The sequence below is a fragment of the Apodemus sylvaticus genome, chromosome 2, assembly GCF_947179515.1.
Source record: "Apodemus sylvaticus chromosome 2, mApoSyl1.1, whole genome shotgun sequence".
NCBI lineage: Eukaryota > Metazoa > Chordata > Mammalia > Rodentia > Muridae > Apodemus > Apodemus sylvaticus.
Window position 1 is genome coordinate 105,784,358 of NC_067473.1, and position 72,089 is coordinate 105,856,446.

The following is a 72,089-nucleotide window of genomic DNA, read 5'->3' on the forward strand; positions in this document are numbered from 1 at the left end:
ACGCCATGATCCATTACTCCTCCTAGATCTGTACAAAGACAAAAATAGACATAGGATTAGAGAAGCTGCACAGCTCACAATGTTTGGAGTAGTCAGAGTAGGCTACCACCATCTCCACCCCAATTCAGTCTTTCATTGCATTTGAATAAGTGGTTCAATAAATTTCACATCAGAAGCAACACAAATCTAGGTACTGAGAATGACCAAGGACACACAGATATTCTGTGAATTGAGATGACAAAAATGAAAGAAATAAAGATTAAGGTTAGAAAGGCATGGTAGTAAAGCATTTTGTGAGAAGGGTAGTCAATTACTTGGTAATTAGTGTGTATTGTATATGATTCTGGGCCAGAGCTCTGGTAACCTTAGATATTCCCATACCACAGAGAAGGGGGCAATAAAAGGTAAGTTCTTTTAAATAATGTGTCAAAATACAATTGAAAAAATGCTTTGTATTTGTACTCTCTTTGCATCTTTAGTGGAATATATACAACAAATACTTTCAGAAAATGAAGCACTATTCATACTTTGTCTTTTGAGAACAGTATATCCTGATTTTTATTTTCAGCTGAACCCATAAAATCATGTGGCTGTCCCTGGGACTATTATCGATTTTATCTACTTTGGTGAGTATAAAAATGATAAATCACCAATAACTGACTTTTTTCTCAGTATGTAAGAATCCTCATTGGTTATTTTTACAAGACTATACCAGTCCTTTGCATATAACTCGGTGTATGTGATTAAACTGATCCAACAGAACATAATAATGAACATGTATGTCTTCTGTTTGGGTTTATCACAAAATATGATGTATTTAGGGATCCCCATTTACCATTTGGAACACATTGTCAACTAACCACTCTCAATCCTCAAGTTCATATTATAAATTCAAATTCTAATAAAAATTAAGACATTTTTGGATTATTTAAGTTGGCCATGTACTCATGCTGTGGTTGAATAAGATTGGATCAGAGAGACTCATTTACTTAAATACTTAACCACCAGGGAATGGAACTTTTTGTTAAGATTTGAAGGATTATGAGGTGGCCTTCATGGAGAAAATATGGCACTAGTTATAGGATTTGAGGATGCAAAGGCCCCATAAAAGGCTCAGACTCTTTTTCTTTCTGCTTCCAATAAATCAGGATATAGAATGCTGTGCTACTTCTCCAACACCATATATGCCTGCTCATTTGCCATGTTCCTCTCCATGATGATAATGCACTAAGGCTCTAAATCTATAAGCAAGCTTTCAATTATATGTTTTTTATGAGAAAAATAGTGCCTCTTCATAGCAATATAACAGTGACAAAGACAACTTATCAATAACTTTTTGGCTTCCTACAGATCATTGAAACAATCATCCAAATTTGTCTGTCGTTAACTTTATCTGAATCTCAAAACCTCTCAGTTAAGTCAAATAACTTCTGAATTACTTTTGACAACCTTGAGATTTGGGTAACATAGTCTTTAAGCTATAGTTTAAAAGTCACATAAATTTTAGCCTCATATCTTCCTATGTTTTGAAATTCATTAAACAAAAGAAAAAAGTTATATACCATTAGGTTCTGTCATCTGAGTGTAGGAATCAGATAAAACCCAGGAAGAGAGAATGCAAGCAGACACTCATGGCAGAGGAAAGGTGTCATCCCAACCTATGGGCTATAAACTCAACAAAACCACTGGACTTACACATACCAGTTACTTATTTCAATTGTTCAAAATTGGTGTTCATGAGCTTGGAGTAATGTGAAACAAACGTTTCATATTATCACATGCTATGAAAGACCCAAAGCCTGTATGTAAGACCAGTCACAATTTGAATTGTTTACCCAGTTTTCTGGTTCCCAGATATTCAACTTGACTCATAGATACCTGAAATGCTAAGCTTTCAAAGTGTAGTTATCAAAAACATTAAGTGAAAAGGCCTATGTACCTCACAAAGGATAGTTTATAATTCTACCATTTTAACATCCATGATGATATTTGGTAAAAATTAGAACCATATCTGATGTCTTGTCTTGATTTAACCATTTGATATTTGTAAGAGATGGAAGATTCAAAACACCAAAGTTTAGTGTAAAATTTTCTCATGATTATTGGAAGAATATTGTTTCCTGAAACTTAGAAAACTCTCAGTTCTAAAGCTTTAAACCAGGTTATTTATTTATTTATTTACTTATTTACTTATTTATTTATCCATTTATTTTTTTCAGTCAGTCAATCAGTGGCAGAGTCTCACTATTCCAAAGACAATTTTTAATGTTTTCAAAATTTTTAAACAATTATTAATTCACATAGTATCATAACACTGTGGAAATATGCCTTAGAATTAAGCTTGAAAGATAGCTCAATCTATCTTCTTGCTCTTCCAGAAGATTAAGTTTCAGTTCCAAGCACTCACATAGTGCCTCACAACTCTCTGTGAATCCAATCCAATTCCAGGGGATTAAATGTCCTCTTCTGACCTTGGATGCATCAGGTATGTTTTATACACATGCACGCAGGCCATATATATATACTTATGATTGCGCTTTGTCTTTTAAATATGAAACTCTTACTATTAAGGAATATAACAAATGAGGAAAAATAGATAAGTTTGGTACCTTAATAAATATTTGCTGGAAACATTAGGCAAACTTGGTGTTGGGTGATTTGAATAACATTTTACATCTTGAGGTAGGAAAATGTTTCATGAGCATTTCTGTGCTTGGTTGCTCTTGTCAATTGTAATATTGATCATTGTTCATTTATATTTATGTACATCTATTTTCAACATCATAAAGCAAAACTCCTTTTCTTTATATCATTTTTATGTAATAATAGTACTTTTCTTGAGATATTTCACTTTTCACTGAATTTTCAAAATTAAAATATAATTACCTCACCTTCCTCTTTTCTTTCCTGCCTTCAACACCTATACATCTATGTTTTCAGTTGAACTTTCTCTATCTCTCGTGTCATACAGTACCAGAATACTGAGTCATCATTCTCATCTCTATCCATTCCATTTGCTGCACTTCTAGTACTTTCACCTTTTCTTAATTTGCTCTATTTTGTGTTCCAATTTTTTTTGTCCTTAGAACATATCATGGGAACTAACTACTGATGGACAAAGGAGAAAACAATTGGATACGTTGTTCTTAGCATATGCAACAACTTGCAGATGTTCAGACTCAGTCTGACTTTGAAAGGCATCTCTTTTTTTCCTTTTTTCCTTTTCCAATTTCCCTTTTTCCTTTTTCTTTTTTTCTTTTTTCTTTTTTTTAAATTTTTTTATTCGATATAATTGATTTACATTTCAAATGATTTCCCCTTTTCTAGCCCCCCCACTCCCCGAAAGTCCCATAAGCCCCCTTCTCTTCCCCTGTCCTCCCTCCCACCCCTTCCCAGTTCCCCGTTCTGGTTTTGCCGAATACTGTTTCACTGAGTCTTTCCAGAACCAGGGACCGCTCCTCCTTTCTTCTTGTATCTCATTTGATGTGTGGATTATGTTTTGGGTATTCCAGTTTTCTAGGTTAATAACCACTTATTAGTGAGTGCATACCATAATTCACCTTTTGAGTCTGGGTTACCTCACTTAGAATGATGTTCTCTAGCTCCATCCATTTGCCTAAGAATTTCATGAATTCGTTGTTTCTAATGGCTGAATAGTACTCCATTGTGTAGATATACCACATTTTTTGCATCCACTCTTCTGTTGAGGGATACCTGGGTTCTTTCCAGCATCTGGCAATTATAAATAGGGCTGCTATGAACATAGTAGAGCATGTATCCTTATTACATGGTGGGGAATCCTCTGGGTATATGCCCAGGAGTGGTATAGCAGGATCTTCTGGAAGTGAGGTGCCCAGTTTTCGGAGGAACCGCCAGACTGATTTCCAGAGTGGTTGTACCAATTTGCAACCCCACCAGCAGTGGAGGAGTGTTCCTCTTTCTCCACACCCTCTCCAACACCTGCTGTCTCCTGAATTTTTAATCTTAGCCATTCTGACTGGTGTAAGATGAAATCTTAGTGTTGTTTTGATTTGCATTTCCCTAATGACTAATGAAGTTGAGCATTTTTTAAGATGCTTCTCCGCCATCCGAAGTTCTTCAGGTGAGAATTCTTTGTTTAACTCTGTACCCCATTTTTTAATAGGGTTGTTTGGTTTCCTGGAGTCTAACTTCTTGAGTTCTTTATATATATTGGATATTAGCCCTCTATCTGATGTAGGATTGGTGAAGATCTTTTCCCAATTTGTTGGTTGCCAATCTGTCCTCTTGATGATGTCCTTTGCCTTACAGAAACTCTGTAACCTTATGAGGTCCCATTTGTCAATTCTTGCTCTTAGAGCATACACTATTGGTGTTCTGTTCAGAAACTTTCTCCCTGTACCGATGTCCTCAAGGGTCTTCCCCAGTTTCTTTTCTATTAGCTTCAGAGTGTCTGGCTTTATGTGGAGGTCCTTGATCCATTTGGAGTTGAGCTTAGTACAAGGAGACAAGGATGGATCAATTCCCATTCTTCTGCATGCTGACCTCCAGTTGAACCAGCACCATTTGTTAAAAAGGCTATCTTTATTCCATTAGATGTTTTCAGCCTCTTTGTCGAGGATCAAGTGGCCATAGGTGTGTGGGTTCATTTCTGGATCTTCAATCCTGTTCCATTGATCCTCCTGCCTGTCACTGTACCAATACCATGCAGTTATTAACACTATTGCTCTGTAGTATTGCTTGAGGTGAGGGATACTGATTCCCCCAGATTTTCTTTTGTTGCTGAGAATAGTTTTAGCTATCCTGGGTTTTTTGTTGTTACAGATGAATTTGATAATTGCTCTTTCTAACTCTGTGAAGAATTGAGTTGGGATTTTGATGGGTATTGCACTGAATCTGTATATTGCTTTTGGCAAAATGGCCATTTTAACTATATTGATTCTACCGATCCATGAGCATGGGAGGTTTTCCCATTTTTTGAGGTCTTCTTCCATTTCCTTCTTCAGAGTCTTGAAGTTCTTGTTATACAGATCTTTCACATGTTTGGTAAGAGTCACCCCAAGATACTTTATATTGTTTGTGGCTATTGTGAAGGGGGTCATTTCCCTAATTTCTTTCTCAGCCTGCTTATCCTTTGAGTATAGGAAGGCCACTGATTTGCTTGAGTTGATTTTATAACCTGCCACTTTGCTGAAGTTGTTTATCAGCTGTAGGAGCTCTCTAGTGGAGTTTTTTTGGTCACTTAGGTAGACTATCATGTCGTCTGCAAATAATGATAGTTTGACTTCCTCCTTTCCAATTTGTATCCCTTTGACCTCCTTATGTTGTCGAATTGCCCGAGCTAGTACCTCAAGTACAATATTGAAAAGATAAGGAGAAAGGGGGCAGCCTTGTCTGGTCCCTGATTTCAATGGGATTGCTTCAAGTTTCTCTCCATTTAGTTTGATGCTGGCTACCGGTTTGCTGTATATTGCTTTTACTATGTTTAGGTATGGGCCTTGAATTCCTGTTCTCTCCAAGACTTTAAGAATGAAAGGATGCTGAATTTTGTCAAATGCTTTTTCAGCATCCAATGAAATGACCATGTGGTTTTGTTCTTTGAGTTTGTTTATGTAGTGGATTGTATTGATGGATTTCCGTATATTGAACCAACCCTGCATTCCTGGGATAAAGCCTACTTGGTCATGGTGGATGATCGTTTTGATGTGTTCTTGGATTCGGTTGGCAAGAATTTTATTGAGTATTTTTGCATCGATGTTCATAAGGGAAATTGGTCTGAAGTTCTCTTTCTTTGTTGGATCTTTGTGTGGCTTTGGTATCAGCGTCATTGTGGCGTCGTAGAAGGAATTGGTAGTGTTCCTTCTGTTTCTATTTTGTGGAATAGTTTGAAGAGTATTGGTGTTAACTCTTCTTTGAAGGTCTGGTAGAATTCTGCACTGAAACCATCGGGTCCTGTGCTTTTTTTGGTTGGAAGACTTTCTATGACTCCGTCTATTTCTTTAGGCTTTATGGGACTGTTTAGATGGTCTAGTTGGTCCTGATTTAATTTTGGTATTTGGTATCTGTCAAGGAAATTGTCCATTTTCTCCAGATTCTCCAGTTGTGTTGAGTACAGGCTCTTGTAGTAGGATCTGATGATTTTTTGGATTTCCTCAGTTTCTGTTGTTATATCTCCCTTTTCATTTCTAAATTTGTTAATTTGGATACTTTCTCTGTGCCCTTTGGTCAGTCTGGCTAAGGGTTTATCTATCTTGTTGATTTTCTCAAAGAACCAGCTCCTGGTTTTGTTGATTTTTTGTATGTTTCTCTTTGTTTCTACTTGATTGATTTCGGCCCTGAGTTTGATGATTTCCTGCCTTCTACTCCTCCTGGGTGAAATAGCTTCTTTTTGTTCTAGGGCTTTCAGGTGTGTCATTAAGCTGGTAATGTATGCTCTCTCCGTTTTCTTTTTGGAGGCACTCAGGGCTATGAGTTTTCCTCTTAGCACTGCTTTCATTGTGTCCCATAGATTTGGGTATGTTGTGTTTTCATTTTCATTGTGTTCTAAAAAGTCTTTAATTTCTTTCTTTATTTCTTCCTTGACCAAGGTATCATTGAGTAGAGTATTGTTCAATTTCCACGTGTATGTGGGTTTTCTATTGTTTCTGTTGCTATTGAAGACCACTTTTACTCCATAGTGATCAGATAGGAGGCATGGGATTAGTCGATCTTCTTATATTTGTTGAGGTCTGTCTTGTGACCAATTATATGGTCGATTTTGGAGAAGGTACCATGAGGTGCTGAAAAAAAGGTATATTCTTTTGTTTTAGGATAGAATGTTCTATATATATCTGTTAAATCTAATTGGTCCAAAGCTTCAATTAGTTTCATTGTGTCCTTGTTTAGTTTCTGTTTTCCTGATCGGTCCTTTGAAGAAAGTACAGTGTTGAAGTCACCCGCAATTATTGTGTTAGGTGCAATGTGTGCTTTGAGTTTTAATAAAGTTTCTTTTATGAAAGAGGGTGCCCTTGCATTTGGAGCCTAGATGTTCAGGATTGAGAGTTCTTCTTGTTGTATTTTTCCTTTGACCAACAAGAAGTGTCCCTCAGAGTCTCTTTTGATGACTTTGGGTTGAAAGTCATTTTTATCTGATATTAAAATGGCTACTCCAGCTTGTTTCCCGAGACCATTTGCTTGTAAAATTGTCTTCCAGCCTTTTACTCTAAGGTAGTGTTTGTCTTTGACCCTGAGGTGTGTTTCCTGTAAGCAGCAAAATGTAGGGTCCTGTTTACGTATCCAGTCAGTTAGTCTGTGTCTTTTTATTGGGGCATTAAGTCCATTGATGTTAAGAGATATTAAGGAATAGTGATTGTTACTTGCTATCAGTTTTGACGTTATTTTTTAATTTGATTGCTTAACTTCTTTTGGGTTTGATGAAAGGTTACTAATCTTGCTTTTTCCAGGGTGAAGTTTCCCTCCTTGTATTGGTGTTGTCCTCCTATTATCCTTTTTAGGGCTGGGTTTGTGGATAGATGTTGGGTAAACTTGGTTTTGTCGTGAAATATCTTAGTTTCTCCATCTATGGTGATTGAGAGTTTTGCTGGATATAGTAGTTTTGGTTGGCATTTGTGTTCTCTTAGAGTCTGCATGAGATCTGCCCAGGACCTTCTAGCCTTCATAGTCTCAGGTGAAAATCTGCTGTGATTCTGATAGGTCTTCCTTTATATGTTACTTGGCCTTTTTCTCTTACTGCCTTTAATATTCTTTCTTTGTTTAGAACATTTGGTGTTTTGATTATTATGTGACGGGAAGTATTTCTGTTCTGGTCCAGTCTGTTTGGAGTTCTGTAGGCTTCTTGTATATTCATGGGCATCTCCCTCTTTAGGTTAGGGAAGTTTTCTTACATAATTTTATTGAAGATATTTGCTGGCCCTTTAAGTTGTAAATCTTCACTCTCATCTATGCCTATAATCCTTAGGTTTGGTCTTCTCATTGTGTCCTGGATTTCCTGGATATTTTGGATTACAAGCTTTTTGCATTTTGCATTTTCTTTAACTGTTGAGTCCATGGTTTTTATGGAATCTTCAGCATCTGAGATTCTTTCTTCTATATCGTGTATTCTGTTGTTGATATTTGCATCTCTGTCCCCTGATTTCTTCCCAAGGCTTTCTATCTCCAAAGTTGTCTCCCTTTGAGTTTTCTTAGTTGTTTCTACTTCTAATTTTAGATCCTGGATTGTTTTGCTTAGCTCCTTCACTTGCTTGTTTGTGCTTTCCTGTAATTCTTTAAGAGATTTTTGTGTTTCCTCTTTCATGACCTCAGCCTGTTGACCAAAGTTCTCTTGTATTTCTTTAAGTGGTTTTTGAGTTTCCTCATTGTTGGCTTTTGTATTCTCCTGGATTTCTTTCAATGATTTTTGTGTTTCCTTTGCAAGGGTTTCTAACTTTTGATCCATTTTCTCCTGCATTTCTTTAAGTATGTCCTTCATGTGTTCCTGTACCAGCATCATGACCAGTGATTTTAAATCCAAGTCTTGTTTTACTGGTGTGACAGCCCAGGACATGCTGGTAGAGGAGAATTGGATTCAGATGTTGCCATATTGCCTTGATTTCTGTTAGTGACGTTCCTGCGTTTGCCTTTTGCCATCTAGCTCTCACTGGTGTTACTTGGTCTTGTCAGAGCTGGACTAACTAGTGCAAGCTGCCCCTTCCCCGTTGGCCTCTGGTGCACAGCTTACACCCTGCTCTGCCTGTAGACAGGGTGCTGCTGTCCAGGCTGTTCAGATCCCGAAGCAGGCACCTGAAGGCTCCCGCTGGGGCTCGCAGGATTTACCGGGGCACACCGACTTCTCCCAGCTGGCCGCCCGGAAGCCCCCGCTAGCCTCTTGAGGGACCTGGAGATATGGTGCGGCCACCCAGGCTGATCTGAAGCGGAGAGAATTGAGCTGAGGGCTTCTGCCTGAGGCCTTGCCCCAGATTGTGTCTGTGGACCAGATGGAGCCCGTGTGCACCCCCAGGGAGCGCTGAAGGTGTATGCTGCTGTGACCTCCCCTGTGTTCAGCTCACTCCGCTGGGCAGCCGATTCCCCAACCAGGCTGGCGCTCACAAGGGTAGCTTGGCCGCCCAGTCCCTGAGTCCAGGCAAAAGCCTGGGAGGCCAAGGTCCGAGCAAAGTTCCCCTAGGGCTATGACTGTTAATTGGGTCTGCCAGGTGACCTGGATGGCCGGCGTGCGCGTCCACACTCCCCGAAAGTACCGGGAGAGTCTGCTGTGCTAACAATCTCCTGGGCGGGTTGACACACAGATGGCCCACCAAGCCGCCCAGTTCTTGGGGTCAGTCCTGTGCCTTTTGGGGCCTAGACCCCCCGTTTTGTTAGCCTCAGGCTACGCTTGTTAGCCGTCTCTGCCCTCCCGAGCACTCTGGGTCCTGTAGGCAAAATGGCGGCACGTGCGCTGGCCAGGGCAAAAAAACCTCCTGGCTGGGTTGGCACCCCGATGGCCACCCGAACAGCCCAGGGCCTGGGTGCAGGCCAACGCCCGTCGGGCTCAGACCCCTGCGGTGTTGGCCTAGGATTATGTTTGTGTACCTCAGTCTGTCTGATCTCTGGAGTCCGAAATCAAGATGGAGGTGAGTCTCTGCTGACTGGCGGAAAGCCGAGTTCTGAAGTGGCTTCCGTGCAGCGAAAGGCTCCGCAGAACCGCAGGTGCTTGCCGCCCGGCTGGTCAGCGAAGGTCAGTGGTCGTGGGCGCAGGGCCTAACTGGACCCCGTGTCGCCTTGGTTCCACTGCTGATGGCCCTTCAGCTGGACGAGCCACTGCTGCACTGCTGCCGCCACCGCCGCCGCCCGGGAGGGCTCCCAGAATCACAGAGTCTTAGCAGAAGATTAGAAAAGAGGAGAAGGCCTTTCTTCCCTATAGTGAGAACTACAGGAAGGAGGGGAGGGAATGGCTCACAGGCAAAACAACAACAACAACGACAACAACAACAAACCCAGCAGCCATCTTTCCACAGCAAAATTACCCTACTTCCTTTTTTTCTTTTTTCATATTTTACCTTTTCTTCCTTTTTTATGATTTCCCCTTTTTACTGGTTATTTTATTTATTTACATTTCAAATGTTATCCCCTTTTCCAGTTTCCCCTCCACAAGTCCCCTATTCCCCCTTACCTCCTCCTGCCTCTCTGAGGTTGCTCCGTGACCTGCCCACCCACTCCTGCTTCAGGGCTCTCATGTTTCCCTATCCTGGGTCATTGAGCCTTCACAAGACCAAGGGGCTCCCCTGCCAGTACTGTCAGATAAGGCAATCCTCTACTACATATCCAGCTGGAGCCATGGGTATCCCCTGTGTACTCTGGTTAGTGGTTTGTCCCTTGGAACTTTGGGGGCTCTGATTGGTTGATATTGTTGTTCTTCTTATGAGGTTGAAAAACTCTTCAGCTCCAACAGTTCTCGCCCTAATTTTTCCATTGGGGTCCCTGTGATCAGTCCAATGTTTTGGTCTGTACATTCTCAACTGTATTGGTCAGGCTCTGGCAGAGCCTCTCAGGGAGACAACTATACCAGGCTCCTATCAGCAAGCTCTTCTTGGCATCAGCAATAGTATCTGGGTTTGGTGTCAGTAGATGGGATGGATCTCTGAGTTGGGCTGTCTCTGGATGGCCTTTCCATTAGTTTCTGTTCCACTCCTTGTCCCTGCATTTCCTTTTGGCAGTAGAATTTCTTAATTAATATTTTTGATGTGGGTGGGTGGCCCTATCCCTAGACTGGGGCCTGTGCCTATACACTGGATATTGTCTCTACAGATTCTATCTCCCTTTTGTTGGGTATTTCTTCTAAAGTCCTTCCTGTTAGATCCTGAGGATCTCTTGGATCCCTGGCATCTGGGACTTTCTAGTGCCTATCCCCATTTTTCCCTCCCCCATTGGTATACACCTACTTTCAAAGTTTTAACCCTCTGTACTTTTTTCACATCTCCTCCAATAACTGAACTGGAGCCCCGTTTTCCCTACTCCTCCTCCTCTCTCCCTCCCAGATACCTCTCTCCCTCTACTCTCAAAAGACTGTTCTCTTTCCCCCTACTGAGTAGTACTCCTTTGAAAAGAAAGAGGTGATATGACTCATAATTTGCATTTATTATCAGCAATTTACTGTGAGCTGATCTGTGATATAAAGAGTTATAGCTTTTCCAACCACATACCATGTTTATATACCACGGTGAGTGGTATATTAGCTTGCAGAGAACTACTGTTATCTGAAACTGCTAGTGTTACAGAAATGGGTAAACACAAAGGAACTACTGCCTATAGTTTGTATTCTCACATATATAAAAATGACACTTTTAAATATTATTTGGAATTTGTTCTTTGTCCAAAGCTAATGCACTTTTAATCCCTTATTGCCAAAACAGCTATTGTTATCAATATGCATCAATAGGGTATGCTTTTTATATGATACCACATATTGATTTACATGGTGTCATTTGAACAGGCTACAAATGACACCTTTGCCTTATTAAAATTCAATAGATTGTTGAATTATACCAGAGAATGTCAGCAATATCTATTCATTGTTACATAAGAAGCCAATCTAGATGAATTACAACAATGTAGCTCTTATTTATAGCTCCCAATAGTTTTAGAGAGGTTGGAGCTTTCCAAGCCCCACAAAACAACAGAAATGCTTTCCAATTTATCTGGAATATTAATGTTGATACAATGATGTGGATCATACTTTTGGTATGTACCTGCACAGTTTCTCCTGAATTTTGTGAAGTTTTATGTTCTGTTTCTTTTCTGTTCTGTTTTTTTTTTTTTTTGCATATACAACAGTTACATAATATCAGTGTGTTACAAGGAATACAATCTTAGCATGAATTTAGATTGCCATGACCTCTATTCTCTACCTTAAAGCATGGATATCAGAGTAAAGAATATACCTGAATCTATGGTTGCCACTCAATATGTAAATAATCCACCAAAATTTTAATACTATTCCAGCATATTGCTGTACTTATTTAAAAATAATGCCCTTCAACTGATTTTGATCATATTCATCTTCCATTGCCTCTATCTATCTTCCCCTGGAATCAAAATATGGTGTATAAATATCTAAAAACTTCAAAGAATAAATACTCAAAGAAGTTATTCAAAACACAAAAAATACTCTTTTTTCAAATTACCTCTGAAAACTGACATCTTTAATTAGCCATTAACACATATACAAGTCAGTCTTATTTATAGAATTAAAACAGTCTGTAAAGAAAAACTAGGCTTACATATTAAATAAATATAATCTCAATAAAGAAATAACTTTTTAAAAGTCATAAGGCTGTTTGTGTTTATTTAGAGATGTATATCATGTTTGGTCTAATCCAAATTGTTGTGCTGTTTTAAAATATATTGGCAGCTTCAATGTTGTTTTTAATTTTGTTGGTACCACTGTATTTGATGTATTCTTGAGGAGGTAAAAACATACAAGGAAAACAATTTTTTTATATTGAGGGTGTCTCTGCAGGTACCAAGTCAACAAGAAAATGTACTACCAAGTGGTGATAATGAAAACTGGAGGTAGCCAAACCTGGTGAGTGAGACTTAATCAAAATTTGTCCAGAGTCTAATCCCTTCATTGGCTTGTCTTACATATTTTAAAATGGGAGAACTTTGGGGGGAAAGCCTAAAAGTGACAATTACAGTAAAGATTTAATGATATCTGTGTCAAAATTCCATTGTAAATTACCCCACTATAGCAAAGTATTTGATCATGAGTTCAGTTGAATGGGAAACAGGAGTAAGGTTTAAAAAGTAAGATTATTTAATAAGCATAAGGCTAGATTCTATTGATGGAAGATGCAAAAATACACGAGTCTTTTTTTCACAAAGATGAGTTCTATTTTCGGAGAGAGAAAATTTTAGGATTAAGGCCTAAATAATTCTCAAGATTGGAGAAAAATTAAGGTGGATGCCTGCTCCTAATAGGATAGCAAAAGGACTACCATGTTGTTAAATCATTTGACTTCAGCAATCCAGGTGACCAGGCCATTCATTTCCTTCCATTGGAGGAAGGAAACTAGGACCACTTGATTGACAAACTTCTCCAATGCTTACTCTAAGATTCCTAAGATTTGCTTCCTACAGTCTTAGTTTCTGTTTTATTGCTAGGAAAAATACCCATGACCAAGGCAACTTAAAATAAAGGTGTATTGATGGATTTCTGTATATTGAATCATCCCTGCATCCCTGGGATGAAGCCTACTTGATCATAGAGAATGATCATTTTGATGTGTTCTTGGATGTGGTTGGCAAGAAATTTATTGATTATTTTTGCTTCGATATTCATTAGGGAAAGTGGTCTGAAGTTCTCTTTATTTGTTGGATTTTTGTGTGGTTTTGGTATCAGTGTAATTGTGACTTCATAGAACGAGTTGGGTAGTGTTCTTTCTGTTTCTAGTTTGTGGAAGAGTTTGAAGAGTATTGGTGTTAGGTCTTCTTTGAAGATCTGATAGAATTCTGCACTAAAAATATATGGTCCTGCGATTTTTTTTTTTTTTTTTTGGTCAGAAGACTTTCAATGAACACTTCTATTTCTTTAGGGGTTATGGGACTATTTAGATGATCTATTTGATCCTGATTTAATTTTGGTATTTGGTATCTATCTAGGAAAGTGTCCATTTCCTCCAGAATTTCCAATTCTGTTAAGTATAGGTTTTGATAGTAGGATCAGATGATTTTTTTAATTTCCCCAGTTTCTTTTATTATGCCTCTTTTTTCATTTCTAAATTTGTTAATTTGGATACTGTCTCTATGCCCTCTGATTAGACTGGTTAAGGGTTTATCTATCTTGTTGATATTTTCAAAGAACTCATTCCTGGTTTTATTTATTCTTTTATTGGGTCTCTTTGTTTCTACTTGATTGATTTCAGCCCTGAGATTGAAGATTCCTGTCTTCTACTCCTCTTGTGTGAATTAGCTCCTTTTTGTTCAAGGGCTTTCAGGTGTGCCATTAAGCTGATGGTATATGCTCTTTCCAAACTCAAAGAAAAAAAACTACATGGTCATTTCATTAGATGCTGAAAAAGCATTTGACAAAATTTAGCATCCTTTCATGCTAAAAGTCTTAGAAAGAACAGGAATTCAAGGCCCATACCTAAACAGAGTAAAAGCAATATACAGCAAACTGGTAGCCAATATCCAACTAAATGGAGAGAAATTTGAAGTAATCCCACTAAAATCAGGGACTAGACAAGGCTGCACCCTCTCTTCATGTCTTTTCAATATAGTATTTGAAGTTCTAGCTAGAGGAATTAGACAACATAAGGTCAAAGGGAAACAAATTGGAAAGGAAGAAGTCAAACTATCACTATTTGCAGATGATATGATAATATACTTAAGTGACCCAAAAAAACTCCACCAGAGAACTTCTACAACTGATAAAAAACTTCAGCAAAGTGGCTGAATATAAAATCAGCTCAAGCAAATCAGTTACCTTCCTATACTCAAAGGATAAGCAGGCTGAAAGAGAAATTAGGGAAATGATACTCTTCACAATAGCCACAAACAATATAAAGTATCTTGGTGTGAATCTAACTAAACAAGTGAAAGATCTATATGACAAGAACTTCAGGTCTCTGAAGAAGGAAATCAAAGAAGACTTGAGAAAATGGAAAAATCTTCCATGCTCTTGGATTGGCAGTCTGAATATAGCAAAAATGGCCATCTTGTCAAAAAACAATCTAGAATCAATATAATCCCCATCAAAATTCCAAGTCAGTTCTTTATAGAGTTAGAAAGAACAATTCTCAAATTCATCTGGAATAACAAAATCCCAGGATAGCTAAAACTATTCTCAAGATTAAAAGAACTTCTGGGGGAATCAGTATCTCAGACCTCAAGCAGTACTACAGAGCAATAGTGTTAAAAATGCATGATATTAGTACAGTGACAGGCAGGTAGATCAGTGGAATAGAATTGAAGACCCAGAAATGAGCCCATACACCTATGGTCACTTAATCTTCGACAAAGGTGCTAAAACCATCCAATGGAAAAATGATAGTCTTTTCAACAAATGGTGCTGGTTCAACTGGAGGTCGCTATGCAGAAGAATGCAAATCTATCCATTCATATCTCCTTGTACTAAGCTCAACTCCAAGGATCAAGGACTTCCACATAAAGCCAGACACACTGAAAGTAATAGAAAAGAAACTGGAGTAAGATGCTTGAGGACATGGGCACAGGGGACATTTTCCTGAACAGAACCCCAGTAGCTTATGCTCTAAGATCAAGAATTGACAAATGGGACCTCATAAAATTACAGTGTTTCTGTAAGGCAAAGGACTGTCAATCGGACAAAATGGTAACCAACAAATTGGGAAAAGATCTTAAACAACCCTACATTTGACAGAGGGCTAATATCCAATATATACAAAGAACTCAGAAGTAAGACCCCAGAGAACCAAATAACCCTATTAAAAATGAAGTACAGAGCTGAACAAAGAATTTTCCCCTGAAGAATTTAAAATTGCTGAGAAGCTCAAGAAATGTTCAACATCATTAATCATTAGGGAAATGCATATCAAAACAACCCTGAGATTTCACCTCACACCAGTCAGAATGACTAAGATTAAAAACTCAGGAGACAGCAGGTGTTGACAAGGATGTGGACAAAGAGGAACATTCCTCCACTGCTGGTGGGATTGCAAGCTCGTACAACCACTCTGGAAATCAGTCTGACAGTTCCTCAGAAAACTGGGCATGACATTTCCGGAGGACCCTGTTATACCACTTCTGGGCATATACCCAGAGGATTCCCCAGCATGCAATAAGGACATATGCTCCTCTATGTTCATAGCTGCCTGATTTATAATAGCCAGAAGCTGGAAAGAACCCAGATGTCCCTAAATTGAGGAATGGATACAGAAAAATGTGGTATATTTACACAATGGAATACTACTCAGCAATTAAAAACAATGAATTCATGAAATTTTTAGGCAAATATTATCCTAAGTGTGGCAACCCAATCACAAAAGAACACACATGGAATGCAGTCACTGATAAATGGATATTAGCCCAGAAGCTCTGAATACCCAAGACAAAATTACCATATCAAATGATTCCCAAGATTTAGGAAGGAGAGTGACCTGGTCCTGGAAAGGCTTGATGCAGCAATGTAGAGCAATGTAAGGGATTACCAGGACAGATTAGTTAGAGAGGGTTTGATTGGGGAATGGGCATAGGGAAAAGGGCTTATGGGACTTATGGGGAGGGAGGAACTAGGAAAGGGGAAATCATTTGAAGTGTAAACAAAGAATGTAGAAAATAATAATAATAAAAAATAAAGGTGTATAATTGTAGGCTTGCTTAGGGTTTCAGAGGATGAAACCACGACCATTATGGTGGTAGCATGCCAGAGACACACCACAGGAGCAGATGTTGAGAATTTTACACTTTATCAGTAAGACAGAGGTAGAAAGTGAGATAGAAGCTAGCTCTGGCCTCAGGTTTTGAAACATCAAAGTTGACCCCACTGACACACCTCCTCCAACAAGCCACTCTTTCTAATTCCCTCCATAAATAGTAAATAACTGAGAAGTAAGCATTAAAATTATGAGCCTATGGAGGTAATTCTCATTAAAAACCATCACAAAAATTAGTAATAATTTAAAATATATTGGTACCATGGTATAATATGCTGTCACTCAACATAAAAATGCCTGTTTATATACTCTCCTCACTATAATTATTTGCAGTATATCATCGTGTAATTATACATTATAAAGGCTGCTTATTGATAGATTCTAATCAATCCCAAATATCTGTATGTCTCCTACTATGTATTTCACTTTTTTCATATAAAACTAACATTGCAATCTTATCACACTCAAAATTATATTTTATTATATAATTTATAATATATTATGTACATTTTGAAATGTTCCATGACATAAGTTTTATGGCTCAGGATATGTAACTACATGAATATGTATTTATGTATGCATCATGAAAAATGCATATGTATAATGTCTCTTTGCATATATAGTATACATGCATACTATTTATTCATATGTGCATATATGCATATATATGCATATATATTTAGATATAAAACAGTAATATTCTTGAAAGGTCATTCAATTATGTTTCTAGGTTAGTCGATGAAAATCAATTCCATTTTCTTTTGCGCAAATGAATGTGATTTGTTAAAAATATCATTGACATGCAAATATTTCAAAAGGATTTTTTATGTCAGCTAGTAACACAGTAATCCAGACATGTATTTCTGATATTTCACAACTAAAACATGTTCCTTCCAAGTAAGTCTACTTTCTGCTAATTTTCATCACATTTAAGTGATATAAAGAATGCCTCAAATGACACCGTGGGGGTCTGAGCCCGACAGGCATTGGCCTGCACCCAGGCCCTTGGTTGTTTTGGGGGGGGGGGGGCTCGGGGCGCCAACCCAGCCAGGAGGTTTTTTGCCCGGGCCTGCGCGCATGCCGCCATTTTGCCTGCAGGACAACAGAGTGCTCTGAAGGGCAGAGCCTTAACGGGCATAGCCTGAGGCTAACAAAGCGGGGGTCTAGGCCCCAAAAGGCACAGGACTGACCCCAAGATCTGGGCGGCTTGGTGGGCCATCTGTGAGTCAACCCTCCCCGACACTTTCGGGGAGCGCGGGCGCACACGCCCGCCATCCTGGTCACCTGGCGGACCCAATTAACAGTCATAGCTCTAGGGGAACTTTGCTCGGACCTTGGCCTCCCAGGCTTTTGCCTGGACTCAGGGCCTGGGAGGCCAGGCTAACCTTGTGTGCGCCAGCCCAGTTGGGGGATCACCTGCCCAGCAGAGTGATCAGAACACAGGGGAGGTCCCAGCAGCATACAACGTTGGCGCTCCCTGGGGGTGCACACGGGCTTCATCACAGACACAATCTGGGGCAAGGCCTCAGGCGGGAGCCCTCAGCTCAACTCTCTCTGCTTCCGGATCCAGATCAGCCTGGGCAGCAGCACCACATCTCCAGGTCCTGAAAGACACTAGAGGGGATTATGGGCGGCCAGCTGGGAGAAGTCAGTGTGCTCCAGTGAATCCAGCGGACCCCAGCGGGAGCCTTCGGGTGCCTGCTTCAGGATCTGAACAGCCTGGGCAGCAGCACCCTGTCTACAGGCAGTGCAGGGGGTAAGCTGTGCACCAGACACAAACTGGGAAGGGGCAGCTTGCACTGGTGAGTCCAGCACTGACAAGACCAAGTAACACCAGTGAGAACTAGATGGCAAAAGGCAAACGCAGGAATGTCACTAACAGAAATCAAGGCAATATGGCAACATCTGAACCCAATTCTCCTCTACCAGCATGTCCTGGATACCCCAACACACCAGTAAAACAAGACTTGGATTTAAAATCACTGGTCATGATGCTGGTACAGGAACATATGAAGGACATACTTAAAGAAATTCAGGAGAAAATGGATCAAAAGTTAGAAGCCCTTGCAAGGGAAACACAAAAATCAGTGAAAGAAATCCAGGAGAATACAAAAGCCAACAATGAGGAAACACAAAAAAAAAAAAAACTTAAAGAAATACAGGAGAACTTTAGTCAACAGGCTGAGGTCATGAAAGAGGAAACACAAAAATCTCTTAAAGAATTACAGGAAAGCACAAACAAGCAAGTGAAGGAGCTAAGCAAAACCATCCAGGATCTAAAATCAGAAGTAGAAACAGCTAAGAAAACTCAAAGGGAGACAACTTTGGAGATAGAAAGCCTTGGGAAGAAATCAGGGGACAGAGATGCAAATATAAACAACAGGATACAAGAGATAGAAGAAAGAATCTCAGATGCCGAAGATTCCATAGAAACCATGGACTCAACAGTTAAAGAAAATGCAAAATGCAAAAAGCTTGTAACCCAAAATATCCAGGAAATCCAGGACACAATGAGAAGACCAAACCTAAGGATTATAGGCATAGATGAGAGTGAAGATTTACAACTTAAAGGGCCAGCAAATATCTTCAATAAAATTATGTAAGAAAACTTCCCTAACCTAAAGAGAGAGATGCCCATGAATATACAAGAAGCCTACAGAACTCCAAACAGACTGGACCAGAACAGAAATACTTCCCGTCACATAATAATCAAAACACCAAATGTTCTAAACAAAGGAAGAATATTAAAGGCAATAAGAGAAAAAGGCCACGTAACATATAAAGGAAGACATATCAGAATCACAGCAGACTTTTCACCTGAGACTATGAAGGCTAGAAGGTCCTGGGCAGATCTCATGCAGACTCTAAGAGAACACAAATGCCAACCAAAACTACTATATCCAGCAAAACTCTCAATCACCATAGATGGAGAAACTAAGATATTTCATGACAAAACCAAGTTTACCCAATATCTATCCACAAACCCAGCCCTACAAAGGATAATAGGAGGACAACACCAATACAAAGAGGGAAACATCACCCTGGAAAAATCAAGATAGTAACCTTTCATCAAACCCAAAAGAAGTTAAGCAATCAAATTTAAAAAATAACGTCAAAAATGATAGGAAGTAACAATCACTATTCCTTAATATCTCTTAACATCAATGAACTCAATGCCCCAATAAAAAGACATAGACTAACTGACTGGATAAGTAAACAGGACCCTACATTTTGTTGCTTACAGGAAACACACCTAAGGGAGAAAGACAAACACTACCTTAGAGTAAAAGGCTGGAAGACAATTTTACAAGCAAATGGTCTCAGGAAACAAGCTGGATTAGCCATTTTAATATCAGATAAAATTGACTTTCAACCCAAAGTCATCAAAAGAGACTCTGAGGGACACTTCTTGCTGGTCAAAGGAAAAATACAACAAGAAGAACTCTCAATCCTGAACATCTATGCTCCAAATGCAAGGGCACCCTCTTTCGTAAAAGAAACTTTATTAAATCTCAAAGCACACATTGCACCTAACACAATAATTGTGGGTGACTTCAACACTGCACTTTCCTCAATGGACCGATCAGGAAAACAGAAACTAAACAGGGACACAATGAAACTAATTGAAGCTTTGAACCAATTAGATTTAACAGCTATATATAGAACATTCTATCCTAAAACAAAAGAATATACCTTTTTCTCAGCACCTCATGGTACCTTCTCCAAAATCAACCATATAATTGGTCACAAGACAGACCTCAACAAATATAAGAAGTTCAAACTAATCCCATGCCTCCTATCAGATCACTATGGAGTAAAAGTGGTCTTCAATAGCAACAGAAACAACAGAAAACCCACATACACGTGGAAACTGAACAATACTCTACTCAATGATATCCTGGTCAAGGAAGAAATAAAGAAAGAAATTAAAGACTTTTTAGAATACAATGAAAATGAAAACACAACATACCCAAATCTATGGGACACAATGAAAGCAGTGCTAAGAGGAAAACTCATAGCCCTGAGTGCCTCCAAAAAGTAAATGGAGAGAGCATACATTACCAGCTTAATGACACACCTGAAAGCCCTGGAACAAAAAGAAGCTATTTCACCCAGGAGGAGTAGAAGGCAGGAAATCATCAAACTCAGGGCCGAAATCAATCAAGTAGAAACAAAAAGAACCATACAAAAAAATCAACAAGACCAGGAGCTGGTTCTTTGAGAAAATCAACAAGATAGATAAACCCTTAGCCAGACTGACCAAAGGGCACAGAGAAAGTATCCAAATTAACAAACTTAGAAATGAAAAGGGAGATATAACAACGGAAACTGAGGAAATCCAAAAAATCATCAGATCCTACTAAAAGAGCCTGTACTCAACACAACTGGAGAATTTGGAAGAAATGGACAATTTCCTTGACAGATACAAAATACCAAAATTAAATCAGGACCAACTAGACCATCTAAACAGTCCCATAATGCCTAAAGAAATAGAAGGAGTCATAGAAAGTCTTCCAACCAAAAACAGCACAGGACCAGATGGTTTCAGTGCAGAATTCTATCAGACCTTCAAAGAAGAGTTAACACCAATACTCCTCAAACTATTCCACAAAATAGAAACAGAAGGAACACTTCCCAATTCCTTCTACAAAGCCACAATTACGCTGATACCAAAGCCACACAAAGATCCAACAAAGAAAGAGAACTTCAGACCAATTTCCCTTATGAACATCGATGCAAAAATACTCAATAAAATTCTTGCCAACCGAATCCAAGAACACATCAAAACGATCATCCACCATGATCAAGTAGGCTTTTTCCTGGGAATGCAGGGTTGGTTCAATATACAGAAATCCATCAATGCAATCCACTACATAAACAAACTCAAAAAAAAAAACCACATGGTCATTTCATTGGATGCTGAAAAAGCATTTGACAAAATTCAGCATCCTTTCATGCTTAAAGACTTGGACAGAACAGGAATTCAAGGTCCATACCTAAACATAGTAAAAGCAATATACAGCAAACCAGTAGCCAGCATCAAACTAAATGGAGAGAAACTTGAAGCAATCCCAGTGAAATCAGGGACCAGACAAGGCTGACCCCTTTCTCCTTATCTTTTCAACATTGTACTTGAGGTACTAGCTCGGCAATTTGACAACATAAGGAGGTCAAAGGGATACAAATTGGAAAGGAAGAAGTCAAACTATCATTATTTGCAGACGACATGATAGTCTACCTAAGTGACCCAAAAAACTCCACTAGAGAGCTCCTACAGCTGATAAACAACTTCAGCAAAGTGGCAGGTTATAAAATCAACTCAAGCAAATCAGTGGCCTTCCTATACTCAAAGGATAAGCAGGCTGAGAAAGAAATTAGGGAAATGACCCCCTTCACAATAGCCACAAACAGTATAAAGTATCTTGGGGTGACTCTTACCAAACATGTGAAAGATCTGAATGACAAGAACTTCAAGACTCTGAAGAAGGAAATGGAAGAAGACCTCAAAAAATGGGAAAACCTCCCATGCTCATGGATCGGTAGAATCAATATAGTTAAAATAGCCATTTTGCCAAAAGCAATATACAGATTCAATGCAATACCCATCAAAATCCCAACTCAATTCTTCACAGAGTTTGAAAGAGCAATTATCAAATTCATCTGGAACAACAAAAAACCCAGGATAGCTAAAACTATTCTCAGCAACAAAAGAAAATCTGGGGGAATCAGTATCCCTGACCTCAAGCAATACTACAGAGCAATAGTGTTAAAAACTGCATGGTATTGGTACAGTGACAGGCAGGCAGATCAATGGAACAGGATTGAAGATCCAGAAATGAACCCACACACCTATGGCCACTTGATCCTCGACAAAGAGGCTGAAAACATCCAATGGAAAAAAAGATAGCCTTTTCAACAAATGGTGCTGGTTCAACTGGAGGTCAGCATGCAGAAGAATGCGAATTGATCCATCCTTGTCTCCTTGTACTAAGCTCAAATCCAAATGGATCAAGGACCTCCACATAAAGCCAGACACTCTGAAGCTAATAGAAAAGAAACTGGGGAAGACCCTTGAGGACACCGGTACAGGGAGAAAGTTTCTGAACAGAACACCAATAGCGTATGCTCTAAGAGCAAGAATTGACAAATGGGACCTCATAAAATTACAAAGTTTCTGTAAGGCAAAGGACACCATCAAGAGGACAAATCGGCAACCAACAAATTGGGAAAAGATCTTCACAAATCCTACATCAGATAGAGGGCTAATATCCAATATATATATAAAGAACTCAAGAAGTTAGACTCCAGAAAACTGAACAACCCTATTAAAAAATGGGGTTCAGAGTTAAACAAGGAATTCTCACCTGAAAAAATTCGGATGGTGGAGAAGCATCTTAAAAAATGCTCAACTTCAGTAATCATCAGGGAAATGCAAATCAAAACAACCCTAAGATTTCATCTTACACCAGTCAGAATGGCTAAGATTAAAAATTCAGGAGACAGCAGGTGTTGGAGAGGGTGTGGAGAAAGAGGAACACTCCTCCACTGCTGGTGGGGTTGCAAATTGGTACAACCACTCTGGAAACCAGTCTGGCGGTTCCTCAGAAAACTGGGCACCTCACTTCCAGAAGATCCTGCTATACCAGTCCTGGGCATATACCCAGAGGATTCCCCACCATGTAATAAGGATACATGCTCTACTATGTTCATAGCAGCCCTATTTATAATTGCCAGATGCTGGAAAGAACCCAGGTATCCCTCAACAGAAGAGTGGATGCAAAAAATGTAGTATATCTACACAATGGAGTACTATTCAGCCATTAGAAACAATGAATTCATGAAATTCTTAGGCAAATGGATGGAGCTAGAGAACATCATACTAAGTGAGGTAACCCAGACTCAAAAGGTGAATCATGGTATGTACTCACTACTAAGTGGTTATTAACCTAGAAAATTGGAGCACCCAAAACATAATCCACACATCAAATGAGGTACAAGAAGAAAGGAGGAGTGGCCCCTGGTTCTGGAAAGACTTAGTGAAACAGTATTCGTCAAAACCAAACGGGAAAGTGGGAATGGGTGGGTGGGAGGTCGGGGAAGAGAAGGGGACTAAAAAAAAAAAAGAATGCCTCAAATGGTTGACTTTTCTTAAAGGCCTCAGATAACTCAATAAAGAATTCCACAGCAAGTTTAGATGTCATGTGAAATTCTATTAATTAAAAATCTCTTCCTGGGAAATAAGAGACTCTAGAAATCAACACACACTTTGCTGTATTCATGTTCTCAAGTGTAACCGTCTGAAGTATAAGTAAAAATATAAATGCATGTCTTCATGTGTAAAGAAATACATGAGGAGCTAGAACTGTAAATTGCTATAATAACTAATAAGAATATGTACATGGCAGTAAATAGCAAGAACACACACACACACAGAGTTTTGTGTCATCAAAATATATTTTGTATTTTTTATCATGAGTATTTTTTTTGAAGATTTCTTAAAGTTTCTGAAAAGTTCTTAAGGTTTATGATCAGGGTGAACAAAATTAAAGATACAAAATGTATTATTATATGTATTCAATACATGGCTAGAACAAGATAGAGAATCAATGACTTACCCAAAATTAAACAGTTTCAATGTTGAAACCATGCAATAGAGACACAGGGTCTAGAGGTCTTTGAGTTAAAATTGACCATAAATTGCCCTCTCTGAAGAAAAGTCTTAATTATATTAGAAGGTGCCTTGAAAGTTTCAAAAGGAGATAATAAATCAATAATTCTACACAGATATGATGTAGCCACAGCAATGGGCAGCATGCCCCAAAACTCTGGAGGAAAAGTAGAACTATACATACCTTGGTGGTAACCAATACTGCTCTATTTAGTCTTTATACCAACTCAACATGAGAGAAACCATGCCCAGCACTAGAAATGTAGCCAAGTACTAAGGCTTAAAAAGTTATGCATCTAAATGGAGGGCCTAAAATCACTTTACAAACAGGCATGATCCATTACTACTCCAAAATACTTGTCATTATATAGAGCATGACTATACTCTTCAGCCATTACATGAACCTTCTCTTTGCAATAGAGACTTAGAGAAAACCACTAACTACTAAAATGCAGAGTTGTAGAGCATAGTCAGAAGAGCCACATCTATAACTCCTGCACCTAAGGTTTGGTGATTACTGTGGATGAAGAAACAAAAATATTATAAGAGGAAGAGTAAAGAGTTTGCTGTGAGATTGTGTTCCTTAGGAGTATTAGGAGCTATAGTCAAAAAGTGTCACCAAGAAGACTGCCTAGAACTTAGTAGAGCAAGAATAACACACTAGAAATACTAATATGGATGGGGAAATGTAATCAAGGACTCAAACTGTCATAAAAAATATAGGCAACTAAGGAATTCTAAGAGTAGCAGAAATAGTCTTCTCCAAGGAAGGGCATATCAGTCATTTAACACAAAATGATTATCTCTGAAAACATATATGCATGATAGATTATACAAACGGAGCATGATATATTTATAAACTTAAAAGCATTAATATATGGTATATTTATGTATGTGAAACATCATATATATGATGTGTATGTGCATGTGTGTATGGATGCATATATATGCATATATATATACATGCATGCATATATACATACATGCATATATATATACATACATGCACATATATACACATACATGCATATATATACATGCACATATATACATACATGCATATATATATATACATGCAAAAATATATACATGCATATATATATACATGCATATATATGCATCCATACACACACACACACACACACACACATATATATATTAAGGGGTTCATGATTCATGGAAGAATTATACCCCAGATGCAAGTAGTATACAAACGCAAAAATTGTTTTATCCCTCAGAAGTCCATCATGGCGGGGTCTACCATTCACCAAGATGAATATGACCAGGTGAGCTCTCAGGCTCAATTTAGTCCAGATTAGGGGAATTCCCAGGAGGAATTAGTGACCTTTCTCTTGATTGGTTGGCTTGTTCTCTCTGAGCTTGGCTAGGGTTCTGGGGACAACCCAGACCCAGGCACAGACCCAGATGCAGATTCAGACCTAGGGCCAGAACCTCCCTCAGACCAGGTGACAGGGCAGCTTCTGATTGGTTGCTGCTTTGAAAGCTACGGGTTTTTTTTTTTTTTTTAGTCGATGTATTCTTTATTTACATTTCAAATGATTTCCCATTTTCTGGGTCCCCACTCCCCGCAAGTCCCATAAGACCTCTTCCCTCCCCCTGTTCCTCCATCAGCTCCTTCCCACTTCCCTGTTCTGGTATTCCCCTATACTGTTGCATTGAGTCTTTCCGGAACCAGGGGCCACTCCTCTTTTCTTTTTGGACATCATTTAATATGTGGATTATTTCTTGGGTATTTCAAGTTTCTAGGTTATTATCCACTTATCAGTGAGTGCATACCATGACTGATCTTTTGAGACTGGGTTACCTCACTTAGTATGATGCTCTCCAACTCCATCCATTTGTCTATGAATTTCATGAATTCATTGTTTCTAATGGCTGAATAGTACTCCATTGTGTAAATATACCACATTTTTTGTATCCATTCCTCTGTTGAGGCACACCTGGGTTGTTTCCAGCTTCTGGCTACTACAAATAGGGCTGCTATGAACATAGTGGAGCATGTGTCCTTATTACATGCTGGGGAATCCTCTGGGTATATGCCCAGGAGTGGTATAGCAGGGTCCTCCAGAAGTGCCATGCCTGGTTTTCTGAGGAGCCGCCAGACTGATTTCCAAAGTGGTTGCACCATCTTACAATCCCACCAGCAGTGGAGGAGTGTTCCTCTTTCCCCATCCTCGCCAGCACCTGCTGTCTCCTGAGTTTTTGACCTTAGCCATTTTGACTGGTGTGAGGTGAAATCTCAGGGTTGTTTTGATTTGCATTTCCCTAATGATTAATGATGTCAAACATTTCTTGAGATGTTTCTCAGCCTTCTGAAGTTCTTCATGTGAAAAATCTTTGTTTAGTTCGGTACCCCAGTTTTTAATGGGGTTATTTGGTTATCTAGGTTCTACCTTCTTGAGTTCTCTGTATATATTAAATATTAGCCCTCTGTCAGGTTTATTCTAGTAATTGACTTTCCCAAAGTTGCCCAGTTGTGAGAAACAGAAACTTAAGCCTAGTCTCCTGAACTGCCAATTTTTGAAGTCTGTCATGGAGTCAGTTTAGATCAGTCCTCTCAATGTCTATCATCAATTAATAAAAAGAGGATCTATGAATTTGAAAGAGAGGAAGAAGGAGTATATAAGAGAGTTTAGATGCAGGAAAGGGTAGACAAAAATAATGTAATTCTATCATAATCTAAAATATAGTTTTAGTTATTAATAAGTCCTTATACAAAATAAATTCATCTATCTGGGATTGCTTTTTTCACAATCAATAATAAACATCAACAAACATGATTTTTTCTTATAATGTATCTAGTCTTTATTCAAGATTATTTCTCCAGACTACAGTTACTTAAGATTTTATTTTTTAGAATAGAATTTAATAACTAAATTAAATAATAACTAATTCTGGGAGAAATTCTAAATGACTATCAGGAGTCTTTTAGACCCAGGACTAAAGCTGGGGTATTTCAGATAAAATAAATAGTATATTGAAGATTTTAAACTGAGACACTGTAGTATAGATGACACTATTAGAGATGACTGCATTCATAATAGTGACAACATGCAGTATGTCCCCATAAGAATATATTTATGTGGCTTAAAGATGCTCAATCAGATGACTGCAGAGGAGGAAGTCTGTCTGAAAGTTGTGGAGAATATTTACTGGGTAGACTTTCATATACAAGTAGATATCTATATTTAGTTTGCAATATAATTGTATCATTTCTGTTTTCTCTTTCCTGTAAACAAACTCTTTCATATACTCTACAGTATACTATTCTATATACAATATTGCAGAGATTTCTTTACTGGTTCACTTGGTTTTGCATCTAACAGCCTCTCACATAGTAAATATTAGCTCTATACTTAGCAAAATTTGAGCGTGATGGCTCATACATCTAACTTCATTACTAGAAGATCTAGGCAGGAGTGCTGTTTATAATCTTGAGGCCAGTGTGGACCACAAAATGAGCTACTATTTCAACATATTTATACATATAATGACCAAGCACAACCAAAGTATATCAAACCAGATATTGAGTGATTTCCAACTATTCTTATTTGCTTTATACTTTTTCTTATTTTTACTTGTGAAATTATATATTTTTATTCTTTGGAAACCTTAACCTACATAATATTCTTTTTATTTTATTAACCCCAATGCTGTCTTTCAACTCCTCTCAGAACCAAGACACAATCTCCTTCCTGATTTCATGTCTTCTTTTAAAACCACTTATTAGCAGCCCTCTTAAGTTCTGAGTCCTGACCACAATCCAAATTGTTTGGGGTCATCCCCTTCAAATAGGTAAACTATATCATATGCATTATCCAGAGAAAATGAAACTCTCTATCCTCAGCAGCTATCAATAACTACCCATTACTCCTCAGTGAAGGTTCAGGTTCCAGAGGATCATCCTCCATATATGCATGAAGCTGTATTGGTCTCATGCAATTCTTATTCCGGCAATATATGTGTGGATCAGCCATGAAATGTCTAGAAGACATTTCACAGCTCTATTCCCCATCATCCAGCTCTTCCAAACATTTTTGCTACCCATATACAATATTCTTGACCCCTGACTGGAGAGCAGTTAATATAGCTTGTCTATCTACAGCTATGGTCATTAATATTCAGTATTTGTTCTAGTTAGGAGTCTCTATATTAATAGATTTACACTATAAAAGGAAGCTTCTCTGGCCAAGGCTGAGACCTGCACAGTCAGTTTGTCCAATCAATTCCTCTCACATTTCATTAATTTTAAAACTAAGTTCTATTTCTCTTCATCAGCTTTCAGACTACTTAGGCTGTTTTTCAGGTTTTCATGATTCCCAGATGGTCTATTTCAAAGCTTTATAATATCAAATTCAGTTTCGACCTATCTAACATGATTGGCAGAGTAATCTTCAAAAACTGAACATTTTTAGATCCTATAACTACTTATTGCCTCAGAAGCCTCTGAAAATACCAGCAACTTCCTCTTTCTGCACCTTGTCTCTTTATGATTCCCCCGAGTCCACTCCTTCCGTTTTTGATGGAAAAGTTCCTGATTTTTTTACAAGCCATTATACCCAATTAAAATGAAGTTTATTCAACATTGAAAATGTGATTTTTGATTTTTATACACAACTTTTCTCCATAAATTCCCCTTTTCCCATTCGATGATCTTGCCAACATATACTTTGCTCGTTGTAGTTATTAATTTGTACCCTGAGTCCTGCTGGAGTTCTAGAATCAGATTTCATGCTAGGTAGCTAGTGACTCGACATCAGAGACTTTGAAAAACTTATAGGTGAAATTCATGAATATCAATTCTGATTTTCTTTTTTTCCCTTAATAAAATTGTTGATTGTTTTAGAACTAGTAAGATGGCCCAATATTTTAACATGCATTCTCCTCATTATACAGGGCAAAAGTTGGCTTCCCTGTACCAACAAGCAGCAATTCATAATTCTCTGTTAAGTAGTCTCTAGAAGATTATGTAATGACCACTTCTTCCTAGTGTACTAGCACACATATGAACAGACCCCAACAAATAGACATAAGTAAAACCATAAAGCTTTTACCAAAAGTATTTATCTCCTTTCATTCATTCTTCCTTTATCAGTTTCCATTTCTTTCTTCCCTGCCTCTCTTTTTCCCTATTTATGTATTCCTTCAATTTGCATTTCTATCAGACCCTATTTCTCTAGCTTCCTCTCATTATAAAATCTTGCTTTCTGTTTTTCCTTTGTCAAGGAGGAAGAAAGTTGTAAGAACTGAGGATAAAAGGTATGGTATGTCTATGATAATTTGAGCATAATCTCAATTCCTTCCATTCAAAGCACAAAACTTCATCCAACACTTCTGTCAAAGTGTGTTTTTCTTATTCTTATTGAAACTTTCCTGCAAAATTTTCCATTTATTCAATATTTATTTATCAAATAAATTTATTTAGCACATATTCTGCTAAAAGGCAAACATTTATTTATATGTTATAATTTATTATTTTAGTTAAAATTTTCATTCAATAGTAAGTGATCCTATTCTTTCTTACACAACTCCTCATAGATCCTTCCTATCCCTTCAATTTCATCAATTCCCCCCCCTCTCTCTCTCACACACACACACACACACTCACACAGACACAAAAAAAAAAAACAGAAATACGAACTATAAACTCACAGAGAATATGACAGAATGTGTAAGAGCTGCACACATTCAGATCAGTGACAATTCCAACACTGAAAGGGGAGTTGGACATGGAGTCTCACCCATTACTAAGACACCATTGTCCAATAAAGTATTTCTGGGTAAATCAACCACATTCCAGGGTAGGCATCATGGACAGGTGTAGTATATGGCCACACATCTGAGGATCATATAATTTGCTGAATTTTTCCCTTGGGCCTGTGAAGCTCAACACCCCAGTGTAGAGGAATGTCAAGGCAGTGATGTGGTGTGAGTGGGTGGGTGGGATAGCACCCTCATAGAAGCAGGGGAAGGGAGTTGAGATAGGGGATTTATGAAGTGGAAACTGGGAAAGGGAATAACATTTGAAATGCAAAATAAAATAAAATAAAATATTCAAGAAAAAAAAAAAAGAAAAAATATCCAGGCATGGGTTACTACCTACCTCAATGGTTCCTGAATGAAAGATACACACAACTTTCATATTTGAATATGCCTTAAACATACATGGGCTGGGCAACTGTCTCACATCCATGTTGTTACAATCTACCTCCCACTCTTAACTCTGAGTTACTAATTACTAACATTTATGTTCCATCTTTGCTGCTCTTGATCCAGTTGCGAAGCCCTTTGGGAACATTCTCTTGCCCCTTTTACATGATAGTTTTCCCTCCTAAGGAAAGGCAGCTCCAAGCCCCAGATCCCTAAATTGACTTCTGTTTTCTTCCCAACCATTGGCTGCTGGCATCTTTATTTACCAATCAGAATTCTCTTGGGACAGGTTCCCAAAAGCTACATACATCGTGCAGTCCCTCTTTTACAAACTAAGTTTTGGGACTTATGTAAGCATTAGAGTAAAACCAATTACAAGTTTTGGTGCCTGGAAAAGGAATAAGTTGGATTGGGGAGAACATAATAATCTGAATTGTTAAGTCATATGATTTTTCAAAGTAATAGAAAGCCTTATCATTCATAAACTAGTTTTCAATTTGTATATTTGGGGGAATACAGCAATTATTTATTATTTCTAGCCTTTCATTGCCTTTCATTTTTCTTAGTTGCACACACATGAGCATGGACACACATGCACAAACACATATGCACATGCACACACACACACACACACACTCTCTCTCTCTCTCTCACACACACACACACAGAGAGAGAGAGAGAGAGAGAGAGAGAAAGAGAGAGAGAGAGAGAGAGAGAGAGACTAGGGTATAAAGACATCTTTACTATTTTTATTCTCCTATCACCCTTTATCTCTGTTTACACTCATTTAGGATCAGGAGAAAAGGTATTTTATTATTTTCTTTTTGTTGCCTCCCAGTCAGCCTCCCTCTTTCTTAAGGTTTTGATATCTGACAAATGCCCAAATAGTTTAAGAATGTATTGCTTTCTACTCACAAACTTAACAATCTACCAATAGAAATAAGAATGTAATTTTGAAATCATATTAGTTCTTATGCTATGGGTGTATAAGTGTATCATGTAATAGGGTACCTGTAGAGGTCACTGGATGTGTTTTGGGACCTAAGTATCTTCTACTAAGTGTTCAAGTAATCAAACCCAGATTTCAGACTTTCTAAGCATTTTCTTGTTATTGTTATTATAGCTCTTGTTTTCCTTTTTATCTGCTGAGACATCTTGTCAGCCCAAGAATAATTTTTAAACGTTTGCCTCAATATATATTCTTATATTCCTGTGTTCATACTATAATCAGCAATAACTAAGCGATGTTTAGCACAGTTTGGAACTGTGCAAAGGCCTTTAGAACAGCAGTGCTGCGTTTCCTGTGGCTTTATGCTACCATACATTTGATATGGTACATTTATGCTACCATATCATCAGATGCCTTTTAATATATAAAACAATGACGACACACTGCTTCACACCTGAATATTTATACTCAATAGCATGATCGATTACAATTTCTAAAACCCAAGAAATCTACAAAAATTTAAATTTCCATAAATTAGCATGTTTTTATTCAGAATAATGACTCTCAAGCTCCTTGAAATATTTTTTGGGCTGTGAAGTAATTTACCTATAGGATTTCACATTTATGAAGTTTTCTCTGTAGAAAAAAATAGAGCCAATTGTTTTGCTATAGTTATTTATTCATTTTTGTATTGCTAAATCATAGTGCATGATGACATAGACATAGTTAGTATATTTATTAAATATGGAAAAATAGCAATTAAGTATCCATTGCAGATAAAGTAAAACTTATTGTGAAATTATTTTTCTGCCACTGACTGCTGAACATTCTCTTATTGCTTTCACTGGTTAGCAGGTTTGTTTTGTTGTTTTATTGAATCTTTACATCCATCTACATTTCATATTTTCTTCACTATATCAGTAATTTGTTTACTTCAGTATACAAGTGTACCACTACTTTTAACAAAAAACTCAAGTCAGGTGAGGACTTCTGGTAAATTCAAAATCTCTTTCCTGATATTGAAATAAATGTTGGTCTTAACTACAGTTCCTGACAAAATACAGAAAGTGATCATATCCCTAGGGGCCTTGGCAGGAGGATAAGTAAGGACAGGGTCATGATCCTCACCTTTCTTACTTTATGAAAACCTACTCAATTTTGCTTTCATTTTTCCCTTGAAAACTATCCAAAACATTATGATCCACATAAAAATTATAAATGAAGAATTGTGTTCACTTTTCTCTTGACAGTAATGCTTTGTGGTATACACATATATTGAATAGTAACACTGCAATAATTCCCTTGAAATAAAATAATTTTAGCAAAATACTGTAAATAATAAAGTCCTATATTTAGATGTAACAGTTGCTAATGATATGCAATGAAGCTTTATATTAACAATGATTCTCTAATGATTGAGCCAGGCAATTTAAATTATACTTTAGTTGATGAATTAATTATATTTTTATTAAAATTAGCTAATATCAGTAGTAAATTGTACATCTATTTTTTTCCTCCAAGGATATCTCCAATGTGGAACTTCAGATTTTATTTAACAACCTAGAAATCTAGCACAGAGTCTCACACTGACTTACATTCTTTTCCATCTCCTACCTCTGCACTAGCCACGATGGCTTTGCTGAATTGGATTATAACATTCCTTCTTGATATAAAACAACAGGTGGACATGCTTAAGCTTTGTTCAGCTAATTATCTTTTCTTCATTGTAACTTCATAGTCAATCTCCCCATGGAGCCATTTTTCCTTATATCTTTGGAGTAGAATGAAGGTCTTTTTACCTTCATCTTTGCTTCCAGACGCTTGCCTCATTAGTCCACACTCTCACTAGTCCACACTCAGCATTGCAGAAGTATGATCTGTAGATACTATTCTTCAAACCTCCCCTTGGCTTATTAAATATAAGTTATATTTATTTATATGTCATAAAAATTGCATTTTGGTGCATCACCAATACTTTTTAACGCTTCTTCTTTACCCTCTAATAATTAACATAATTCAAACCTATTAAAATACTATAGTTTTAAATATACCATTTTTAATTATTGTTCTTGCTCTTATAATCTTCTTTGTTCTTTGAGTTCATAGATGTTCACATTTATGAAATTCTTTCAGTACTCCCTTGAATCCTCAACTTTATGATATTGTTTTCCTGACTTCTGTAGGCAGATATTATTTCTTTTAGGCTTGTACTAAATAGAAATTTTCAAACTGAAGTTTTCTTATGGAATTATTTCCCTTAGATAGAATATAATCTAAATATATGATTAAACAAATTATATTTGTATTCATATTATGTGTACACATAACCATTTTGCTTTAGTCATAATAAGCCATTACTAAAGGTTTGTTTAGGAAATTATATAACAAATGTGGTTATTTTCTTCAAATTATTTACTACATTTTTACTTTATTCCCAGTTATCAGATTTTTCTTAATTAAAAAGACACAGGTAATCTTGGATCTCCGGCCCCAGAGAGATCAGACAGACTGAGGTACGCAAACATAACCAAGGCCAACATCTCGGGGGTCTAAGCCCGATGGGCGTTGGCCTGCACCCAGGCCCTGGGCTGTTGGGGGGCCATTGGTGTGTCAACCCGACCAGGAGGTTTTTTTGCCCTGGCCGGCACGCACAACATCATTTTGCCTACAAGACACCAGAGAACTTTAGCAGGCAAAGCTGGCTAACAGGCATAGCCTGAGGCTAACATAGCAGGGGTCTAGGCCCCAACTGGCCCTGGACTGACCCCAAGAACTGGGCTGTTCGGTGGGCCATCTGTGTGTCAACACGGCCAGGAGGTTGTTAGCCCAGAAGACTCTCCCAGCACTTTCAGGGCACGCCCACCATCCTGGCTACTTGACAGACCCAATTAACAGTCATAGCCCCAGGGGATCTTTGCTCAGACCTTGGCCTCCCAGGCTTTTGCCTAGACTCAGGGCCTGAGCAGCTAGGCTAGACTTGTGTGCACCAACCTGGTTGGGAGATCAGCTGCCCAGCAAAGTGATCAGCACTCAGAAAAGGTCCCCCCGCAGCATATACCCTCCAGCACTCCCTGAAGGATCAAACGGACACCATCTGGTTCACAAACACAATCTGGGTCAAAGCACACTAAGGCTGCAAGGGCACCCAAAAGGAGGAGAGTACATCAGCAATCTTCTACAGGGGAAACCCAGCCATTCAGTGTTGCAGAAATACCCCCAGAGCCCCTCAGGAGGCTCAAACACCAGCCAGAAATAAGACCAACTAACTCCAGAGAACAAGATGACAAAGGGCAAATGCAGGAATGCTACTAACAGAAATCTAGGCAATATGGCAGCATCTGAAATAAACTCTCCAACATCAGCAAGTCCTGGTTATGCCAACACACCAGAGAAACAAAATTTGAATTTAAAATCACTGGTCATGATGCTGCTAGAACACAAAAAGGGCATAAACGAACCTCTTAAAGAAATACAGGGGAACATGAATAAGCTAGACACCCGTATAATGGAACACAAAAATAACTTAAAGACATGCAAGAGAATAAGGCTCAAGAGATAGAAGCCAATAAAGAAGAAAAAAAAACTTAAAGAAATGCAGGAGAACTTGAGTCAAGAGGCAGAAGTCATGAAAGAGGAAACACAAAAATCTCTTAAAGAATTACAGGAAAACACAAACAAACATGATGGAACTGAGCAAAACCATCCTGGATCTAAAAACAGAAGTAAAACAATTAAGAAATCACAAAGGGAGACAACTTTGGAGATAGAAAAACCTTGAGAAGAAATCAGGGGCCATAGATGCAAATATAAACAACAGAATACAAGAGATGGAAGAAAGAATCTCAGATTGCGAAGATACCATAGAAACCATTGACTCAACAGTCAAAGAAAATGCAAAATGCAAAAAGCTTGTATCCCACAACATCCAGGAAATCCAGGATACAAAGAGAAGACCAAACCTAAGGATTATAAATATAGATGAGAGTGAAGATTTACAACTGAAAGGGCCAGCAAATATCTTCAACAAAATTATGGAAGAAAACTTTCCCAACTTAAAGAGAGAGATGCCTATGAATATACAAGAAGCCTACAGAACTCCAAACAGACTGGACCTGAGCAGAAATACTTCTCGCCACATAATAATTAAAACCCCAAATGCACTAAACAAAGAAATAATATTAAAGGCAGTAAGAGAAAAAGGGCAAGTAACATATAAAGGAAGACCTATCAGAATCGCACCAGACTTCTCACCAGAGACCACGAAAGCTAGAAGATCCTGGGCAGATCTCATGCAGACTCTAAGAGAACACAAATGTCAGCCAAGACTACTATACCCAGCAAAATTCTCAATCACAATAGATGGAGAAACAAAGATATTCCGTGACAAAACCAAATTTACACAATATCTTTCCACAAACCCAGCTCTGCAAAGAATAATAGGAGGAAAACTCCAATACAAGGAGGGAAACTACACCCTGGAAAAAGCAAGATAGTAACCTTCCTTCATCAAACCCAAAAGAAGATAACCACTCAAATATAAAAATAACATCAAAAATGACAGGAAGTAATAATCACTTTACCGTAATATCTCTTAACATCAATGGACTCAATTCCCCAATAAAAAGACATAGACTGACAGACTGGATAAGGAAACAGAACCCTACATTTTGCTGCATACAGGAAACACACCTAAATGTCAATGACAAAAACTACATTAGAGTAAAAGGGTGGAAGACAATTTTACAAGCCAATGGTCTCGGGAAACGAGCCAGAGTAGCCATTCTAATATCAGATAAAATTGACTTTCAACCTAAAGTCATCAAAAGAGACACTGAGGGACACTTCTTGCTGGTCAAAGGAAAAATCCACCAAGAAGAACTTTCAATTCTGAACATCTATGCGCCAAATGCAAGGTCACCCTCATTCGTATAAGAAACATTATTAAAGCTCAAAGCACACATTTCACCTAGCACAATAATTGTGGGGGACTTCAACACTCCACTCTCCTCAATGGACCGATCAGGAAAACAGAAAACAAACAGGGACACAGTAAAACTAATTGAAGCTTTGGAGCAATTGGGTTTGACTGATATTTATAGAACATTTAACCCTAAAGCAAAAGAATATACCTTTTTCTCAGCACCTCATGGTACCTTCTCCAAAATCGACAATATAATTGGTCACAAGACAGAACTCAACAAATACAAGAAGATAGAACTAATCCCATGCCTCCTATCAGATCACTATGGTGTAAGGGTAGTTTTCAATAGCAACAAAAAACAAAAGAAAGCCCACATACACATGGAGGCTGAACAATACTCTACTCAATGACACCTTGGCCAAAGAAGAAATAAAGAAATCAGAGACTTTTTAGAATTTAATGAAAATGAAGGCACAACATACCCAAATCTTTGGGACACAATGGAAGCAGTGCTAAGAGGAAAACTCATAGCCCTGAGTGCCTCCAAAAAGAAAATGGAGAGAGCATACACTAGCAGCTTAAAGACACACCTGAAAGACCTGGAACAAAAAGAAGTCAATTCCGCCAGGAGGAGTAGAAGACAAGAAATCATCAAACTCAGGGCTGAAATCAATCAAGTAGAAACAAAGAGTACCATACAAAGAATCAACAAAACGAGGAGCTGGTTCTTTGAGAAAATCAACAAGATAGATAAACCCTTATCCAGACTGACCAAAGGGCACAGAGAAAGTATCCAAATTAACAAAATTAGAAATGAAAAGGGGGATATAACAACAGAAACTGAGGAAATCCAAAAAATCATCAGATCCTACTACAAAAGCCTATACTCAACACAACTTGAGAATCTGGAGGAAATGGACAATTTCCTTGACAGATACAAAATACCAAAATTAAACCAGGATCAAATAGATCATCTACACAGTCCCATAACCCCTAAAGAAATAGAAGAGGTCGTAGAAAGTCTTCCAACCAAAAAAGAGCACAGTACCAGATGGTTTCAGTGAAGAATTCTATCAGACCTTCAAAGAACACCTAACACCAATACTCTTCTAACTATTCCACAAAATAGAAACATAAGGAACACTACCAATTCCTTCTACAAATCCACAATTATGCTGATACCAAAACCACACAAAGTTCCAACAAAGAAAGAGAACTTCAGACCAATTTCCCTTATGAACATCAATGCAAAAATACTCAATAAAATTCTTGCCAACCGAATCCAAGAACACATCAAAACGATCATCCACCATGATCAAGTAGGCTTTATCCCAGGGATGCAGGGTTGGTTCAATATATGGAAATCCATCAATGCAATCCACTACATAAACAAACTCAAATAAAAAAAAAAAACACTTGGTCATTTCATTGGATGCTGAAAAAGCATTTGACAAAATTCAGCATCCTTTCATTTAAACTCTTGGAAAGAACAGGAATTCAAGGCCCATACCTAACCATAGTAAAAGCAATATACAGCAAACCCGTAGCCAACATCAAACTAAATGGAGAGAAACTTGAAGCAATCCCACTAAAATCAGGGACTAGATAGGGCTGCCCCCTTTCTCCTTTTCAATATTGTACTTGAGGTACTAGCTTGGGCAATTAGACAACATAAGGAGGTCAAAGGGATACAAAGTGGAAAGGAAGAAGTCAAACTACCATTATTTGCAGATGATATGATAGTCTACCTACATGAACCAAAAAACTACACTAGAGAACTCCTACAGCTGATAAACAACTTCAACAAAGTGGCAGGTTATACAACCAACTCAAGCAAATCAGTAGCCTTCCTATACTCAAAGGATAAGGAGGCTGAGAAAGAAATTAGGGAAATGACCCCCTTCACAATAGCCACAAACAGTATAAAGTACTTTGGGGTGACTCTTACCAAACATGTGAAAGATCTGTATGACATGAACTTCAAGACTCTGAAGAAGGAAATGGAAGAAGACCTCAAAAAATGGGAAAACCTCCCATGCTCATGGATCGGCAGAATCAATATAGTTAAAATGGCCATTTTGGCAAAAGCAATATACAGATTCAATGCAATACCCATCAAAATCCCAACTCAATCTGGAATAACAAAAACCCAGGTTAGCTAAAACTATTCTCAGCAACAGAAGAAATTCTGGGGAAATCAGTATCCCTGACCTCAAGAAATACTACAGAGCAATAGTGTTAAAAACTGCATGGTATTGGTACATTGACAGGCAGGCAGATCAATGGAACAGGATTGAAGATCCAGAAATGAACCCACATACCTATGGCCACTTGATCCTCGACAAAGGGGCTGAAAACATCCAATGGAAAAAAGATAGCCTTTTCAACAAATAGTGCTGGTTCAACTGGAGGTCAGCATGCAGAAGAATGGGAATTGATCTATCCTTGTCTCCTTGTACTAAGCTCAACTCCAAAGGGATCAAGGACCTACAAATAAAGCCAGACACTCTGAAGCTAATAGAAAAGAAACTGGGGAAGACCCTTGAGGACATCGGTACAGGGGGAACGTTCCTGAACAGAACACCAAAAGCGTATGCTCTAAGATCAAGAATTGACAAATGGGACCTCATAAAATTACAAAGTTTCTGTAAGGCAAAGGACACCATCAAAAGTGTAAATCGGCAACCAACAAATTGGGAAAAGATCTTCACCAACCCTACATCAGATAAAGGGCTAATATCCAATATATATATAAAGAACGCAAGAAGTTAGACTCCAGAAAAACCAAATAACCCTATTAAAAAATGGAGTACAGAGTTAAACAAAGAATTTTCACCTGAAGAACTTCGGATGGCGAAGAAGCATCTTAAAAAATGCTCAACCTCATTAGTCATTAGGGAAATGCAAATCAAAACAACCCTGAGATTTCACATTACACCAGTCAAAATGGCTAAGATTAAAAATCTAGGAGGCAGTAGATGTTGGCAAGGATGTGGAGAAAGAGGAACACTCCTCCACTCCTGGTGGGGTTGCAAATTGGTACCACCACTCTGGAAATCAGTCTAGTGGTTCCTCCAAAAACTGTGCATCTCAATTCCAGAAGATCCTGCTATACCACTCCTGGACATATACCCAGAAGATTCCCCAGCATGTAATAAGGATACATGTTCCACTATGTTCATAGCAGCCCTATTTATAATTGCCAGAAGCTGGAAAGGACCCAGATATCCCTCAACAGAAGAGTGGATGCAAAAAATGTGGTATATATACACAATGGAGTACTATTCAGCCATTAGAAACAATGAATTCATGAAATTCTTAGGCAAATGGATGGAGCTGGAGAACATCATACTAAGTGAGGTAACCCAGACTCAAAAGACGAATCATGGTATGCACTCACTAATAAGTGGATATTAACCTAGAAAACTGGAATACCAAAAACATAATCCACACATCAAATGAGGTACAAGAAGAACGGAGGAGTGGCCCCTTGTTCTGGAAAGACTCAGTGAAGCATTATAGGGCAAAACCAGAAGAGGGAAGTGGGAAAGGTTTGGTGGGACAAGAGGGGGAGGGAAGGGGGCTGATGGGACTTTCGGGGAGTGGGGGGTCTAGAAAAGGGGAAATCATTTGAAATGTAAATAAAAATATATCTAATTAAAAAAAAGACCCAGGTAAAAAAAATGAAGTCTACCTTCTGGTATGATGTATTTGCAAACTTTATTTTTCATGTCCATGTTAACACCATGCATTCATTTTACCAAAATAACTTCTACATATACTTATTGAGTATTTATAGAAATGGTGCAGTTGACCTGTAGCTCTGAATTCTAAGTTGGAACCATATGGTCGTGTACATGAGATGACATGCTACCTTCAAATCAACTATATTTTTCATAACCATGTCACACATCTGAACCTCATAGTTTACACCTGTGCAGAATACTGAGTTACCCACTTTAAATATATGCTATTAAAGAATGCTGAGACAATGTCTTCTTAGACTTAGTGGAGAAAGATACTAATCCAGAAACCTGGAACACAGCCTGTAGGCCCTCTGTATACAGGCAATACCAATTGCAATCCAAGCTCACCATCTCTCTGGCCTTATTCTAAGTCATTCTCTCTACATTTTTGAATTTGGGATTCATATAGAATTTTGGTCTTTCACTTGGAGTCCTTATCTTACTGGCAATATGATTATTCATTTTTGCACTTGGAGAAAGGACTGTAGAAATATTTTAAGACATGAAAGCTATTCCCTCTACTTTTCTCCAACTTCCCCTGGTAGCTTCTAGGTTATTTGTCTCATTTGTAATAAGTAATGTTTACGGTATATTAGAAGTGATGCCTTGGAATATGCTGAATTAGAGAGCAATATGTTTATCACACTCTGACCAATTACAATAGTTCTGAAAACTGTCATTTTCTGTTTATAATGAGGACTGAGTGCTTCAAAGAGTGTGGTTTACAAGCACTTCCGAGAGAATATGAACGTGATTTAGAATTGAGATCTCATGAAATTATGCCTGGTTAGCTCTCAGCATACTGAAAGATCTGAGCCCTTTTTCTTCTTTTTCACATAAGAATCAAATCATCCACTCTTACTTAATAAAGTAGCTGATAAAAATGAATATAAAATATTCTGATCAATAAATGCATACTAATATCAGTGCAATGGATTAAGGACCTTATTAGTACTATGGAATCACAGATCATAATTATTTTACTTGATTTTCTTCACTTGGGTTTTGATAACTAGGACTTCTCAAATTCATTGTACAAGGTAATCATGACTTCTTCACTCAGTAAAGAAACAAGTATGTGCAGCCCTGAACTTACAGCAGATTATCTTCTAAGTGCATCATCAAAATTTGAAATTTCATGTGTGCTTTGATTGACCAATATGTTTCCAGGATTGAATCCAGTATTATCTTGTCCTAGGGAATGAGTAATAACAGAATCTAGCAGAAAGTAAAAACAAAGGATTTCCCCTGAGAAAAAAATTCAAGGAAGAGCTGCTTACTTGATACTTGTGAGCACAGGTACATAGATCCCTACATGTATGTTCACAAAGTGGGTGCATGATATAGGGAAGTTACTCATCCAAAGCAAGAACAGCCTGCACTCTGTTCCAAGTCTATTCCTCTATCACTGCAGATAAAGGAAACAGTCAGGAGCCAGACTGCAGCAGTATATTCTGGCTCTCTTGAACAGGAGAAATATAAAGAACCTGCAGATTCTTCACAGGACTTCCTGAGGGGATATCACAAGCCTGTTTCTGGTGCTGGACAAGTAATTAAAAAGTAGGAATAGTTCCTCAGAGTAAGAGTTATCAATCAGAAACCTGCCACTTATTGAAAATTATCATTGTTATTTAAAGATACAATAAATCCCAATCACATTGATGTTACATGCATTAGCATAGACCCACATCTATTACTGGGTAATTTGAACAGTGGTTGTTGATAATGAAGATTCCCAAGTCATTAATGGTTATGTCTCTCAGCGTACTGTCACGATAAACTTCCTAACTGTTTTCCAGCAGTCACATCTCCATTGGAGACAAAGTCTGAGAAATGCTGAATAGAAAATTGATTCCATTACCATTTGACACCATTCAGCAGTGGTCGAAAGGTCAGAGTGTATAAAAGAAGTCAATAATGATGTGCATGGATTCAGTCATCTTTTCATTCTTCACTATAAACTATGTAACTGATCTTTATGTCGTTTATTCAAACATTATTCTATTCCAAGCTCTTGGCCCAAGGTATGAGGATTATTACAGCAATGCCCAATATTTGCCAACTGAAAAGATTTTACAGCTCCATAGCATCTTGTGCCAAAATTTTGCTAAAGAACATTTCTGTTCCTTTACTCTTAGTTTATTAATATTCTTTCTACCACTTGACAGTTGTGCTATTCATTTTCAGAGTGAAATGTCATCAAAGCAATGCTTATCCCATGTGTATGTGGAAAAATATGAATGTACTAATGCAGCCACATATTAATGCAGCCAGGCTATCCTTAGATCAATGAAGATAGTAAGTATAAAAACATTTTTGTGAACAAACTGATAGGATCAGTGATGAGAGGCATGTTTGTGGGAGACACATATGTGAACTGTCCTGGGAATGTTCTATACTGTGAAAAGAAGATATTGACTACAAGCAAATGTACAAACTCTGACCTGTGGTCACATTCAGCATGAAGTTAGCTAAGTGGTGATAAGTTTGAAGGATTCTGTATGCCAAGGAAGAAAAGTATATAGGCTGATTTCTTTATATATGCAAAAAGTTTACTTTCACGGCCCATCAATACATGCAAAAAAATGGAAATCAATGTTTATAACATCAATAGTGTCTTCAGTTCACTCACTAATCAATAGCTGAGATGGTTCAGAGACAAAGTAATGTAATAACAGTGAGGACTAATGAGGCATTGTTAAAAATGTAGAAAACTTGCCTGAATAAGGCATGATGAGGAATCTGTACAATAGAATTGTGGACATGTAAGCACTTTTTTTTTCCTTATAGTATTACAAGAAATTATGTCAGTACACAAAATTAAAAAGATACTGCTTAGACTATTGTGGTGGTTTGAATATGCTTAGCTCACGGAGTGGCACTATTAGATGGTATGGCCTTTTTGAAGTATGTGCGTCCTGGTCAGAGAACATATGTCACTGTGGAGGTGGGATTGGAAACCCTCCTTTAACCCATGTGGGACCCAGATTTATGTTTACAGTTGGATCTGTGAACTCCTTCTCTAGCACCATTTCTGCCTAAACACAATCATGCTTCTAGCTTTAATAATAATGGGCTGAGCCTCTGAACCTCTAAGCCATCCCCAAGTAAATATTGTCCTTTATAAGAGTTTCCTTGTTCATGGTGTCTCTTCACAGCAATGGAAACCCTAAGTAAAAAACTATGCACATTGTTTATTAGACAGATGATCCTTTACGAAGCATAAAGGACATCCAACAAATAGGCCTCCTCACCTATATAGGACTCATATTCTTGTATCTGCTCTGTAATTTTATCTTTTTAATCTATCCTATCTAAAGAGAATACAGGTGACAGTTATCTTTCAATGAAACTGTAATTGTTGTTGCTGTTGGTATCTAATTCTACTATTCTAATGAGAGCAATGTGGTATTAGCTACACTAAACATATGAGATCCTTTCTGTTCCATGATACACAATATTTATAACTGTTAAGTACTTACACATGAATAAATATAAGTACATTGCTGCATATTGGCAGAGTATAACACAGTCAGAAATTAAAGTGATGTCAAACTTCACATGATATTTCCATAGAAGTCTAAATCGTAGCATTACTAACATCTTAGTGCTAAATGTAAACTCATTTAGTTTCAAACACAATTTATTTAATTTTGCATAACTTTTCAGCTAGTATCCATACAATGATTACGTGCATTATTTTGTTTAGACTTGGACCCTTTACCTAATATTTATCATTATGCAATTCAAATAAAAAACACTTTATTAGCAAATATTTTGTCTAGGGGATATTCAAGCCTTAATCTTAAGTTAGGTTTTACATATATTTATACTAAATTAAGAAAATTCATTCCTATATCACAGTTCTTTTGGATTTTTGTGCTTATTAAATAATCTCTGCATTTAATGATACAACCCTAGCATTTTCCTCCAATTTAACATGCACTTCTAAACAATAACATTAACAGATAGTATCATTATATTACTTATTTTATTTATCTGGGAGAGAAAGTGAAGGAGAGTGTGGGGAGAGGGGAACCTGATCTGGTATTGGATGAGGGAAAAGGACTGAAGCCCTGAGAACAAGCAGAAAGAATGGAAACAGACAGCCTTGGGAGGTAGGAGGTTAGGGAGACCCTCAAGAATGTACCAGAGACCTTGGAGGTGAGAGACTTTTAGGACTCAAAGGAAAAGACCTTAGATGAAATGTCCAACAGTAGGGTGAGGAAAATTATAGAGCCCATCTCCAGCAGGAAAGCAGAGCATCAAATGAAGGAGAGGAGAGCCATCTCATAGTCACAACTCTGGCCCATAAATGTTCCTGTCTGAAAGAATTACAGGGGTGGAAATGGAAAGGAGCCCCAGAAAAAGAAGGTCCAGCAACAGGCCTGAAGTGGGATCCAGCTCAAAAGGAGCTGCCAAGGCCTGACACTATTATGAGGTTATGGAGCACTCACAAAAAGGGATGCAGCATGACCACACTCTGGAAGTCCTGAAAAGCAATTTAAAGAGTCAGATGCAGATATTTGCACCCAACCAACAGGCAGAAGCTGCTGACCCCTATGGCTGAATTAGGGAAAAGCTGGAAGAAGCTGAGGAGGACAGTGACGCTGTAAGGCGGACCAGAATGTTCAATTAACTTGGACCCCCCAGATATCTCTAAGACACCGAACTACCAACCAGGCAGCATACACCAGCTGATATGAGGTCCCCAACACACATACAGTAGAGGACTGCAGTGTCTGTGTTCATTAAGAAAATATGCACCTAATCCTCATGAGATTGGAGGCCTTAGAGAGATTAGAGGTCAAGTGGAGTCGGAGGTGGGGACATCCACATGGAGACAGGGGAGTGGGGAGGAGATATGGCATGTTCAACGGTTGGAGCATGGATGGGGGTAAAATAAGGAGTGTAAAATAAGAAAGAACAAAACGAAGGAAGGAAGGAAGGAAGGAAGGAAGGAAGGAAGGAAGGAAGGAAGGAAGGAAGGAAGGAAGGAAGGAAGACAGGAGAACACAGGTAAACAGGTAGAAGCCCTTAAAGAGGATATACATAAATCCCTTTAAACAATATGGGAAAACACAGCCAAAAAGGTAAAGGAATTGAACAAGACCATCCAGGATCTAAAAATGGTGATAGAAACAATAAAGAAAACACAAAAGAAGACAACACTGCAGATAGAAAGCCTAAGAAAAATATTCAGAGTCATAGAAGATTTGAAATCATTTTTAAGTTTTATTTATTTGCTTCACTAAATAAAACACTGTACATTAGTTTATGTGTCTATAAGAACATACATTCAGATATCTTCATGACATACAAACACCTTACTTAAGTTTTCATGTTGCCAGTTTCATTCTTGACCCAGATCCTCCATTTATTTCTTAAAATTTCACTCAGTTACATTTGTCTTTTTGTTAGGACAGTTCTTAAAGAATGTCTTGTCGAACTACACACTGCACAGTAATACAGAGTATAATAATTCAAGGTTTCTAGATCTCTTTTAACACACTGTAGATTTCTTTTAACACACTATAAATCAGTGCTAAAAGTATTAGTGAACATTTTGAAAATTCCCTCCATTTTCTCCTATGTTCTGTGTTTGGTAATTATTTAGATCCTTCTTTTTCACTGTTCATGCTTTGTTGTGGTCTTTAAATACAGTTACTCTTTCTTTCTCTGGTGTTTTTGCTTGGTTGGTCTTCAAATGATCTCACAAATTTATTCTCAACCTTTTTCTCTAACATGTTTTAGAAATTTGAGTTCTTTCCCCTTCACATTATCCTTTTTATTATGTCACATGTTATTTTAAAATCCCAAATAACTCAAGATGTAAACCGTCTGTTATGTCATATAGCTCTATGTCTCTGTATTTTATGCATTTGGCTCTGGATATTTCTTAATGTGCCAATTTACTAACGACCATGTGATATTTCATGCCAATTTACTAACCAGCCTTAGAAATTTGGATTTTGCTATCTATAACCAACTACCATCTTTTGAAGTGTAGTTGTGATTTGGTTTCATTGTTTCTGGAAATAAGATTTCTAGATATTTGAAGATTCCCTGCAGAATATGCTTTTCAGTCTCTAAAAATATTTGACTTTGTAACTTTTTATTGAGCAAGCCAGAAGACCGGAGGCTGCAAGGAGTAGGGAGGTCTGGTTGGATGGGGTTAGGGAAGACATCCTCTTGGAAATGAGGGGAGGAGGTATGGGACGGGGAGCAATCAGGGGGCAGAGCAGGAGTGGTTTAAGACTGAACTGTTGAAATGGATTGAAAAATAAAATAGTAATAATAAAAATCAAAAAATCATCTAGTCGGAAAATAAATAATACCTGTAGAATAAACTAACCTGCCCATGGGGGCTCACAAAGACTGAATCCCCAACCAAAAAGCATGCATGAGCTAGACCTAACTACACCCTAAACAGATGTAGCAAGTGTACAGCTTGTTCTTCATTTAGGTTTCCTAATAATTAGAACAAGGGGTGTCTCTGACTGTACTGCCTGAATTCAGATCCCATTTTCCATAGGTGGGCTGCCTTATCTGGCCTCAGTGTGTGAGGATTCATTAGTCCTATGCTGACTCGATGAACCAGGGTAGGTTGGTACCCATATGTGGTCTTACCTTCTCTGAGGAAAAGGGGCTTGGGGCATGAGGGAGGGGTATAAAGGTGGGACTTGGAAAAGAGTGGAGAGGGGATTCTGAGATCAGCTTCTGAGTAAATAAATAAATTTTAAGAATAATAAAAATGTGACCTTGAATAATATTCTTTAACTTTATGTTAATTAAATTATATTTTATATTAATATTTTGTACCCACTTTCTTATGCTTCCTCCTCCTTCTTCTACTTTATTTTCTCCTCCTTCTCCTCCTTCTTCTCAGATCTATTAACTCCTGAATGTAAATTTGAGAAATGAGTTCTATCTAGTTCACAGTCCATTACTCAGTTCAGTCTTGCTGTGTTTCCACACAGTATTTTCTTTCATTTTATTTCATCGTTATTCCATTCTTACCTAAAAGGTGCACCTCTAACATGTTTAAACTAGGGCAGAGATGGCTCTATGGGTATGTACTTATCCATACTTAGACATAAACAATGTCATTTTATGTATCTATATTATGTGGTTTTTTTTTAAATCAGGTTTTCCTTCAGATACCAACTTTGTGCCTAAAACATATAAGGTTGTCAAACTAAAAGTCTTCACCCTTTGTCATTATGGCAAAATGATCATAAACAATAATTGCCACACAGTATAATTTATTAGTACAGGTATTCTATTTCATTTTCTGCTTATTTTTGGCCTAGAACTGCTCATGAATGAATAAAACAAACAAAATAAATCCAGACAAAATCCTTGGTAATCTTTGAAAGTCTGTATAAATTTTTTTATAAGAACAAATTATATGAACTACTTTGTCTGCTGCAACATACAATTATCTACAGAATTAGGGAAAAGATAACCTTCATATAAGTACAACATTCATAGTTTAAACCCCAGTAATTAGAACATGAAGACAGTCAATCATTTAAGTGAATGAAAGAAATAATCTAGAAGCTGTTTTTTATTTCAGGTAATTTTTGGTAATATTTTCCATTTTTTAACTTGAAAAGAAAACCGGATATGGATGAGGTAATCTGGCATGTCTCTTCTCTATGGTTTCACATGTGACTTTTTATTATTATTGATTGATTGGTTGATTAATTGATTAGATATTTTCTTTCTTTACATTTCAAATGTTTTCCCTTTTTCAGGTCTCCCCTTAAGAAAAACCCTATTTTATCCCCCCTCCCCTGCCTCTATGAAGGTGTTCCCCCACCACCCACTCCTGTTCTCCAGCCTTGGCACTCCCCTATACTGGGGCATCGAACACCCTCAGGCCCAAGGACCTCACTTCCCACTGATGTCCACTAAGGCCATCCTCTGCCACATATGTGGCGATCACCATGGGTAGCACCATGAGTACTCTTTGGTTGGTGTTCCAGTCCCCAGGAGCTCTGATTGGTCTGGTCTGTTGACACTGTTGCTCTCACCATGGGGCTGCAAATCCCCTGTGATTTTTGATGTGACATTTTTATTACATTCCTCTTAGAGAAAACAAGATGTGTTTTTTTAAATGTATCTGCTAAATCAAAATGTTCTTTTATTATACAGAGTAAAAACTGCAATAATTAACAACAGAATCCTGTATATTGTGATTATCTTCTATCCTTTTACAATTTAGAATCATTTTATGGCATACTTGTAATTTAAAAATGGATTATGATCCTTTGAATATAGGAAAGCAGGAAGGGCGGCGGCGGCGGCGGCGGCGGCGGCGGTAGCAGTGGCTGCTCCAGCTGAAGGGCCATCAGCGGTGGAACCAAGGCGACACAGGGTCCAGTTAGGCCCTGCGCCCACGACCACTGACCTTCGCTGACCAGCCGGGCGGCAAGCAACTGCGGTTCTGCGGAGCCTTTCGCTGCACGGAAGCCACTTCAGAACTCGGCTGCCCGCCAGTCAGGAGAGACTCACCGCCATCTTGATCCCGGGCTCCAGAGATCCGTCAGACTGAGGTACACAAACATAATCCTAGGCCCAACACCGCAGGGGTCGGAGCCAGACGGGCGTTGGCCTGCACCCAGGCCCTGGGCTGTTCGAGTGGCCATCGGGGCGCCAACCCAGCCAGGAGTTTTTTTTTTTTTTGCCCCGGCCGGTGCACGCGCCGCCATTTTGCCTACAGGAGCCAGAGTGCTCGGGAGGGCAGAGACTGCTAACAAGCGTAGCCTGAGGCTAACAAAACGGGGGTCTAGGCCCCAAAAGGCACAGGACTGACCCCAAGAACTGGGCGGCTTGGTGGGCCATCTGTGTGTCAACCAGCCCAGGAGGTTATTAGCACAACAGACTCTCCCGGTGCTTTCGGGGAGCGCGGACGCGCACGCCCGCCATCCGGGTCACCTGGCGGACCCAAATAACAGACATAGCCCTAGGGGAACTTTGCTCGGACCTTGGCCTCCCAGGCGTTTGCCTGGACTCAGGGCCCAGGCGACAAGGCTAACCTAGTGTGCGCCAGCCCGGTTGGGGAAATCGGCTGCCCAGCGGAGTGAGCGGAGCACAGGGGAGGTCACAGCAACATTCACCTTCGGAGCTCCCTGGGGGTGCACACGGGTTCCACCTGGTCCACAGACACAATCTGGGGCAAGGCCTCAGGCAGAAGCCCCCAGCTCAACTCTCTCCGCTTCAGATCAGCCTGGGTGGCCGCCACATCTCCAGGTCCCTCAAGAGGCTAGTGGGGGCTTCCGGGCGGCCAGCTGGGAGAAGTCGGTGTGCTCCAATAAATCCTGCGGGCCCCAGTGGGAGCCTTCAGGTGCCTGCTTCGGGATCTGAACAGCCTGGACAACAGCACCCTGTCTATAGGCAGTGCAGAGTGTAAGCTGTGCACCAGAGGCCAACGGGGAAGGGGCAGCTTGCACTGGTGAGTCCAGCACTGACAAGACCAAGTAACACCAGTGAGAGCTAGATGGCAAAAGGCAAACGCAGAAACGTCACTAACAGAAATCAAGGCAATATGGCAACATCTGAACCAAATTCTCCTCTACCAGCAAGTCCTGGATACCCCATCACACCAGTAAAACAAGATTTGGATTTAAAATCACTGGTCATGATGCTGGTACAGGAACACATGAAGGGCATTGAGGAGAAAATGGATCAAAAGTTAGAAGCCCTTGCAAGGGAAACACAAAAATCATTGAAAGAAATCCAGGAGAATACAAAAGCCAACAAGGAGGAAATGCAAAAAACACTTAAGGAAATACAGGAGAACTTTGCTCAACAGGCTGAGGTCATGAAAGACGAAACACAAAAATCTCTTAAAGAAATACAGGAGAACTTTGGTCAACAGGCTGAGCTCATGAAAGAGGAAACACAAAAATCTCTTAAAGAATTACAGGAAAACACAAACATGCAAGGGAAGGAGCTAAGCAAAACCATCCAGGATCTAAAATCAGAAGTAGAAACAACTAAGAAAACTCAAAGGGAGACAACTTTGGAGATAGAAAGCCTTGGGAAGAAATCAGGGGACAGAGATGCAAATATCAACAACAGAATACAAGAGATAGAAGAAAGAATCTCAGATGCTGAAGATTCCATAGAAACCATGGACTCAACAGTTAAAGAAAATGCAAAGTGCAAAAAGCTTGTAACCCAAAATATCCAGGAAATCCAGGACACAATGAGAAGACCAAACCTAAGGATTATAGGCATAGATGAGAGTGAAGATTTACAACTTAAAGGGCCAGCAAATATCTTCAATAAAATTATGGAAGAAAACTTCCCTAACCTAAAGAGAGAGATGCCCATGAATATACAAGAAGCCTACAGAACTCCAAACAGACTGGACCAGAACAGAAATACTTCCCGTCACATAATAATCAAAACACCAAATGTTCTAAACAAAGAAAGAATACTAAAGGCAGTAAGAGAAAAAGGCCAAGTAACATATAAAGGAAGACCTATCAGAATCACAGCAGACTTTTCACCTGAGACTATGAAGGCTAGAAGGTCCTGGGCAGATCTCATGCAGACTCTAAGAGAACACAAATGCCAACCAAAACTACTATATCCAGCAAAACTCTCAATCACCATAGATGGAGAAACTAAGATATTTCACGACAAAACCAAGTTCACCCAATATCTATCCACAAACCCAGCCCTAAAAAGGATAATAGGAGGACAACACCAATACAAGGAGGGAAACTCCACCCTGAAAAAAGCAAGATAGTAACCTTTCATCAAACCCAAAAGAAGTCAAGCAATCAAATTTAAAAAATAACGTCAAAAATGATAGGAAGTAACAATCACTATTCCTTAATATCTCTTAACATCAATGGACTCAATGCCCCAATAAAGAGACACAGACTAACTGACTGGATACGTAAACAGGACCCTACATTTTGCTGCTTACAGGAAACACACCTCAGGGTCAAAGACAAACACTACCTTAGAGTAAAAGGCTGGAAGACAATTTTACAAGCAAATGGTCTCAGGAAACAAGCTGGAGTAGCCATTTTAATATCAGATAAAATTGACTTTCAACCCAAAGTCATCAAAAGAGACTCTGAGGGACACTTCTTGCTGGTCAAAGGAAAAATACAACAAGAAGAACTCTCAATCCTGAACATCTATGCTCCAAATGCAAGGGCACCCTCTTTCATAAAAGAAACTCTATTAAAACTCAAAGCACACATTACACCTAACACAATAATTGTGGGTGACTTCAACACTGCACTTTCCTCAATGGACCGATCAGGAAAACAGAAACTAAACAAGGACACAATGAAACTAATTGAAGCTTTGGACCAATTAGACTTAACTGATATATATAGAACATTCTATCCTAAAACAAAAGAATATACCTTTTTTTCAGCACCTCATGGTACCTTCTCCAAAATCGACCATATAATTGGTCACAAGACAGACCTCAACAAATATAAAAAGATAGAACTAATCCCATGCCTCCTATCTGATCACTATGGAATAAAAGTGGTCTTCAATAGCAACAGAAACAACAGAAAACCCACATACACGTGGAAATTGAACAATACTCTACTCAATGACACCTTGGTCAAGGAAGAAATAAAGAAAGAAATTAAAGACTTTTTAGAACACAATGAAAATGAAAACACAACATACCCAAATCTATGGGACACAATGAAAGCAGTGCTAAGAGGAAAACTCATAGCCCTGAGTGCCTCCAAAAAGAAAATGGAGAGAGCATACATTACCAACTTAATGACACACCTGAAAGCCCTAGAACAAAAAGAAGCTATTTCACCCAGGAGGAGTAGAAGGCAGGAAATCATCAAACTCAGGGCCGAAATCAATCAAGTAGAAACAAAGAGAACCATACAAAAAATCAACAAAACTAGGAGCTGGTTCTTTGAGAAAATCAACAAGATAGATAAACCCTTAGCCAGACTGACCAAAGGGCACAGAGAAAGTATCCAAATTAACAAACTTAGAAATGAAAAGGGAGACATAACAACGGAAACTGAGGAAATCCAAAAAATCATCAGATCCTACTACAAGAGCCTGTACTCAACACAACTGGAGAATCTGGAGGAAATGGACAATTTCCTTGACAGATACCAAATACCAAAATTAAATCAGGACCAACTAGACCATCTAAACAGTCCCATAAAGCCTAAAGAAATAGAAGGAGTCATAGAAAGTCTTCCAACCAAAAAAAGCACAGGACCAGATGGTTTCAGTGCAGAATTCTACCAGACCTTCAAAGAAGAGTTAACACCAATACTCTTCAAACTATTCCACAAAATAGAAACAGAAGGAACACTACCCAATTCCTTCTACGAAGCCACAATTACGCTGATACCAAAGCCACACAAAGATCCAACAAAGAAAGAGAACTTCAGACCAATTTCCCTTATGAACATCGATGCAAAAATACTCAACAAAATTCTTGCCAACCGAATCCAAGAACACATCAAAACGATCATCCACCATGATCAAGTAGGCTTTATCCCGGGAATGCAGGGTTGGTTCAATATACGGAAATCCATCAATACAATCCACTACATAAACAAACTCAAAGAACAAAACCACATGGTCATTTCATTGGATGCTGAAAAAGCATTTGACAAAATTCAGCATCCTTTCATGCTTAAAGTCTTGGAGAGAACAGGAATTCAAGGCCCATACCTAAACATAGTAAAAGCAATATACAGCAAACCGGTAGCCAGCATCAAACTAAACGGAGAGAAACTTGAAGCAATCCCACTGAAATCAGGGACCAGACAAGGCTGCCCCCTTTCTCCTTATCTTTTCAATATTGTACTTGAGGTACTAGCTCGGGCAATTCGACAACATAAGGAGGTCAAAGGGATACAAATTGGAAAGGAGGAAGTCAAACTATCATTATTTGCAGACGACATGATCGTCTACCTAAGTGACCCAAAGAACTCCACTAGAGAGCTCCTACAGCTGATAAACAACTTCAGCAAAGTGGCAGGTTACAAAATCAACTCAAGCAAATCAGTGGCCTTCCTATACTCAAAGGATAAACAGGCTGAGAAAGAAATTAGGGAAATGACCCCCTTCACAATAGCCACAAACAGTATAAAGTATCTTGGGGTGACTCTTACCAAACATGCGAAAGATCTGTATGGCAAGAACTTCAAGACTCTGAAGAAGGAAATGGAAGAAGACCTCAAAAAATGGGAAAACCTCCCATGCTCATGGATCGGTAGAATCAATATAGTTAAAATGGCCATTTTGCCTAAAGCACTATACAGATTCAATGCAATACCCATCAAAATCCCAACTCAATTCTTCACAGAGTTAGAAAGAGCAATTATCAAATTCATCTGGAACAACAAAAAACCCAGGATAGCTAAAACTATTCTCAGCAACAAAAGAAAATCTGGGGGAATCAGTATCCCTGACCTCAAGCAATACTACAGAGCAATAGTGTTAAAAACTGCATGGTATTGGTACAGTGACAGGCAGGAGGATCAATGGAACAGGATTGAAGATCCAGAAATGAACCCACACACCTATGGCCACTTGATCCTCGACAAAGAGGCTGAAAACATCCAATGGAAAAAAGATAGCCTTTTCAACAAATGGTGCTGGTTCAACTGGAGGTCAGCATGCAGAAGAATGCGAATTGATCCATCCTTGTCTCCTTGTACTAAGCTCAAATCCAAATGGATCAAGGACCTCCACATAAAGCCAGACACTCTGAAGCTAATAGAAAAGAAACTGGGGAAGACCCTTGAGGACATCGGTACAGGGAGAAAGTTTCTGAACAGAACACCAATAGCGTATGCTCTAAGAGCAAGAATTGACAAATGGGACCTCATAAGGTTACAGAGTTTCTGTAAGGCAAAGGACACCATCAAGAGGACAGATCGGCAACCAACAAATTGGGAAAAGATCTTCACCAATCCTACATCAGATAGAGGGCTAATATCCAATATATATAAAGAACTCAAGAAGTTAGACTCCAGAAAACCGAACAACCCTATTAAAAAATGGGGTACAGAGTTAAACAAAGAATTCTCACCTGAAGAACTTCGGATGGCGGAGAAGCATCTTAAAAAATGCTCCACTTCATTAGTCATTAGGGAAATGCAAATCAAAACAACCCTAAGATTTCATCTTACACCAGTCAGAATGGCTAAGATTAAAAATTCAGGAGACAGCAGGTGTTGGAGAGGGTGCGGAGAAAGAGGAACACTCCTCCACTGCTGGTGGGGTTGCAAATTGGTACAACCACTCTGGAAAGCAGTCTGGCGGTTCCTCCGAAAACTGGGCACCTCACTTCCAGAAGATCCTGCTATACCACTCCTGGGCATATACCCAGAGGATTCCCCACCATGTAATAAGGATACATGCTCTACTATGTTCATAGCAGCCCTATTTATAATTGCCAGATGCTGGAAAGAACCCAGGTATCCCTCAACAGAAGAGTGGATACAAAAAATGTGGTATATCTACACAATGGAGTACTATTCAGCCATTAGAAACAATGAATTCATGAAATTCTTAGGCAAATGGATGGAGCTAGAGAACATCATACTAAGTGAGGTAACCCAGACTCAAAAGGTGAATCATGGTATGCACTCACTAATAAGTGGTTATTAACCTAGAAAACTGGAATACCCAAAACATAATCCACACATCAAATGAGATACAAGAAGAAAGCAGGAGTGGTCCCTGGTTCTGGAAAGACTCAGTGAAACAGTATTTGGCAAAACCAGAACGGGGAATTGGGAAGGGGTGGGAGGGAGGACAGGGGAAGAGAAGGGGGCTTACGGGACTTTCGGGGAGTGGGGGGGGGCTAGAAAAGGGGAAATCATTTGAAATGTAAATAAATTATATCAAATAAAAAAAAAAAAAAAAAAAAAAAAAAAAAAAAAATGGATTATAAAGTTAAAGGAAAGATTTTGTACCTCAGACACATAGATATTAAATTTCAAATCACTTAGGAAATTTTATCAAGGAAGAAATAAATTATAAGAATATGATATGACTAAAATTTTAATTAAAAGTACTAAATAGAATCAAAATAAACCAAAAGCATGAACACTTTGTGATGAAATGATTCATTTTAATTAAGGTAGTTGGAAGCTGTCACAGAACAGTAGGAGGGTGTAGCCAGGACTGAATATTACAAGTTAAAGCAGCCCAAATATACATTTTTACCAAACAGAATGCCAGGAAAAGCTCTTGTGGCTACTCACTCATGAACATTTCAGTGAATGATAGATAACTGATTTTACCACAAAGTTTGGAAAGCAGCAGTAAAATAAATCCCATTTGTCAACATTAAAATGAGCTAAACAAATTATTTCTGACTTGTGCTGTTGAGTATTATATGTCACGCATTCTTCCAAACTGCAACAGAGAGGCAGAAAAGCAAGCATTATGTATTTCAAACTTTTAGTACAGGTCATACTTACAGCATTTATTGGGAAAAGTTATTAATGTTAATTATAAAATGTAGTCTTCAAAATAACTGTCTAATGAGTAAGAAAGTATTATTCCTTTATCCTTATCTAAGCTGAAAAGTTTCTTGAATTTTTCAATTTCCTAAAGTGAAAAAAATTTACAGAATCAATATTTGTTCCCAGACAATCTAGATCTAGAGACAATAATTTCAAAACTGCATTTGATAAATTTGGGGCAAAATTAATGAAGTGTAAATCAACAGACCTAAGAAAAAGATACCTTAAAAATAAGAAGCTATTTGCTATGATACAGAAAAGATCATGAAGAGGTGTCTTGGGATCACAGCCAGAATCTTAGTAAGGATTACAAGCAAAGCATCAAAATTGACTAACAAACACAGAAGCTCAAGATCTGTAAAGATTTCCATGGTAAAGAATAGCCTCAGGCATGCAGGCACAAGGAAGAGCCAAGTGTGAATATTTAATACCTGGTCTGGCTCTCTGACTAGTGAGCATGCTCAGGGGTCTTAATGTCATTTAGATAGTTAATAAGAAGCAGTTGCTAGTAGTAACAACAGACTCCTCTGAATTTAACTTCACACAGATAAAGCCTGATGTGCACAGTGCTATATTTCAACAGAGTTATAGCATACATTGATGACTTCCCACTAATTCTTTTAACTCTAGCAGAAACAGTGCATCTGTCAATATTGGAAGTTAAGCTGAGTTAAGGGGGAACAATCTTAATGCATGAAGCAAACAAATTTCACAGGCACTCAGCAATCCTGTGGATGGGTCTGTGATCTTACTTACAGAATCTAGGATAGCATAAGCTTCATGTTGATAAACATCACCAACAATATTCTATAAACAGTGGGAAAGATTATAGGAAATTGTAGCCAAGCTCCTAAAGAGTTGTATTGAGATTGATGCACATCATTTCTTTTGTTAATCTGCACCGTTTCATTGTTCTTCAGAATTTCAAATACATATACAACAAAATTTAATCATATTCATCTTCATTTCCTTCCTCCAATACCCTCTTTTTTTAATTTTCTTATTCGATATATTTTTTTATTTACATTTCAAATGATTTCCCGTTTTCTAGACCCCCACTCCCCGAAAGTCCCATCAGCCCCCTTCCCTCCCCCTGTTTTCCCACCCAACCCTTCCCACTTCCCTGTTCTGGTTTTGCCCTATACTTCACTGAGTCTTTCCAGAACAAGGGGCCACTCCTCCGTTCTTGTACCTCCTTTGATGTGTGGATTATGTTTTGGGTATTCCAGTTTTCTAGGTTAATATCCACTTATTAGTGAGTGCATACCATGATTCACCTTTTGAGTCTGGGTTACCTCACTTAGTATGATGTTCTCCAGCTCCATCTATTTGCCTAAGAATTTCATGAATTCATTGTTTCTAATGGCTGAATAGTACTCCATTGTGTATATATACCACATTCTTTGCATCCACTCTTCTGTTGAGGGATACCTCCAATACCCTCTTATCTTCCCCACATGTTCCCTTCCCATTGTTGGACCTTCTCCATCTAAAGACTTATTTTTATTATTTTAATAATTCATAGGTGTCTGTGTCTGCACTGGACACATGTATGTGGGTGCAGTTTCCTCTGGAGACCAGAGACATTGAATCCCTGGACTTGGAGATAAGTTAAGAGACACTAGGCATGACATAGGTGCTGGGTCTGAACTTTAATATTCTGGAAGGCCAGCAAGTGCTCTTAACTGCTGAGCAATTTATCTAATACCTTCCTTTTTATAAACCAATAAGACAGAGTGCCCCAGTATGTCAGACCATCAAATAACACTTGGGAAACCCACCAATATTAACAACTCCAAAAAGAATTAGTCTTTTCCCAGGCAGCATTTAATTGCCAATAGTTCTTCAGTAGGAGTGGAACCTGAAGACTGCCTCCCCTTTTCTGCATGGCTTCAATATGAGTTATGCTGAATAAGGTACTAAGCTGATATCAGTGTGGCACAAAAGCACAGTGATCCTCTGGTCTTTTCCAGCTATCTAAGCATATAACATGTAAGGTAAAAAAGTATTCAGCATCACAAAACTTCATATGTTTTATATTTTTATAAATAACATTTCCAAATGTAGTTATTTTAATTTATTGATGCTGCTCAGTTGATTGTAAGTGATAAAAGTTCCTAAATTGTATTAGTAACACATTTTTGCTTTGAAATGTATTTATTTATTAATTTATTTATATTACTTGTGAAAGGTCTCACTTATTGGGCTAGTTTTTAAACTAAATCTTCCTGTTCATTCAGCAGAATACTTGAATATCAGACATTTGCACATGTCCAGTTTGCTTTTGGATTTATACAGTGTAAAACCCATTAGCTGTCTGATAATTTTCTGATAGAAAATTGATACTCCATTGATAATTTTCTGATAGAAAAAGATAGGAGTTAAGGAAATACCAAACTTATAACTACCAATACGTCTGATCTGCAAGGTCCTAAAATCCGAGAATCTTTCTTTCATAACTCTGCCAGGATCGAGCATGAGAACATTGGGTGAGTGAGCTGTTTGGTTATTGATATATTTACTGTTGACACCTGTAGCGAGATACCTGAGGTGAGAAATATGGTGCAATTTAAAATACATACATAAGTTCTGCCTGCAAAGTCCTTTTCTCAAAGCACACACAAAATAATCCTGTGGAGCATTGCTCTTTTCCTGTATACAAATGTGTTTTTGCCAATACAGCTAAAGAAAGTTGTATTTTGTAACATGAAGGTTTCAAACTTTATCTGGTCTTTTTTCTCAGTTATTATTTCTCACTCAATCAGTTTAGTATACAGTGATTAGATTGTGTTCTTAATTAAAGGAAGTAAAATATACTGTGTGTAACAAATCATTACATAATGACTCTGTAGGAAAACTCTCAGTGGAATAAAGGATTGTATCATCTTAAATATATTTGATTTTCTGGATCACTCCATGTCACACAGGCCACTTTTACTTGTTTCTTCAATATATTTATCCCTAAGATAAAGTGAAAGCAAATGAACAGACAGGTATTTTTAAAGACAAGCAGTCTAAGGTAATGTAGCACAAAAAATAATTCAATGACGCAATGAATATATGTTTTAGGGGTTCAAAAATCTTACATGTGGCCAGGTGGTGGTGGTACACGCCTTTAATCCCAGTACTTGGGAGGCAGAGGCAGGCAGATTTCTGAGTTCGAGGCCAGCCTGGTCTACAGAGTTAGTTCCAGGACAGCCAGGGCTACACAGAGAAACCCTGTCTCAACCCCCTCCCCAAACAAAACCAAATTACATGTGATTATTAGAGAGGGAAAGTACCACATTTCCTAATTAGAAAAATAAAAAGGAGTAAAGGTCCTATTCCTTATCCATCATTTCCCACCTCCAGGATTACAGCACTAATTCTGTTATAGGGTTATGGGGTCCAGCATCTGCTCCACCACAGGGCAAGGCCTCTGGGAAGATGTATTGCTTGACCAGGCCTACCCCACACTGTTGCTGGGCAGCATTGGGCTGTAGGGAAGCCTTGGGACACTGCTCCAGGGATGGGAAAGAGCAGACCCCAAGCCTGGACCTTTTTGTTCTCAGGTTCTCGGACACCGAGGCTGCACTGGATGTGGCATTGGCTTGTCAGTGATGGGAGTCTTGGCTTGGACTTAGAAGCGGTGGGCTTGAGCTTGGCTTTGTGAAGCCTGTGGCTGGAAGTGCAGAGTCCTTCTATAGGAGGTTAGATAGAGCCTCTGTAGGCAAAAGGCCTTCTCCATGACTCCCCATGGTGGTTCCAATGAAAAGAGACATTCCATGGTTTCAAGGCACTTATTGTCATGGCAGAAAGTGGATGAGTAAAACTTCTCAGGGTGGGCCTGAGATTAAATACCTTTTGCATGGAAGAATGTCTGGGAAGAAAAGCTTATTGGTTAAGCCTTCAAGCCTTAGGTACCTCATTAAAACAGAAATCTGTCTTGAGTCTACTGGGCCACAGGTCACATCATCTACCTGTGGAGGGGCTTGGGGCATTGCCCTTACTGTGATTGATGGCCACACACCTATGGGGGGGGCTGAGGTTAGTGACAGGGGCCTGGTGCCTACTGTCTCTTCAAGGTCTCCAGGGTTTCTAGCCTTAGCTCAACTAGGAACCAGGCTACATTTCACAGCCCCACATCTATTATTCTTAGTCTAATTATTATCATGTTCTTCATTTCAATTCCATATCAGTTTATCATAAATCAATGCATCATTTGTTATTTATCAATATATTATAAATTAGTAATTATTCCCATTCTAGTTTTTTTATCATATCCTACTCATACATATATTATATACTACTAATCCACATATCATTCATTACTAATCCACCTATCATGTACTATTTACCCATATAACTTAAACTGCTCATCCATAGGCTATTATTTATCTATGTATCATACACTATTAATATTTATTTGTACCATGAGCTGGGAGCACAATGTGAAATACTAAATAACAAAATACTTAGTGTTCTATTATTGTATTAGTAACATATCTGTATTTAAGGGCACAACAAAGAATCACCAGACATCTAAAGACAACACTGGCAAAGAAATGTGACACAAAAGCTGACCAAGATGTCTGTGGAGATGAGCCAATCAAAACTGGATAATAATGTTAAGCAGATATGCATTTACTTGGATATAACCTAATGTATCAGCTTCAATATTAGTTTACCAGTTCCCTGGAATGAAGGAAGGAAACAACATTGCTTTAGAAGTGGTTTTATCCTTGCCTTTGACCTGGTGTCTAAACAGACTGAATTTTGGTTTCGTGTTTAATATGTCTGTGTGAGAGAATGAATATATTCATAAAGCTGATTTGCATAGTGGCTCTTCCTAAAAGAAGACTGTGTTCTAGCAGCGGGTCCAGTTTTAGTACTGAGATATAGCTGCTCTTGTTGTAGGTGATGCCTGCACAGCATGGGCTTATTCTTCATTATTCTACAACTTGCTTTTGGTGCAAAGTTACGCATGTCCCCCTAAAAGTTTGGTTATGTCTAAGGCTGATGGGGTTTATAACAGAGCCACAGTCTGCATGGTCCTACAAGAAGTCCATATCAACTTTCAGCTAGAAAACAAATAGTCAAGGGAGAGAGCATCAGGCTGCCTCATTCTCGCCTCAGTAGTGTTTTGTGGATGTTCGTGTGCTATGAACATTTTAGCACTATACTGTGTTGTATCCAACTCCTTTGGTAATGCCATTGAAATATTAACCTAGTCTCTGCCTTGTTGCTACTTTACTTTAGCATCTACAACAGGGAGCAGTTGTATTATCTTGACCATCATTCTCCAAAATCCTAAGATTTTGATTTTTTTATTTTTCTGCTATGAATCATTACCTCCCCAATACTAAGTTATGATAGCTTTTAATATTAAGTTCATGCTTTAGATATTTTACCCATATTATATAAAGACAAAAATATTAAATTACTTAGAAAAGTATTTAAGAATCTGAGAAACCAGTGTATTTCATGGTATAATTAGCTGATTTGTTTTTAATTTGGTGAAAATATTTTTCATTTTAAAGACTATTTCAATCATTAAATTATAAGATGATTGTCATTTATATCATTTCACCCTCCCTTTCTTCCTCTTAGTTATTTATTCTTACTTTCTACTTCTTCCTTATTCCTCCTTTCTCCCTCTCAAATTAATGGTCATTTTTCTTTAATTGCTCTTGCTATTTGTGTGTGTGTGTGTGTGTGTGTGTGTGTGTGTGTGTGTGTGTGTGTGTGTAGGAGGAGGATCCTGGTAGGTTTATTTTGTCAGATTAACAATAGATGGACTTATCTATTTTGTGTTGTATGAAAATGGTCCATAAATTTAGTCCTCAAGCAAGTTTGTGTGGCATTTTCTTGGTTAATGATTATTGGAGGAAACCCAGAGCACAGCCCACTGTGGGTGATGCTGTTTCTGGGCAGGGGAATGGCTATAATTTACATAAGGAAGCAGAAATCAGGTCAAGCTAATAAGCAGCATTTCTCAAAGGCCTCTGCTTAAATTCCTGCCTTCAGGATCTGCCTTCAATTCCTGGACTGAGTTCCTTTCATTTTGGACTGTGGTGTGTAAGTCTAAATTAGCATAAATGGTTTTTTACTCTAGTTGCTTTTGGTAATGGTGTTTTATTACAACAATAGAAATACTAACTAAGACAATAAGTCCAATACACCTAAACACATAAATATGACTTGCTCAGATCTTACAATGTTACTTGTCTGTACATGGTATCAGGGACGAACAATTTTTAACTAATTTTTTTGAGAATTTATATGTGAGTACAATGTATTTTTTTGTTGAAGCCTCTTATTATTCCAATATTCCATTGACACACTCATCACTTAAATGCTAGGGTAGGTGCCTCTAATCCCAGGCATAGGATTACAGAGATGGAATTCTTTGAACATTCCGTCTTGCTAAAAATAGCAAGAATTTGGGTTTGGTAAGAAACACAGCTTCAGCAAATAAAGGGAAAAGTAACCAGAAGGAAACCTAACATCAATGTAAGGCCTGTACGCATGCATATGCACACACATATGCATACTCAACTGCCCACAAACTAGGTAACCCATACTAAGTCACAGTGTACATAAATAGATATACACATACAACACAAACAGAAAAGTGGCAGTATGTAAAGTTAATACAAAATCATAAAAAAAAGGAAACAGAGAATAAGTCCACAAAATGGCTCAGTATATTTAGCATGGCCATATGCAGAAATGAGAATCCTTCACGTTGTCTTCTGACCTGGAAACTCAAACATGATCCTCCCAGTAAAAATTTAAATGGAAAGGAGAGATGTGAACTGTTCTATTTTAATAGTTATGGCTCTGTTCTTTGAAAAACTAGAAACAAATTCTAAAAATAGGATACAATGTAACAACAGAAGCTTAGTAGGGAACATGGTCTTAGAAATTATCAGGGGAATATAAGAACAGAGAAAAAAAGGAGGAAGGTGATCGGAGAATGGATGGAGAGAAGAAGGTTTATGGGACATAAGGGGATGGGGGATCCTGGAAAGGGGGAAATCATTTGGAATGTAAACAAAGAATATAGAAAATAAAAATATTAAAAAAAATTATCACAAGTATGAAAGCCTGTAAAATAAATCTGAAAATACTCTTTACAATGATACAATAGCAAAGAGGTTGAAAATACCAAATGAATCATTGAGAAACTGCTCTAATTCATATTCAAATTTTGCTTCACAAGAGCTTCACAAAGAAGAAACAATACCAATTTATCAAAAATATGTGATTTTCTTCCAGTATGAGATAAGAATGTATATCTAAAATACGCCAAGTCGAATATAATCCTAAGTGAGGTAACCCAATCACAAAAGAACACACATGGTATGTACTCACTAATAACTGGGTACTAGCCCAAAAGCATGGAATATGCCTAATACAATTCACAGAGCACATGAAGCCCAAGAACAAGAAAAACTAAAGTGTGGATCCTCCAGTACTTCTTAGAAGAGAGAAATACGAAGGAGGAAATACAGAGAGAAAGTGTGGAGCAGAGACTGAAGGAAACACCATCTAGAGGCTGCCCCACCTGGGGATGCATTCCATATTACACTCACCAAACCTGGACACTATTGTGGATGCCAAGAATTCTTGAGAACAGGAGCCTGATATAGCTATCTCCTGAGAATCTCTGCCAGAGCCTGATAATACAGAGGTGGATGCTTATATCCAGCCATTGGTCTGAGCATTGGGTTCCTGATAAAGGAGATAGAGAAAGGAGTAAACGAGATGAAGAGGTTAGCATCCCATGGGAAGAACAACAATATCAACCAACCAGACCTTGCAGAGCTCCCAGGGATTAAACCACCAACCAAAGAGTATACATGGAGGGACCCATGGCTCCAGCTGCATAGAGGATGGCCTTGTTGGGCATCATTGGGAGGAGAGGCCCATTGTTCTGTGATGCCTCAATGTCCCAAATTAGGGGAATGCCATGCCAGGAGGCAGGAGTTGATGCATAGGAGGGCACCCTCAGAGAAGCAGGGCGAGGGGAAATGAGATGTGGGTTTCTGGAGGGGAAACCATGAAAGGGGATAATATTTGAAATGTAAATAAAATTTCCCATAAGAGAAAAGAAAAATCTACCAAGTCAAACAAATAATAAAAGACCTATATTCTAAATGTTTAAATGTTGAATTTTTTCTTTGTATTAATGAAATAAGACTTTCATACTAATGAAACTCTTAAGGAATCAAAATAAGGCCACTCAGGTGGCTCAGTAGGTTGAGGTGTTCACTGTAAATCATAGACAACTGAGTTATATCCCTGCAATATTTATGATGAAAAGAGAAAAATAACTCTTTCAAGTTGTTTTCTGGCCTTGATCTCATGTAACTGGAACTATAGATGTTTGTGAACTGCTTTGTAGAACTTAAAAAATTTGTGTCCTGCTGTTTATTTTTAATAAAAAAAGTTTGCCTTTGTTTATGTTGCTGTTATTTTTAGTGGAAATGTTTGTCCTTATGTCTTAGTATGGGTCAATAAGCTTCCCCAAGCTTTGATCATCAATATATGGCCCTTTTGGAAGGTAGTAGAAACTTTAGAAATTGAAAGAAGTTAGTCATTGAGAGTGTGTCTTTGGAAGGGCTGTAGGAACACTACTGATCTCTCCATAGCTCCCTTTGTTCTATTCATCTTTTCCCTCTAGTTCATCCTCTCCTATAATTTCATCTTTATTTCCCCAGACGGAGAGATGAGAGGAGAGCCTTACCTAAACTGTGTGACCACATTGCTTGGACTGTGTCCAGAGCCTTTCTATCTCCATTCTAATTATTCCTAAACCTTGGCATGGAAGCTTCTTCCCTCCATACATTCTAATCTTATAAGATGATTGATTCTATATGACTTCTTTTGGCTTCTCACTGAACTGGTTCTGCTTGGCCTCATCCTAACTTTAGTAGTATGTTCTAATCTTCTGGTTTTTCATTCTCTGGCACTTTCTGTCTTCACCTATACCTAGCTCATCCTAACTACCCTTTCCCTATCAAACCATTTTGGTGTAACTGCATACAGATACACCAAATCACATCACTCATGACCTTTCTCTCTAACTGTTGTTATGTAGTCTCTCTTTCTTGTCCTGCTCTTATGTGATTTGACCGTATTCTGTCTCTGACTCCTTCAGTCAAATTTTTCTCGGATTCATCACTTTATCTACCCCACAATTAGATACCATTTTCAAACATGGCTGCTTCCTTCTACAATTTAATGTTACTTTCCTTGTTAGAGACTAAAGACATGTACTAACAGGGTTATATAATTCAGGCCAGATGAGAATATAATCCAGGGCATGTCTGTATTACAATCAGATCTAATAGACCCAGAAGGTCCTTTCTGTGCAAGCTAAAAATTGTGAACCGTTAACTTTTACAATAGAAACCATTATCAATCACACAAACTTTACAGGCTGGATGTCCTTATGAAGATCCACTGATGCCATAATCCATTATAACTAAAGTCTTGATCATCTATCCTTCAGCAATATACATTTGCATCAAGATTATCCAGTCTTCCACTCTGATGGATGATTTGTTCTTATTATGCTGGAATTTTGAGTGGTCCACAGGTAGGGCTATCTGCTTTCAGAGTCATCGGTTCTGCTGTTTTTCTGTGTCTCTTTATGCCATGCCTATCATGTGGAAGTGTCTTTTATTCACATAAAATCTTTATTAATTTTGATGGACATTCCCTGACTTCAATTCTGTTAAAACATCTCTTATGTGCACAGGTTGATCGAATTCATTTATTTTTTTTTATTACAATCCTGTGTCTTTCATCAGTTGTTCTTCATGCCTCATTGGCATTCAAAAATTATAAAGTTAATAAAGTTATTTCTGGAAGTCTATTTCTGGCAATTCTTATTTCCCCATTCTGTTTATCAAGGTACAATTAGACCTTTATGAATCCATACATACCAAGAGCTGACATTTTTTAACTTGTAAGCTTGATTATGCACTTACATTTCATATCCAGCACAACACTAGCAAGCTAGTGTCTTACCTGTTCAAATTCAGAAATAATCACATGTTATTACATAAGATATCAATATGCAGTATCAGTTAGCATAGGTTTAATTTTTCAGATTGAAGGAATATTAATCTGAGTTTCCCACTGTCATCATAGAATCTCTTCCCCACAGGTTTATGGCTACATCTGCAAATAAGGCTTTAATTATATTATTGGAAATTCTGGTCCCATACAATTAATTTGTCTTACACCTTAGTTTGCTTGGGATATTGTTTCAACCCCAGCAAGCTGTTTAGATACTTTCTAAAGGAACCATTGTAGATTCCAAGATTCTTGTGAGATTATAATTACATTAGCTCCTGTGTTCACCAAACCTGCCATTTAGTTCTAACTTTGGTGGCTGGTAATTGATAACTGTTTAAAAAAAAAAAACACCTAAAACAAGAACAAAACAGTCTTCTAGTACTTACAAATCATTTTGTTTTTTATTTCAATTGGCATTGCTTTGACTTTGACATATGGAAGCAATAGAACCTGAGCAATCCTGTCTCCTGTTTTAAACTGCATATCTTTCTTTATGTAAGCCATAATGTCAGTCTTTCATTTGAAGTCTTCATCTATAACTCCTGGATGCACAATGAATCATTGCGATGTTAGGCTACTTCTTCCTAAGTATTCTAAATGTCTTTGAGTGGAGAAATTCATGAACACCAGTGAGTATTTTACAGCACTGAATTTTGGTGGTAGTGTGAGATTTTAACTTGTGGCTAATTCTAGTTCAATACCTCCTTCTGCACCATACACTAGATCTCCAAAAACCGAGTTTAGTTTTCTCTAACTACTTTATATGTTCCTGAAAGGAAATACCTGGCTCATGTTGCTTGTTGCCAGAGTAGGATTAAAATCCCTTTGGGAGTTTCCCATAAAGCAATGCCTTGTAGGTAGTTTCACATCAGTAAGGGAAGGGTTTATTTTTGTGATCACAAACGCAGTAAGCACTCCAATGATTTTTTTTGAGTAATATTCCTATCGCCTCAAATTCTAGCCTTGCTTTCAAGCATTCTACGCACGAGTCACCCAAGGTTTAATGCAGAATATGTCTGTCTATATAATTAAAATTGTCTTTGGTGGTGGTTACTGATTCCTTTTGTATCAGAAGCTCCTGATGATCCAAAGCCTCCCAAGTATCTTTGGCTGAACAGCAAAACTAAAAGAAGTAATGCTTCCTATGGAGCAATTTCAGGTGAATTTCTTCTCTGCTGCTTTCTGTCAGATGCCTCCTCTGCTCTGGGATATTATCCTCTGGTCTCTACAATACTGGTGGTCTTTTTCCTTCTGCAGTCATGTTGACCACCAGAAATAAATGATTCTTTTATTTCCACAAAAGGATGAGTTAAGTGCCACACCCAAGCCGTGTGACCACGTAGTTTGCCTGTGAACAGAATTTTTGTTTCTCTCTTCTAAGTATGCTTAGGCCTAGGTCTGGAAGCTCCTAGCCTCCAAATAAACTCTTACATGAAGACTGATTTGATCCAGCTGCTTTCTTACTGAATTGCTCTACTTCGCCTTATACTAACTTTAGCAATATATTCTAATCTTCTGGCACCTTCTCATTCTCTGATTTCTTCTGTTTTCATCTGTGTGTACCTTGTTTTTTCTCTGCCCTGTTTTGTGAAACTGTCTTGGTAAAACTACCATACACGTACACTACACACTTCTCACGCCGTGCTACTCTAAAATAGGCTTTGTTAAGGTCTAGATAGAATGCTATGTGTTGCCTAGCTAGACAACCATTTTGTTCTGTTACTAATGTTATAAGGAAATGTTCTCATGTGTTGTCACGATGAAACTTTCTCATGCCTAAATAGATTATGTTGCTGTGTTATTTACTGTGTTCTTGGAAGCCAGTTACAATAGAAATCAGTTGGAACTGCTTTGTATAGTTAACCACAATAAGGTTGGACCTGAACCAACAGCCCAGGAGCACTTCCTGAACCTATGTATGAGCCTTTATAGTTTCATGCCTTTATTAGCTGCACCTGGGATATACACCAACATAAAGAAGGCACCTGCACCAATATAAAATGTCATTTGGAGTAAAACTTCCATTTTTCATAGGGATCAAATAAAGTTTAAGGTCATAAGACCTCACTGGGAATTGACATCCTACTTGACTCAATGAGACATGTGCATGGTGGTTGTTAAGATGAGAAATGAAATGTTGGGTAAGACAAGTCCCCTGGCACAGTTGAAAACTCCAGCCAATGGGAGCAGGATAAATGTACAACAAAGACATGTTCCTAAGGAAGTTCCCTATCCCTAAATTCTGAATAGTAGAATAGCTTCATACATATGTTTGTAGATTTTAGGCTTAAAAAGTTCTATAGATTTCTTGCTGGGAATCACAGTTCAGCTTCCAAGACTGGGCCCATCCCTGATCTATCAGTCATGATGTGTGTGTTCAATAAACCAGGCCTGTTGATTGAGATCAGTGCCTGAGTAGGTTGAACTCTGATTCCCATGGCCCAACCCACCAGTGTCTTCTCCTTCCTGTGTTGTTCTTGTGAGAGTTAGGCATATCTGATCTCTGACTCATTCTGTAAAATATGTCTCTGACTCATCACTTTGTTCCATGTTTAGATGCTACTTTTAAACATGGCTGCTTCCTTCTACAAAGTAACCTTATCTTAATTGTCAGGAATTAAAGGTGTGTCCTAAAGGCATGTCTGCATTCCAGTCAGATCACAGAGACCTGGAAAAATCTTTGGATGTGATTCCAAGCCAGACAGGTCACAATAGTGGATTAAAATTCCTCTACACTCTACTATTTTCTATACTCTTTGAGATAGCTGAACCTCTTCAATGCATTTCCTCACTTGTAAACTGCCTCAGTTCTGTCCTGAAACCAATGGTCTGAAATTTTAAATAATATATATATATATATATATATATATATATATATATATATATATATTCATTTGTTGTTACTTTTTAAATGAACTTATTTATTCATTTATTTTTTTTATCTGTAAAAGTGTTTGTTCTGCATGCATATAAATACAACACATGTGTGTCTGATGTCAACAGAGGCCAAACATATTACAAGTGGTTGTGACTCATCATGTGGGAGATATATACCACTCTGCTTATTATTTTAATTTGATGCATATCTCTTCCAAACTACAGTTTTCCTTTGTATTTTAATAAATAAAATTAAAATGCATGTTTTTTAATCTAAATATAAGGATGGTTTTATTTGGAAAGTATTTTTTTGAGAGTTTTAGTCAAACTTTTCATGTGGCACATCTGATGCATTCATCATTGCAAAACAGACATGGAAAAAGTGTGCAACAGCCTTGTGGGTAGTTGTACCTAGTTTTCTTAGTCCTGATGAATCAATATGATTCATGTCTTCCAGGCATAATCAATTCTTTAAAAATTCCTTTTAATAAATTTGAATGTAAGCAGAGAAATATAGAGTTGTCTTATCTTTAATCTTGTTTTCTTTGCACAGATATTTAGTGACCACTAGTCTTAAATGAGTAGTCTTTTCATTCTGGTTGATCCAGCTGCTAATTCTCATTAACATATTTATGAATAAAATTTAAGAGAATCTCAAGCCGTGATTGCTGCCTCTTCCTGGAACTCCAGATGTTACTAGTGAAGTCATTGAGTCCTTCATATAATTCAAAGTCTAAGGTCAAAAGGAGTCAAACTACTGAATTTGAGACTTTTTTTTCCCTGCAAATTACAGTTTTCACCCATGTACTATGCTATTGTATCTTCCAGGTAATTTTTTTAAGTACTTATAATATGAATTTGGGTTCCTTTTAATATGAATACAAATGATTTATGTGTGTGTGTTTATCTATTACCCAGCTCTCTGGGATGCATGGAGGAAGTAACTCAAATGCATTTGTTGCTAAAGTCTCTGAATTTCAATTCTCTTATTTGTTTAGTCAAGTGTGGGTTTTGTCTTTATTTACTTTTCATTTGCCCAAAATGAAACTGCTCCTGTTTCATTTGCTTATTAAAGGTTTGATTATCTGAACTTAGAGAGTATTTAAAATTGTATTTAAATTACCTGAGGTTTAACATTTTAAAGTGTAACCATAATAAGTTTTGAGTAGTTAAGTGTGTTCTTACTCCAAAGTGATGGAATCAATCTCAGCACTGATTGCACGCTTTTATTTTAATATCTTAAATTTTAGCTATATAAATATCGTTAAGAAACTGCCACTCCTCTCAAGCTTAGAAATTTTTTAGTTTAATTTATTAATTATGTTGTTCTTTAATGTTCTCTTGCATGTATAAAATACATTTACAAAAGAATGGCCTTTTGGATATGACATCTATATTTCAATCATGAACTCATAAAAGTTGAAATTTTCTGCATTGGGATTCCCTTAGACTCTCCCTGTCAGCAATGAGTTGTGGATCAGTGTGGGTCTCACAGCGTCCTATTATACATTTCTGAAGTACTTGTTAAAAGAAGATGCAGGGAGAAAGTCTTGTTTTCATTTGCATCTTGGCTGTCTTGGAGTTTTCTTGGACATCTTGGACCTATCCAAGTGTTGGCAAACACCTATAATCCCTTGCTTTCTACATGTTCCTATAGCTTGATTAATGTCTTTCCCAAGTCTTTCAATTTCCTTGTGACCTTTGTCTTTTTATTCACCTCTATTTTCCTCAAGTGGGCTTTATACAGAGTCTCTTGCAAATTGAGATGGGTCTTTCACAAGCTGAAGTTCTTCATATACTTGAATTTCATCTCTTTATCACGGACCTCTCAGATGTACAGAATTCAGATGAGCTTGTACTTTGTTTAGTGTGTCTTCTACTTTATACAGTAGTCAATGTAATAAATTATGTATATGCATGGATATTCAATAAAAATTATAGATATTTGCCCTGTGAGATAGTTCAGTACTTGATTCCATATGGGAGACAAAGATATCTTCCATAAGTTTCTCTCTGACCTCCACATACTACAGGAAGTAGCATGCGATTACCCCTGTCTACATGCTCCCAACTAAATGCACATTAATAAGTGAAATAGAAATTTCAAAAGATGCACTGTGCTGGGTTGTGGTGGCGCACGCCTGTAATCCCAGCACTCTGGGAGGCAGAGGCAGGCAGATTTCTGAGTTCAAGGCCAGCCTGGTCTACAGAGTGAGTTCCAGGACAGCCAGGGCTATACAGAGAAACCCTGTCTCGAAAAAACCAAAATCCAAAACCAACAAACAAACAAACAAAACCAAATGCTGAGGATGATAGATGGGTTAGAAACCCTTATATGTCAGAACATAAATTAGTGTAGTCACTATGGAAGTCAGTTGGAAAGTTTCTAAAAAACTAAAACAAAAGATTCACTGCTATATTAGAACAAATATACCTTTTGCTTTCACTGAGGGTTTGAAAGACAAATGCTGAACACGAAAAAGAATATATAATTGCAGTATCATTCTAATTATTCTTTTTCTTTGTATAATTTGAGTCATTGTGATGTACATTGAGTCATTGTATAGTGATTGCACTATAATAGTCTACATTATATTCTTGCTTAAAAACTCCTTACCTATACTTTATAACATATTTGATAATACTGAATGTGGCTTTTTGCTTTTTTGTTATGTTTTGTTTTTTTTACTTTCCTGAATTTTCACAGTAGCCTTTGAACAAGAAATGTATTGACTTATTAGGTATTAATAACTGCATGGTATTTCACATTTTAATCTCTTGCCATAAATATATAAATACACACACATGCACGCACACACACCTATTGTCTCTGTGTGTATGTGTGTGTGTGTGTGTGTGTGTGTGTGTGAAATGCTCATTTTAAAAAAGAGTAAGTAACTGATTTTTCTACACAGGAATAGGGTGAAGGTGAGTATAAAAGTCATTGTTTTGAGAACAGGTGTGGGGTTCAGTTTTTGGTTATTTTCCAGCTCTAAGAAGCAACAGGGTCTGGCTTCTTTTGAATGCCCAGAACGAAGACTGTACTATAGATCAAAGACAGAAGGCCTAAATTTTTAACTCAACCTGCTAACTATGCAGACTAATGAAATCTGTTGTTGTTTCTTGCCTATAAATTTTTACTGATGTTATGCTGTGACCATTCTCTGTTCTTTCTTATTAGTTCTGGTATATGCTGATGTTTTTCGCCAAGTGACCTTATTCATACTACTATGATGAAAACACAGATATTTATTTTCATAAAGTTCTTCTTTGTAGTAAGGGTTGTATAATATAACAAGTTTATTTATTATATTATAATAATTATATTATATTTATAACATATCTTACCATATGAATAATTATTACTTATGATTATATAATTATTGTATTATAATTTTGTATTTTAGAAACACACACTTAATTTATATATATTCAAAAGTATATGTGTATTAGTCATTTACAGGATCTCTGTCAATGTAACACATTTATTTTACAGACAAAGGTTTTCAAATACACGTTTAATCCATATTTTACTATGTGTATGATCTCAAATTTCTTTTGTGAACTAAAACACTATAGCATATTTTTATTTGTTTAGTCAGGTTGGTCAGGAGATTCATGTTTAAAACTGAAGAAGGAAAAAAATGAAGATTTGGAACAGAAAAGAAATCAGCAGCTTGATTTAGACAGGTCATCTCTAACAATGTGTAGTAAAGCCTAGTGCTTTTAGGTTTGTTTAATCATTTTTTTATCGATTATTATTTCATTTGTTTACAATTTAAATGTTGTTCCCCTTCTTGGTTTCTCCT